Raw genomic sequence first — 72,089 nt, forward strand, 5'->3', positions numbered from 1 at the left:
TTGCTATGGGGACACTTTTTTGGCCCTTGTCCCCTTTAAATTTGCCTGGTGCGGCCGGGGTAGGGGGGACCAGGTCACGCTGGGACTCTGTGGAACTACCAGTCCCAGCGTGCCTGTCAGTTTCAGCCGTCTGTGTGCTGTGCGAGGAGGGAGCACTCGGCCCCTCCCCTCTCTCGCTCTCTGGCTGGCGCTGTTCCGTCTTCCGTCTGCTCCCCCTCCGCTGCCGCTTGGCCAGCAGAAATCCGTCTCCGGTAGCTTCGGAAGTGCCTGAGCTCTGCGCCTCCTCTCCCCCGCCGCTGCCTGGACCTCCCACAGTGATCTCCACCTGCTCTGCGGTGGAGTCAGCAGTGGCCAGATCGGGAAGGTTGTGGGCGGGCCAGAGTCTCGGGGACACAGCCTCCGCTCGCCGGCTTCTCTTCAGGGCTGTGGGTAAGTTCAGGGTCAGCGGGGACTTGCGCTGGAGGGTGGTCTGAGGTAGGGGGGACATCAGGGACACCTGGGTTAGGGTCAGTTAGGGTCTAGGCAACCTCCGAGTTCGAGGGGGCGGGGCTAGCCGCGGCAGCCCGCATCTCCTCCTCATTATCATCTGAGAACTCGGAGTTCTCGATCTCCTTCAAACAGTAGGCGTTTCAATATTTCAGCCATAGTGGGTTCCTTGAACCCCCTGGCAACCTGGCTGTACATCATGCGCCCCTTGGTTTTGGGGCAGCTGCGGGCTAGATGGTCTGATTCACCACATAGGTCACATCGTCTTTTATTACAGTCTTTGGCTAAGTGCCCCTCTGCCAGGCATTTCTGGCAGCGTGGGGATGGGCAATGGTCTTTGGTATGCCCATACATGAAGCAACTTCTGCAATACAACAGTTGGCCGGGGTAGGAGAGGGTGCACCTATCTCCGGCCAAAGAAAACACACCAGGGGGATGCATGAGACCGTTATACCCTGCAGGGTCCCTGCGGCACCCCACTTTATACTTCAATTTACTCCTCCACATTCCCCAGAGGTTGCGGAGCGTTTGGGGGGGCCCCAATACATCACAATATTTGTCGAGAAACAGAGAAACACGTTCAGATTCCAGATATGGATTGTACATATGGATAGTTACATACCTTGCTGTTATATCAAAGCGTAGTTCAATGGTCATTTTCTGAAGAAGTGGTTCCCCCAATTTGCGCTTTCTCCGCGCCAGCTCGAAGATCGCCAGACATTTTTCCTCAGTGAAAAAGGAGACATCATAAGAACCCGTGGCAGGAACATCCTGCACGGCATAGATATGTTACCTGTACATTCAGGATGTTCTGTAATACGTCGACCAGGACCCTCTTTACCGACATCTCCTTAGCGTATTCAGGCTTGACCTGCATTCGGAACAAATTCCGGAGCGCCTTTAATTGCGCCATTTCTCGCCATTAAACCGGGTACCCACGCCCCCGCCACAAAGGACCACCTGGGTAAGCAGTCCCCGTGAACAGGGTTACTCGTGAAAAATCCCCTAGAGTGACCCTATAGCAGCAGTGAGCGTAAGCTCAAAGGCCGAGTCACCCCGGGTTCTCTAAACCTCCCAACTAAGACCTTGATCTTAGCCAGAAGGCCGAGAAGCAATAACCCAATTACTCTCCGCAGCCGCCGACACAGCACACTCCCTGGGAATTACAGCGAATTACCTTCTAAATGCAGCAGCGGCGACCAGCACACAACCCAGCACTGCACCGCACAGCCGGCTAACCCCCAGCCGGCTACCGGCTGCCAGGGGGGGCCCCCTTCCCACTGCCTGTGCAGGCCTGCCGGGCCCCCGGGATGGGCGCACCTGTGCTAAACGCAGACGCATGGGCCAGGCTCAGCTGCCGCCTGATTACATTAGCATGGCCCCGCCCACCGCCGGAACAGCCGTCACCCCTCCGCTGCCGTGCCTCCACGTCGAAGAGAAAAGTAAAGTAGGCTTCCGGCTCCCTGCATTCTGGCAACACGGTAGGAGAGAGTGTGGAGGGCAGAGGAAGAAGTCATGTCTCTAGCCTGGCTGACTGGCTGCTTGAGAACACAGTGCGTCTTTCTTTGTTCGTTCATCCTCCTTCCTCTTCATATCTCTCTGTCTGTGTGGACGTGTGCGGTATGCCACAAGAGGGAGACACAGGCCGGGGAGTGGAGAGCCTAAACAGGAGTTGCCTTCCTAGCCTGCTGCACCCTCTCACAGCCAGGCTGGCACTGAAGCAGGCACCTGAGCAGGTGCTGAGTCATGCAGGAAGTCAACCGATGATGTCACAATGCCCTGGGCCCAGGCAGCTGCTAGGTAAAGGGGCTGCAGCCAGGGCTCTGCCTGCCAGTCCGCTGGAAGCTCTCTGGGGGAGGGGTGCTGCTGCTTCTCTTGCAGGGGACAACGTGCAAACGTGAAGGAAAGTGATCCGTTCATGGTTTTTTGGGCCCGCAGCAACTGCGCCGCACAAGTACAGTTCAGCCGAAGCAAAATAAAAAATGATTTTTTGTGTTTTTTTTTTTTTTGTGTGTTTTTTCCGACTTCTTTTCTTGTCTGTTCTCAGGTTCTGATAACCAATGCAAAATACAGAGTCCATGAATAAATGACACAGATGCACAAAAAAGGCACACACAATTTGAAACAATGTTTTTATTGTGGATTTCACAATGTATCCTGCACCCAACAGGAGCAGCACAGACAGAGAACGCACAGCAGGGGTGGGTGGACAGACAACACAACACAACACTAGCTTTCTGGCAAAATTCACTTTGCAGAGGGACACTTCATTTCTCCACTACACTTCCCTACACTAACTTAGTTAGTCAGCCGGGTATTTGAGTAGTTGCGATCTGTTTTTTGACACTAGTTAGAGAGAGAGTAGTGCACCGGTCCTGGAGGTACTGCAATACCAGGTCGATGCGCGGAGTGGACAGAGCAAGCTCTTCTTCCATCTCCCTGTTCCAAAAATCCATTTAATATATGGTCCCCAGATAGGGGACGTATCAGATATTAAACTGATAAGAACAGATTTTTTTCTTTTTTTCCCCCCACTCAGATACTGAACCATTACTTGCCTCACGTTTCAGAACCTTCAGTGCACAAACAGTTCATACAGTATTCATCATTACGGCCAAATCTGTTCTTTTATTTTAGCAGTAATGCTTCCATCGCCACCATTGCCACCAAGCATCTGCTTTTTCTTTTCCAGCTTTTTTAACATCACATAAATAAGCCAAATGAACAGTTTTACAGCATCATCCACAGAAATTTCATCTTTTTTATGCACATAAATATTTCTTACATCCCACAACACAGCTCTGTTCAACACGGTGAGTATCCAAACTAACCTCTTATGTTCCCTACTCCCTCCACACCACCCAGTAAAGAAGAAAATAAAACAAAAGTCCTTAACACCAATACAGTTCTGAAATAAACTCTTCAGTTTACCCCTAAAAGCTTTCACGTACCCACATCTCCGAAAAATGTGTTAAGGACCTTCAATTGTCAGCGCACGAGCTCCTAGGACATCGCTCTGTCCTAGAGAGATCCCGCCTCTTCAAGAATTCCCTGGTTGGCAAACAGCCCTGGAAGGCCATCCAGGTAATGTCCTTCTGCCTATTGGTCACCCCACTAATTCAGTTTTGTACTGAGGCATGGGATGTTGTTACATACCTCCCCCCTCCTCACTAACTCTACAATCTTCTTTTTATCCCCAGCATCTTCTCCCAAGAGTCTAACTTATAATTCTCATTACAAATTTTCAAAGGCAAATAAAACTGTGGTGACACCAATGCAACCGGCTTTGTCAAATCTTTTTGCTACAGCCCCCACCTTATAAATTGCCATCCAGCCAAATACCTCGCCATACACATCACCTTATTTTCCAGTTTAAACACCCTCACAATACTTACCCAATACTGCAGCTCCAAGAAAAAAGCCATATCCGGGAGCCCATAACCCCCTGATAAACACATTGTTTCTCATTCTTCACTCTTTCACACCTTTCCATCTTCCCACCCCAAAAAAAACAAAAACAAGAACCCTTGCTACCAACCTCCTATCTGGAGGCAGCACCACACTGACATACAACACCAAAGAAAAAATGACCGATTTAATCAACAATACCCTGCCTGCAAATGACAGGTTCCTCAGTTGCCAAAACCCCAATTTTTTCTTTATTTTGCCCAAATCCACCTCGTATAAAGCCTTCCCTTTTAATGCCCTATCAAAAATAATCCCCAACACCTCCACCTCCCTCACTTGCTCCACCCTCTCTATCCCAACCTCCACCTCCTTTCCTAAACTACACACCTTACACTTCTGCCAATTCACCCTCATACCAGAAAATGTACAATACTCCTCCAGATGCCTATTCCCCAACTTAATATCCCTTAAAGTAGAACCCACCAACACCAAATCATCCATATAACGCATCACCTTAAATGGTGCTCCCCCACTCCCAGGAACCAAAACCGGCTTAAACCGGCTTAATCAAATCATCCGCCTGCACCCATCTCAAAAAAGGCTTAATTACACAAATAAAAACTAACGGGGACAAGGCACACCCCTGTCTAACCCCAGATTTAACTAAAAAAGAATTACTTACATGCCCATTCACCACTACCTGACTCCTAATCCCTCTATGTAACCCCCTAATTACCCTCATTATCCCACCCTCAAAACCCATCCTCTCTAACACTGCAAACACAAACAATTATGTGACACCCTATCATAAGCCTTCTCTAAATCTACCGACTCCAAAATCAACACCCATTATTTGTTTCTGCCAAAAACATACTATCCCTCAACACCAAATGATCTGCTATTCTCCTCCCTGGTACCGCACACGTCTGATGATCCCCAATAACCGTGCCCACCACCAACTTAAACCTATTTGCTACAATTTTTGCCAATAACTTATAGTAAACATTCAGAAGTGTGATAGGCCTCCAATTCTTCACCTCCCACCTATCACCCTTCTTATACAGTAAAGTGATCACCCCCCTTTATCAAAGCAATACCTAATAATACTTACCACCTCCTCCTTGATCAGCTCCCAAAAGTTAACATAAAACTCTCTAGGAAGTCCATCCTTCCCAGGGGTTTTACCCAAAGGCATACTTTTCAGCTCCTCCCACACTTCAACCTCATTCAACTCTCTCTCCAAAAAGTCAGCATCCTCCCCTGCCAATTTACACCCTAAAGGTATCAAATACTCACGCAGCCCATCGTCATTCACACACCCACCACCATCATACAAGTCCTTAAAATACGTACCCACCACCTCCACCACCCTATCACCACTTACTTCCACACCATCCTCCGAAAGCAAAGGCTGCATTGCATATGTGTTGAAGACTTTTTTAATGAAAAATCTGTTACATTTTTCATCCAGCTCCACTGCATCTATTGTGGCCTTAAAAACTATTTTCTTCCCCCTCTCCTCCAGCATCCTATTTCTCCTCGCCCGTTGCCTCTTCTATCATCTCTTCTACCTCCAACCCATATTCCTCATCCTATAATAGGTCTGGAAACATAAATTAATTTCCTCCTCCTCCCCACCCTGGCCCTCTCATAACTATACTTTCTAAAGAAAACCCCTATCCGCCCCTTAACCCCCTTTACGTTCCAATTGTGTCGGCAAGGGGGTGGTGCAGCACTTTTTAATTTTTTTTTAAATTAATGTAGATAGTCTAGCGCTAGCTACATGATAGCCGCTGACAAACTGCATCCCCCTACCTATTCCAATTGCAGCTGGCGCTCTCTGTAAGCAGGAAATCCCGTTCAGAATGGGATTTCCTGCTCGGCTTTCCGTCGTCATGGACGTTGGGACGTCAGAGGGAATCCCGATCCACCCCTCAGCGCTGCCTGGCACTGATTGGCCAGGCTGCGCAAGGGGTCTGGAGGGGGGGCGGCGCGGCGGGTAGCGGCGAATCGGCGGCGAGGGAAATATGCACGCAACTAGCAAAGTGCTAGTTTCGTGCAATAAAACAAAAATTGTGAAAATCGGCCCAGCGGGGTCTGAGAAATCCTCCTGCGCAGGTTACCCCGAGCTGAGCTCAGGATAACCGGCAGGGAGGTTAACCCAATCCCACCACTCTAACACCTCCCCATACTTAACTTTACAGGAAACCGAATACTGGAACTCTTTCCTAAACTTTGCCTCCAACCCCTCCTCCTCAAATAAGGAAGCATTAAGCTTCCGTAGCCCCCTCCCAAACCGGACCCCAGCACCCAGGTCTAGCTCCACCTGGATCGCTCTGTGGTCCGTAAAAGAAAAACCCACCAGCTGAAAATCCTTTACCTCCACAAATTCTGAACAAAAAACATATTCAATCCAGGACTTCACCGTCCCCTTATCCGAATAAAAAGTAAATCGCTCAGCCCCCTGCACCTCTCTAAACATATCTTTATAGTGCAGGTCATCCAAAATTAAATTTACATTTCTGCTGGTAACGTCCAGCTTTGCTTCCACCCTTCCTTCTCTATCTGCCGCTTGTCTTATCATATTAAACCCCCCCCCCCCATAACCGTAACCACCCTCCCTGGTAAATTTAAATGTAAAACCTCCAAAAACTCCACCCTCTCCTTCTTATCTGCAGGAGCATAAGCACAAATCAAACGAACACATTCCCCAAAAAACTTAATATTACAAATTAATAACCTCCCCGGTATTACATTCCTGTAATCCACAATCTGTATATTACGGTTCTTAAATAATATCCCCACCCCCTCATTCCTTGTCCCAAAGCCCAGCGACCACACTGCTTGGCCGTGTACCCATTCATACTCCCTGGGCACAAGTCTGAGTGCGCATTCCTGCAGAAATATGACGTCCGCTGTGACAGATCCCAATAAACTAAAGACCCCGCCCTCCTGTATACAGAGCCAATACTCCTCACATTACAGGATAAACATCTAATGCACGACATCATATTTCTGCAGGAACACTCCCAATAACAATACAATTAAGAAAAACAAAAGAAATGGCGCCACCTATCAGTGCCTCCTTTTTCTCCGCTTCCCCTTCCCTTTTTTCTTAAACTGCATCGTCCCCTCAAGCTGCCCTACAGCCTCAGATGCTAAATAGGGCTGCCCAGAGGACTCTGCAGCCTCCGACTCTCCCTCCTCCTCCATACTTTCCGCCTTGGTCATATCAGGCTGTAGCGGTGTCAGAGCATAAAATTGTTCCGGATCCACCTTGGATCTTTTGGATCTCATTGACCCATCCTCAGAGTCTTCCCAGCCACGTGATCTAGTGACCTGCGCGCAGGGGTCAGCAGGTCATCCTCTATTTTGCAACTCTCCAAATCTGACTCATCTGCATCAATGTCGGTGTCATTCTTCCTCTCCCTCACCCCCTCCTCCAATCCAGGTCAGCCTCCAATAATGCAGCATCAGAGAGGGAGTCCTGCAGCCCCTCCTCCCTCACTTGTGCCAGTGCTCTCTCCACCACCTCCTGCTCCTTCTCAGGCAACACAAGCTTTGTTCCCTCTGCTGCTTTCCCATCCTCAGCTCCAGCATGGATTTCAGCCACAGTAACCACCTCCCTCGCCACCCCCTCCCCTGCACTCAGGTCCGCAGTACCGTCTGACATTGCCGATAATGTAAGTACTGGGGATGGGGCAAAGTCCATCTCCGCAGACTGCTGTGATGTTCCACCAGCAGGGGCCGCTGCTGAGACCTGAGTGGAACTATCGGTCCCAGCCAGCTCCCCGTCTGCCACTGCTGCGCTCGCATAGTCACCAGTAGGGGAGGGCAGAGCAGGGGACTCGGCCACGCCCCCCTCCAGTCGCTCTGCAGGAGTTTCCCCTGACGTCACTGTGGGATCCCCGGCAGCCTGACTCGCCTCCTTCTCCTCCACCACTGTGGGCAAGCCTTTCTGCGCAGACCCCGCCCCCCAGCACTCTTCCGGAACGCCAGAGCGGCTTCAGGCGCCATCTTTACCTGTCTGGGCACCCATATCTGCCGCACAGGTAAACGGTTTGCACCAACACCACCAGCGTCCTCATCCGCACTACTGCTAGCGGTGAGGTCCCCTGCCGCAGCCTGCGCATAGCTCCTGAATGGGTTTCCCACACTTGTCCAGCCTCGGGCCAAATGCTCGCTGGAGCCGCACAGGTCACACACTCGGGGAACAGTGCACTCCCTGGTGTAGTGCCCCTCTTTTCCACACCTCCTGCAGCATATGTCCTTCTTACATACATCAGAGATATGCCCAAACTGCCCACAGTTCCAGCAGTATTGGGGCATACCCCTGTAGTAAAGGAAGCCTCTCTCCCCACCGATATTAAACACTGCAGGGGGTCTCAGCACCCCCAACAGATTGCTGTGGTCCTCTTTAAACCTGACGTAAAACAGGTATTTGCCAGTGTAAGCCCCGTATTTGTTTGTGACCCCATCACCACCTTTCACCTCCTCACAATATTTCTTTAAGGCCACCACCAATGTCATATCAGGGAAGGGATTGTAAAGGTGCACTGTCACCATTGTCTCTTGCAATTGGAACATCGGTCGCACACGAATCCCATCCATGGTCTCATCCATTATCTTCCTCGCCCTCTCGTACGCGTTCATACACACCACCTCGGAGACAAACGTAACATCATACAATCCCTGGTCAGGGAAATCCTGGATCATATAGATCTGTCTCACCTCAAGGTCCAGAATCTCGATCAGCACTTTCTCCACGATCCTCTCCAGGTTGTAGACACCCCGATAACCATTTAGCACCTCGAAGCGCAAAGTCTTCTGGTAACCCCTAGACGCCATATCTCTAAGGGCCTCAGTCGACAGGGATCGCCTCCCGTCAGCTCGGGGCCCCCCAAAGAAGAGGGTACCCAGACCAAACCTCTACCCAGACCAAGCACAAAAGCACTTGGTCTTAGCCAAAAGGCCGAGAAGCGATAACCCAATTATTGTCCGAAGCTGCGTCCGTCGAGACAACACCCTCCATGCGATTTAAGGAGAAATACCTTCTAAATGCAGCAGCGGCCACACAGCCACCGGCTAACTAAATTTTGCTCTGGTTTTTGACACCAGTAAGAGAGAGTAGTGCACTGGTCCTGGAGGTACTGCAATACCAGGTCGATGCGCGGAGTGGACAGAGCAAGCTCTTCTTCCATCTCCCTGTTCCAAAAATCCATTTAATATATGGTCCCCAGATAGGGGACGTATCAGATATTAAACTGATAAGAACAGATTTTATTTTATTTTTATTTTTTTGCCTCAGAATAAAATCACTTAAAACCAGTCCTCACACGGATTCCTCATTACATGTCCTCCATCAGACTTTTCCATGACTTTAAAATCATCATGCGGCAATTTTTTGGGTTTTTAACATGCGTAAGTCACCGTGCTCCATTCCTCCTGCTTCCATATTTCTTGTGCTCTTTCCTCTCCCCATCTTTTTTTATCAAACAAAAAAGCTATGTACAATCTTGCCTGGAACCACTTCCTCACATCCTCCACCTCCAGGTCTTTCTTTTGGAAGAGGAGTATGTTCCTGGCATCCCACAGAACCTCCTTCAGAATTGCGCACATTACCCATCCTTTCCTATCACTCTTTATCCCCCAGTGACATGCCAACCAACACCTCCTCAAACGTGAGTCCCACACAACCCACCACCAACCAAAACATCCCTCTCAATCTAGCACACACCCTCCTAGCAAAAAAACAACTCCAAAAAACATGGTACACATCCTGCACTCCTCCACATCTTCCTCTTGGGCAAGTCTCTATTTCACACAGCCCACGCTTTTTACAAAAAGTCCTTGTTGGTAGTCCAGCAGTCATGGCCAACCACACCACATCCTTTTGTATGTTGGTCAGGCCCTTAAACTCCATCCTCTTCCATGCCACCTCTGATTTAACACTTAACATTCCGTCGACATAAGTCACGATTTCTTTCCTTTTGACACATTTTTTCAAGAAAGTTTTCAACACCCCTGCATCCCTGCAGATTTTAGCTCCATTTTATCGAAAATGTCCTTTCTCCTTCTCCCCCGCCCCCTATTACGAGAAAATAAAGGCCTCCTGAGGTCTTTGGTGACCCACCCTAACCTGGTGAATACCCATCCCCCTAGATACCGCATCAGATCTGCCACTCTCCCTCCTGCACTCAAAATCCTGTGCACAGACACCAGATAGTGTAGAGAGGGAAAGCCGTCTATATCTGGAAAATCCCAACCACCCAAACACACGCTCTTGTGAACCGTCACCCGTGCCACTTTCTCCATTTTGGAACCCCAGAAAAACACAAACCATCCTCTCTGCACCTGTTGCAACCACCTTTTGCCAGGGGAAAAATCATACAAAAATACAATAACAGCGGCAGAATCACCACTTTCACCACCAACACCTTGCCTGTAAACGTCAACTTTCGCATCCTCCACATATTCAACTTTCTTTCCATACTCTCCTTCACTCCTGCTAACGTTTTCTCACCTTTCAACCCAGAATCAAAAACCACCCCAACACCTTTACTTCCTCACTCATCTCCACGTTACACACATTCACCGGCACAGTCTTCCCCAGGGAGGCCAACTGAGTCTTCCTCCAATTCACTGCCATCCCTGCCACACCACAAAACACCTTCACATGCAAATTCATCCTGTCAACATCCGCTTGTGAGCTCCCAATCAAAGACACATCATCCATATACAGTGGAGGAAATAATTATTTGACCCCTCACTGATTTTGTAAGTTTGTCCAATGACAAAGAAATGAAGTCTCAGAACAGTATCATTTCAATGGTAGGTTTAATTTAACAGTGGCAGATAGCACATCAAAAGGAAAATCGAAAAAATAACCCTCACCCATTCAGGTTCCGTCGTTTTCACGTGAGAAATGTTCACCTCCCATTCATTAGCCTATAACTTTATCACTACTTATCACAATACACTGATCTATATCTAGTTTTTTCCGCCACCAATTAGGCTTTCTTTGGGGGGTACATTTTGCTAAGAGCCACTTTACTGTAAATGCATTTTAACAGGAAGAATAAGAAAAAAATGGAAAAATTCATTATTTCTCAGTTTTCAGCCATTATAGTATTAAAATAATACATGCCTCCATAATTAAAACTCGCGTATTGTATTTGTCCATATGTCCCGGTTATTACACCGTTAAAATTATGTCCCTATCCCAATGTTTGGCGACAATATTTTATTTGGAAATAAAGGTGCATTTTTTCCATTTTGCATCTATCACTATTTACAAGTTTAAAATAAAAAAAATATAGAAATATTTCATCTTTACATTCATATTTAAAAGTTTAGACCCTTAGGTAAATATTTACATTTTTTTTTTTTTATTGTAATGTTTTTTTTTTATACTAAACATTTTATTTGGGTACTTTTGGGAGGGTGGGAGGTAAACAATAGATTTATAATGTAAACGTGTGTTAATTCTGTTTGTTTGTTTTTTTCAGGTGTAGTATTACTTTTTGGCCACAAGATGGCGGCCATGAGTTTGTTTATATGACGTCACTCTAAGCGTAGCACGCGCTTAGAGTGACGCATCAGGAAGAAGACGGCCAGAAAAAGCTCAGCTTCCGAGAGAAGCTGTCGCTTTTTCAGCGGGGGAGAGGAATCAATGATCGGGCTCCGCAGCCCGATACATTGATTCCTTGGCTACCGAATCCACGGCCGGGAGTGCGCGTGCACGCGCACGATCGGCCGCGGGGGCGCGCGGTAGCGCGCATGGTTCCTGGACGTAGAAACTACGTCCAGGAACCAAAATAGGTTAAATAAAAGATAGCAACTGATTTGCATTTCATTGAGTGAAATAAGTTTTTGAACCCTCTAACAATAAAAGACTTAAAGGGACACTTAAGTAAAAAAAAAAATGAGTTTTACTCACCTGGGGCTTCCAATAGCCCCCTGCAGCTGTCCGGTGCCCTTTGCCGTCTTCCTCCGATCCTCCTGGCCCCTTCGGCAGCCACTTCCTGTTTCGGTGACAGGAGCTGACAGGCTGGGGACGCAAGTGATTCTTCGCGTTCCTGGCCACAATAGCGCCATCTATGCTGCTATAGCATATATCATATACCATATAGCAGCATAGAGGGTGCTAATGTGTCTGGGAACGCGAAGAATCACTCGCGTCCCCAGCCTGTCAGCTCCTGTCACCGAAACAGAAGGTGGCTGCCGGTGGGGCCAGGGGGATCAGAGGGAGACTGTGAGGGCACCGGACAGCTGCAGGGGGCTATTGGAAGCCCTAGATGAGTAAAACTCATTTTTTTTTGTTTGACTTAAGTGTCCCTTTAATACTTTGTGCTTGCAAACAAGGGTTTTTCCACTGAGGTCAAACGTTTCTTGTAATTGATGACCAAGTTTGCACACATTTTAGGAGGAATGTTGGTCCACTCCTCTTTGCAGATCATCTCTAAATCCCTAAGGTTTCGAGGCTGTCTCTGTGCAACTCTGAGCTTGAGCTCCCTCCATAGGTTTTCTATTGGATTAAGGTCCGGAGACTGACTAGGCCACTCCATGACCTTAATGTGCTTCTTCTTGAGCCACTCCTTTGTTGCCTTTGCTGTATGTTTTGGGTCATTGTCGTGCTGGAACACCCATCCACGACCCATTTTCAGTTTCCTGGCAGAGGGAAGGAGGTTGTCGTAAAGGATTTCACGATATGCATGGCTCCGTCCATTTTCCCGTTAATGCAATTAAGTTGTCCTGTGCCCTTAGCAGAAAAACACCCACCAAGGCAAAATGTTTCCACCCCCATGCTTGACAGTGGGGACGGTGTTTTGGGGGTCATAGGCAGCATTTTTCTTCCTCCAAACACAGCGAGTTGAGTTAATGCCAAAGAGCTCTATTTTGGTCTCATCAGACCACAGCACCTTCTCCCAGTCACTCACAGAATCATTCAGGTGTTCATTAGCAAACTTCAGACGGGCCTGCACATGTGCCTTCTTGAGCAGGGGGACCTTGCGAGCCCTGCAGGATTTTAATCCATTGCGGTGTAATGTGTTTTCAATGGTTTTCTTGGTGACTGTGGTCCCTGCTAATTTGAGGTCATTCACTAACTCCTCCCGTGTAGTTCTAGGATGCTTTTTCACCTTTCTCAGAACCATTGACACCCCACGAGGTGAGATCTTGCGTGAAGCCCCAGAGCGAGGTCGATAGATGGTCATTTTGTGCTCCTTCCATTTTCGAACAATCGCACCAACAGTTGTCACCTTCTCTCCTAGCTTCTTGCTAATGGTTTTGTAGCCCATTCCAGCCTTGTGCAGGTCTACAATTTTGTCTCTGACATCCTTGGACAGCTCTTTGGTCTTTCCCATGTTGGAGAGTTTGGAGTCTGCTTGATTGATTGATTCTGTGGACAGGTGTCTTTTATACAGGTGACTAGTTAAGACAGGTGTCCTTAATGAGGGTGACTAATTGAATAGAAGTGTCTAACCACTCTGTGGGAGCCAGAACTCTTAATGGTTGGTAGGGGTTCAAAAACTTATTTCACTCAATGAAATGCAAATCAGTTGCTATCTTTTATTTAAGGTTATTTTTTCGATTTTCCTTTTGATGTGCTATCTGCCACTGTTAAAATAAACCTACCATTGAAATGATACTGTTCTGAGACTTCATTTCTTTGTCATTGGACAAACTAGCATACAGTGGAGGAAATAATTATTTGACCCCTCACTGATTTTGTAAAACACTTCACCTGACTCCCTCCACTCCCAGGCACCACCAAACCTTTCAACACCTTATCTCTCTGAATATGCACCAACAGAGGCTCCATCACACAAATGAAGGCCAAAGGCGACAACGGACACCCCTGTCTGACACTAAACAGTAATGGAAAAGCCTCAGAAAGGTGCCCGTTCACCATGACCTGGCTCGACGCTTCGTGGTAGAAGCTCTTGATGACTCTCAATAGTCTACTCGGTACGCCCATCCTTGCCATTACCTTGAAGAGAAAGGAGTGCGACACCCTGTAAAACGCCTTCTCCAAATCAATCCCCTCGACGATAATCGGCATGTTGTTGTTTTTGGCGTGAAAGATCATATCCCTCAGCAACACAAGGTTGTCTGAGCTTCACCGACCTGGAACCGCACACGTTTGGCTCTCTCCGACCACACAGGATATCACACTCCTCAATCTCCTAGCAACCAACTTCGCCGCCAACTTATAGTCGACATTCAATAGCGAAATTGGCCGCCAGTTCCTGATGTCACGCCTATCCCCCTTTTTGTGGATCAAGGTAATGACACCCTCCTTCATCGACTGCACTAATTGTCCAGAAGAAAAAAATCTCCTGGATCACTTCCACCACGCACTTCCCGATCGTTGGCCAGGCCCATCAGTAAAACTCGACCGGAAGACCATCCTTTCCAGGGGTCTTCCCAGTCTGCATGGCACTCACCGTCGCCCAGACCTCCTCCATGCAAACTGCTCCCTCCAATTGCCGCACATCTGCTTCAAACTCTCATCCAACACCTCACAATACTCCTCCATTTCCGCCTCAGACACTCCCCGAACCGCTCCATACAAATCAGCAAAAAACTTCCGTACCTCACTCACCACCTCATCACCCACCACCTCTCTGTCACCAGACATCACTGACTGCACTGTCCCTTTTCCCGTACAGGCACATTTGAAAAAGAACCGGGAACACGTCTCTCCCTCCTCCATATCACGTACTTTCGCCAAAAAAAAAAAAATCACTTTTTTCCCCCTCTCTATCAACAATCGCTTCTTCTGCTCTCTCGCTTCCTGCAACTCTTGCTCCACCTCCTCACCCCATTCTCTAAACCTCAGCAAATACTGGATTCTAGCACACCACCTTTCTTCCTCCTCCTTGCGTTCCTGACTCTTCTCATACGCAAACCCCTTGAAAAAACCAGCCACCCTCCTTTTGAACCAATCCCACCATTCTAACATTCTGCCAAAAAACTTTCTCCTCCATATCCACCTCGCACATTCCATCTGAAACCTCTCATTACAATCCGGTTCATCCAACAGACTCACGTTCAGCTTCCACACACCTCTGCCAAACGTCACCCTCGCCTGCTCCACCAGGGTACACAAAATGGACACGTGATCTGAAAACGTGTTAGGGTGATAAGAGACAGAACTAACCACAAGATACCTGGAAAAAAAAGAAGTCAATACGTGATTTTATAGTGCCTTTGTCCGAGAAGAACGTAAAGTCCTTGTCTCCATTGTCAGCCACCAATGCCGCATCCTGCAGGCCATAATCCCTAACAATCTGGTTGAGGATCCCACTAGTAACATCCAATTTAGAATTAGCTAACCCCACTCTATCCTCAACCGTTCTGATACAATTAAAGTCTCCGGCTAATATGGTATTGATACGGCCAGGGAGACGCACTCGCAAAACTTCTAAAAAATGTTCCCTCTCTTTTTTGTCCGCAGGAGCGTAGCCATTGAACAAACGGTACCGGGAGTTCCTATGGACGAACTCCACCTTCAATAATCTCCCCGGTACAACCACCTCCCACTCCTTCATGGATATACCGGCATTATTGAACAAAATTCCGACCCCCTCATTCTTGCTCTGGCAAGCTGGAGACCAGATGGCAGTGCCCCGCGTCCACTCGCCAGAGCCAGGCAACGCTGCCAACGCACACTCCTGCAAACAAAAAATGTCAACTTTAAAGCTCTCAAGGTCCTGCAAAACTGCGGCTCGGCGGTATGGGGAGCCAATGCCCCTCACATTTACTGACAAGAGAGACAAGCCCATCACCAAAAGCCAAAAAGAGTGCAAAGCCATCCAAGTGTCCTTCATTGCTGTTGTTTCCGCAGCCTTGAACTTGTTCTTGTGGGGACTGGCACCCCGCTCTGCTTATTCTTCTTCTTCTGCTTCCCTACCTCCCCTGCCTCTCTATTCTCCTCCACCTCCTGCATCTCCACTTCCTGAGGGGCAGCTACATCCCCCCCCTCTCCAACCTTCTCTCCAGCTCCGCTCTCCAGCATGGAGTCATAGGAGACCCAGGGGGATTCTCCACATCCATCTGTAACTCATCATCAGATGACACCTCATCAATTCTGGGCTTCTTACTACACCCAGGATTAAAATCTGAATCCCCGCTGCTTTCCGGTGGTTTTTGGTAAGGGGGAACACGATCACTGTCCCCATCCCCCTCCGCTGCATTGGAGTCTAATTCGTCTCCTACATAATCCTGGGAACCAACGGTTAATAGGGTGCTAGCCTCCAAGTCTGAGAAGGCGGGGCTATCATCATTTTCAAATTTTAAATTGCTGTGTCCAATCGGATCCTTTCCAGCTCTTTCCTGCACAGCTTGTGCTTTTGGGGGTTCCCCACCCTCTTTGGGGTTGCCCCCGGCGCAGGGTGTGATGTGACCTTTTATATCTGCTGCAGCAACTGGTGGTAGTTTAGCAACCTTTATTATGGCCACTTTGCCTTTAACAACATCTGGCACATTCTTTGCATTGGGGGCGGGGCCAGAACCTTCGGAGCCGTTAGGTGGATTCCCGCTCTCAGAGGCACCCCTGCACCCAGCCATCCCTTCCAGTAGCTGTAAGTCTGATGGGCTGTCAGACACAGGCAGACCCTCCAAGATCTGTGTGTCCGTTGGGCTGGACACAGGCAGCGCTGCGAGCAGCTGGGAGTCTGTGGGACTATCGGTCCCAGCAGACCCGCCCACAGCTCCCGCATCAGGCACACTGTCAGTCTTCTCTCCTCCCCCCCCCCCCGCTCTTCAGCAGCTGGCTGCTGCTGCCGCTGCTCCGTCTGCGAGGAGCAATCAGCTGGACTCTTCTTCTCCCCAGGCACACTGGAGACCACACACAGAGTCTCCCCCGATGTTGGCAAAACACCACCGGCCGCAGCGCCGGCGCCTGACACATCGGAGGAAGACCCGGGGATATCCCCAGCAGCCGGCAAAGGGGTTTCTTGCACAGCAGCGGGCACATTGGATACATTCTCCACTTCAGCGGGGGATTGGATACATTCTCCGCAGCGCTATTTGTCACACTATCAGCAGCGCTGGATACATTTGCAGGCACAGCAGTAACAGTCACGTCAGGCTCACTTGGCAGAGAGCCAGCACGCCGCCTCTTTGGCGGGAAAACACGCTGGGGCAGCGGATCAGCAGCAACATCAGCTCCCTGCATGGCAGCGCTATCAGAGGGACGGGGGAGGGACAGAAGCAGCCTCAGTCTGACCCGCGCAAGACTCCAGCACTGCACTCTTGCCTGCCAGGCCCCTGAAGAAGGTTCTGGCTTCACCGGGCTGCTCAGAGGGAGCCCATCTGTCCCTTCCGCGATACCCCCCAGAGCCAGCAGCACGGGCATAAGTGTACATTCTAGTGTTGTTCATTTTCTCACAGGCTTTAGCCAGATGCTTCTCAGAGCCACACAGATCAGATTTCCTTGGCACATTACAGGGCTTCCCAGCATGAGCAGGTTGGTGGCATTGCCTGCACAGTTTCTGCTCCTCATAATTCTGCTCTATATGACTGCTCTCCCCACAGTTCCTACATACAGTCGGCTGGCCTGGGTACGTTATGTATCCTCTTTCCCCTTCAATGGAAAACACAGGGGGAGGGTGCACAAGACCCCCACCACCCTCTCGCCTCTTGAATCGCACCTCGAACTTTAGTTTACTGCGGTACCAACCAAGGTGATTAAACACCTTCTCTGGCTGGCCCACATATTCAAAGTACCTTTGCAAATATATCTTTACCACACGTGGCTCCACATAGGGATTATAAAGGTGTACATACACCATCCTCTCCTTCTCCACAAATAAAGGCTTTATGCTATCAAAACTCTTCACCCAATCATCAATACTTCTTCTGCATTGCTCCAGAATTTTCAAAGCTTCATCTTCATTATAAAAGGTCACATCATACATACCCTGCGCCGGGAAGTCCTGGATGGCAAAGACCCCGTACTTCCTGTCGACTCCCAAGGCTTCACATAGCACGATATCCACAAACTTCTTCGTAGGTACATCATTCTTCTTTTCTGGCTTAACCAGGAATTGTATTGTATTTTTCAATCTGCGCGTTCCTCCTCCACCTCCATCCGCGAATGCCATCCGCCACTCGTTTCCCCTAGGCCCCCCAGCAGGGAGGACCCAGGATTGCCTTCTACGCAAGAAAACAATAAGAAAACTCACCGATCTTGGGCAAAAGGCCGAGAAGCAATAACCCAATTATTGTCCGAAGCTGCGTCCGTCAAGACAACACCCTCCATGCGATTTAAGGAGAAATACCTTCTAAATGCAGCAGAGGCCACACAGCCACCGGCTAACTGAGTTTTGCTCTGGTTTTTGACACCAGTAAGAGAGAGTAGTGCACCGATCCTGGAGGTACTGCAATACCAGGTCGATGCGCAGATTTTTTTTTTTTGCCTCAGAATGAAATCACATAAAACCAGACATCACACGGAATCCATTTACATGTCTTCCATCAGAATATAATATGACTTAAAATCATCATGCGGCAGTACCAAATTTTATTTAATCAAATGAAGTAATCATGCTCCATTTGTCTTATTTCCATTCTTTTTGCACTCTTCTCCCCCCATCTTCTCTTATCAAACAAGAAAGCAATGTATAGTCTTGCCTGAAACCACTTCTTTTATTTTTTTTGAAAAAAACAAAAAATTCCTGGTGTCCTATATCACCTCCTTTAACACTGAACACATCACCCAACTCTTCCTGTCCCTTTCCTTGTCACCCAGTGCCATTCCTCCCATCACCTTCTCAAAAGTGAGCCCAGCACCACCCACCACCAGCCTAAACATCTCCCTCAGCTTACCACACACCCCTCTAGCAAAAAAACACCCCCAAAACACATGATGCATATCCTCTGTCCCCCCCACATGTACTTCGTGGACATAATTCTGTCCCACACAGTCCTCGGTTTCTACAAAAAACTCTTGTTGGCAGACCGGAAGTCCAAAATAGCCATACCACATCTTTTTGCCTATTTGATAAGCCTTTCCATGTAATATTTTTCCATAACAACTTAGATTAAGCACTTGTAAATCCTTTCGCATATGTAACGATTTCCCTCCTTCATGGCCATTTTTTCAAAAAAGTCTCATCATATCCTTGTGTTCCAGAGACATTTTGCCCCCTTTTATGAGAAAATAAAGGTGATATATGACAAAATGGAGCTGAGGAGAAAGCCATCGGTAGGTGTCCTAACTCTGGCCCTGTAACATACATAGTGCAGACATGCAAACATTCATTGCATCAAACCTATCAATGGATTAGGAGCACACGTCCTGACATCCTCTCCTGGGACAGAGAGTGCATCTTACCAATCGCACAAGGGAGCTAACGTAATGTATCCATGTGCACCATGCACATACACCAGCATAAGCTGTGTGCATGCTGACAAACACATACAGGGGAAGGAGGGAGTGCACTGAATTAAAACCCTAGCCACAGGGGTCAGTAACAAGAAAAAAACATATATATCCAGGCACATCGCCTCTAGTTAGGACATTATTAATCCCTAGATAGGTTTGATGCAATGAATGTTTGAATGTTTGCATGTCTGCACTATGCATGTTACAGGGCCAGAGTTAGGACACCTATGTTTACCTGGGTACTTCTGCGCAGTATAGGTGACTAAGCATAAGAATGCATTCTTCTGTGAACTAAGACCCCGGCTTTTAACTTAGCTGTAGGGATAACAGTGGTGCCTGGATGAGTGAATCTGTGAATGCATTTGTTTGAACATTTGCATGTGGGAGTGCAAAGGGTTAATAGATTTTTGCTGTTTTCTGGCCACACCCCCTTCAGCACCTCCCTTTCCTTAATAACTTATTTAATGTCCTAACTAGAGGCGATGTGCCTGGATATATGTTTTTTCTTTTTACCAGATCTAGCATCACTGGCATAAGTATAGATGCCTCCTGTTAGGGCACCCTTTTGCCAGATGTCCAGCCACTCCACACAAGTCACACACCTTAGATGTACCACAACCTTCTCCAGGGTGAGCAGGTCTCCCGCAGTGCCTGCACAGTCTCTCCCTGTCACACCTGGCAGTTTCATGCCCGATTTTACAGCAGTTTTTACAATACACAGGCTGGCCCGGATAGGTTATGTAACCACGTTCCCCTGCAATGGAAAACACTGGCGGAGGGTGTACCAGCTCACTCCCTCCATTTTGCTTCCTGAACCTCATAGTAAATTTGAGCTTGCTGCGATACCAGCCCACATGGTTTCTGACCTTCTCGGGCTGGCTCACACACTCGCAGTACCTTTCCAGAAACACCTTCAACATGAGGGTTGTATAAATGTACCACAATCTGCCTCTTTCTCCGCAAATCAAGGTTTTACATACTCAACTTTCTTTGCCCAATCCTCGTTGCAATTTCTAAATTCTTGCAATACTTTTAAAGCATAATCTTCATTAAAAAAGCATACCCTGCGCTGGGAAATCTTGAATGGCGAAAACTCCATATCTCTTGTCGACTTTCAAACGATCACACAAGATGTCATCCACGAACCTCCTTGGTCCAATATCATTTTGTAGACTGGCTTAACCAGGAATTGTAGAGAATTTTTTAATCTCCTTGTAGCTCCTAAACCTCCACCACCAACTCCACCACTTGCCGAGGAAGCCATCCTATCCCCGTTTTCTCCTAGGCCCACACTAGGAGGACCCAGGATCGCCTCTCGCCCAAAATGCAATTAGTTTCCATACCAATCTTAGGCAAAAGGCCGAGAAGCGATAACGAGCCTCGAGGACAGCCGCCGCCCGCTGCGACAGCATCCTCCATGGGAATTGAGGTGAACTACTTTCTAAATGCAGCAATAGCTACACAGCCACCGGCTAACTGTCTTTGGAGCTACTGGCCCCTTCCCACTGCCTCTATGGGCCTGCTGGGCCACCGGGATGGGCGCAGACACAAGGGCCAGGCTCAGCTGCCGCCTGATTACATTTGCATAGCCTTGCCCACTGCGGGAACAGCCGGAACCCCTCTGCTTCCATGCCTCCACGCCGAAAACAAAAGTAAAATGGGCTTCCGGCTTCCTGCATTCCGGCACAACTCTAGGAGAGAGTGTGGAGGGCAGAGAAAGTCAAGTCTCTGCTCTGGCTGCGTGTGTACGTACGTACGCTATTTGAAAACACAGTGCATCAACCTCCATCCTCTTAATAGCTCTGTCTGGACATGCGGAGTGTGCTAGAAGAGGGAGACACAGGCCATAGAGTGGAAAGCCAAAACAGGAGATGCCTTCCTTGCCTGATACACACAATCACGGCCCCACACTGCTGAAAGGCACCTGTGCTGGGCTGTAGGGGTCACAGGTGGTCAACCGATGATGTCATAATGGCCTGGGCACAGGCTATATAAGGAGCAGCAGGCACAGGGCACTGCCTGCCAGTCTGCTGGCAGATCTCCAGGGAGGAGGATGCTGCTGCAGGGGACAAAGTGCAACCATGAAGAACAGTTGTCCGGTCTTGGAGTTTTGCCACGGCAATGCCTGCCAGGCTGCTGGCAGCTCTCCAGGGAGGAAAAGCTGCTGCTGCAGCTGCAGAGGACAAAGTGCAACCATGAAGAAAACTTGTCCGGTCATGGAGTTTGGCCGCAGCAACTGCGCAGCACAAATAAGAACACCATGCGCAGCCAATACAAATAAAATAATTTTTTTCCCTTGTTTTCTTTTTTTTTTTTGTTCTGTTCTCTGTTTCTTATAGCCAAGAGAATAATACGGACTCAATAAATGACACAGATGCAAAAAGAAGGCAGACACACACAACTTGAAACAATATTTTATTGTCAGTGAGTGGGGAGAGGGTTTCAACTCTATCCTGCACCCAGCAGTAGCAGCACAGACATAGAGACATAGAGCACACAGCAGGGCATGTGGGGGGACAAAACAGCACTTGCTGGGAAATTCAGCCAAAGTACACTTTGCACAGGTCACTTGATTTCTTTACTTGACTTCACTCCACCTTGTTATAGTCAGCTGGGTATTTGAGTTCTGTTCTGTTTTTTTGAAACCAGTAAGAGAAAGTAGTGCACCGGTCCTGGAGGTACTGCGATACCAGGTTGATGCGCGGAGTGGACAGAGCAAGCTCTTCTTCCATCTCCCTGTTCCAAAAATCCATTTAATATATGGTCCCCAGATAGGGGACTTATCAGATATTAAACTGATAAGAACGTTTTTGGTTTTTTTTTCCCACTCAGCCATCATAAAACTTAAAAAAAAAAAGAAAAACTTCAAATTGTAAGACATATTTCTTATAATCTTAGTTTCTTAGTCTTTAACATCATTGTGGGGAAAAAAAGTAACTTTAATTAACCATTAGTTAAATTATTCCATAATCTAAATCTCCAAATTTTCTCAGCATCATAATAACAAGAATTCTTTACATCTCTCCAAAAATATGTATACAAATAACTTCTAGGACATCTAGCATACCTAACTAATCCTCTCCTATACTGAAATTCTCTAGTACACAAATAATCTTTGACACAGCACCATGCTAAATCTTTTTGTTCGTTAGTAAAGGATAATTTAATGTTTTCCATATTTTCTCTGACCTTCCAAAAGGAACATTTTTTATTTGACCTGAAATTATTTTTTCCTCTAAAAATGTTAACATTTTTCTATGGTTACACGATAATTCTACAGAAAAATCTTGTAATTTATATTCTCAAATTTTCTCTAAAACTATATAATGTTCAGGTGGCATCCATCTACCGGGTTTAGTTAAATCCTTCACTAACCATCTATTTTTCTTAATATAATAACTTAATTGATACTTCAAAAAAAGATTTTAACTTAGTTATCACCAATAAGCTTATTTACACAATACGATAAATATTTACAGCTTAAAAACTTTTTAATATCCGGAAAACTCTTTCCACCCTTTGTTTTTAACTTATCTCTTCTCTTTTACTCTCCCATTTTAGCTCCCCCAAAAAAATTTAAAACACATTTTAATCTTTTAATATTAAAAATATTATTGGTGGGCTAAAAACCATTTTAACATATAAAATCATCGGTAAAAGGGCCTGTTTAATAATCAAAATTTTGCCTTCTAAAGTTAATAATCTAGTTCTCCAAAAACCTAACTTCTTTTTAACTCTCTCAAGCAAGGATTCCCAATTTTTAACATTACCACAATTTTCAGAAAACCATATACCAAATCGCTTAATCTCAGTAACTTTACAGACTTTAAAATTCACATCTAAATAAAAGTTCCCAGTAGTTAAAACACCAGACTTTTCAAAACTAATTTTAAAACCAGCGGCATCACAGAACCATTCTACAGTACGGATCATTCTATATACACTTTTAGTATTTTTTGACACCATTGTTATGTCATCCATATATGCAATCATGTTCACTTGCTCTCCATCACTACCTGGAATTAAACAACCTTCTATGACCTTGTCTTTCCTTATTGCACATAACATTGGCTCTATTGCACAAATAAACAGGATAGGTGAAAGTGGACACCCTTGTTTTACCACCGATAAAATACATACTTTTTCTGTAAGAGCACCATTTACTGAAATCCTACTAAAACAATTTTTATATAGACTTTATATATGTTTTACTAAAACTTCAAGACATTCAATCTTTCTTAAAACTGTGAATAAAAAAGCATGTGAAACCCGGTCATATGCTTTCTCAAAATCTAACGATGTAAAAGCAATATTCTGATTTCTATCTTTCGTATCCCAAACACTATCCCTAATTAAAATCAAAGAATCTAAAATACTTCTTGTTGGAATAACACAGGTTTGGTCCGATCCAATCACAGTTTCAATTTTTTCTTTTAATCGATTCGCCAGAACTTTTGCAAAAATTGTATAATCCGTATTTAATAATGTAATAAGTCTCCAGTTCTTAATTTGCTCTTTATCTCCTTTTTTAAAAATAAGTACAATAACTCCTTCCTTCCATGACTCAGGTAGATTAAAAGACTCTGAAACTTCAGTAAAAACTTGCTTAAAATCATCACCAATTAAATTCTAGAAAACTTTATAAAACTCTACAGGAAGTCTGTCAAAACCCGGAGTCTTTGCATTAGAAAAAGTATAAATCACCTTATAAATTTATTCTTTTGTAAAAGGCTCCGCTAAAAAAAATCACGATCAAAGCTATTAAAAGAACAATCCATTCTTTCGATAAAGTGCTCCATCAAAAAAGGATCGTTTTTTTTTATTTATTTTTTTTACTGAAAATTAATCTGAATAAAAGTCTTTAATTGTACTCAATTTCTTTTCACAATCCACTTCACCTTCAATCTCATCAATAACATATTTTCCACTATTATCTTCTTAAAAAAGAATTTCGAACATTTCTGATCCTCCTCTAAAATTCTTACTCTAGTTAAAGATTATCTATTTTTCTCTTTCATCCAACGCTTTTTTAATTCCCAGTTTACTTTAACAATATCTTTACCCATATCCACTCCATTTTTCTCCAATAGTTGAAAAGTTTGAAGTCTGGCATTTAAGTTCTCAAATAATTGTCTTTTCCTTCTAGCCCTCTTCTTACAATTTTTAATAAAAAGACCTTTAAAAAGTACTTTCATATAATCCCACCAATCAAGAATATTCTTATACCGTCCTTTAGTTTTCCTCCATAATTGATATTTCTTTACAAAATCCTTTCTAACTTCATTATCTCCTAGGATCTCTGTATTTAGCTTCCAATACGGTGACTTCTTACACTCCTTCTCAGAAAAAGAAATATTCAATCATTTTATGATCTGAAAAAGCACTTTCTTTTGCCTTAAAATTCTCTGCAAGCACTTTTTCTGAAATAAAAAAATAATCAAAACGGGACTTGGCATTCTTTGAGCACCATGTTAATTTTCTTTGTCATTTCCACACGAAGTCCACACATCTTTTAAACCAACTGACAAAATTATATTTTTAAGAGCAGTCACTGAACCATCACATTTTTCTTTATTTGATAAATCACAATTAAAATCTCCTCCTATAACAATTGGATCCATGCCAGTCAAAGTTGCAATGACTCAAACCATTCAATTATGTTCTCCTTTTCTGTAGATGCATAAACACTTATACATTTAATCTTCACATTATCTTTATTATCCGTTACAACTATTGCACGTCCCAGAAAAATTACTTCAGATTTGATAATAGTCCACTCTTTATTCACTAAAATTGCTACTCCAACACACTTGTTTTCATTTCCTACGAAAAAAACACAATTACCATCCCAATATTCTCTTAAATAATCATAATTTAGTTATTGTTTTACTACAAGAATGCAATCTAGAACATAATCAAAATTATGTATTTAAAAAAACAAAGTGCAGCACATTTTCTAGGGTTCTTCAATCCCCTTACATTCAGGGATGCACATCTACTTTGACAACCTGGTTATGCCAGGTGCAGGGCTACTCCTAACGCCCTCATCTTGTCATTCTGGTGAAGTGTTAATGTCCATCTCACCTTCCAATGAGGACACTTCTATATCTTTAGCAACTAAATTACTTAAAGTGACTCCGAGCTCATAAAAAAAAATGAAAGCTGTACTCACCTGGGGCTTTCTTCAGCCCAGTGCTAGTCGGGAGGTCCCACGACGGCATCCTGGCTCTTCTCCTTCTCCCCACTCCGGAATGGCTGACAGGCCGCAGCCCGGGCGACACTCGCCCGAGTGTCGGGCTGCTCCTTCCGCGTATGACGCGGATTACATCACACGCCGGCCGCCTCGCGTCATCACGGCGGCCGGCGTGAAAGTACGGCGCATACACCGTACTGCCACGCCGGCCGCCGTGATGATGCGAGGCGGCCGGCGTGTGACGTAATCCGCGTCATACACGGAAGGATCAGCCCGACACTCGGCTGAGTGTCGCCCGGGCTTCGGCCTGTCAGCCATTCCGGAGCGGGGAGAAGGAGAAGAGCCAGGACGCCGTCGTGGGACCTCTCGACCAGCACTGGGCTGGAGAAAGCCCCAGGTGAGTACAGCTTTCATTTTTTTTATGAGCTCGGAGTCCCTTTAAAGAAGCAGTCTTACTTTTTTCTCTCTTTTTCCACCGTCACTCTCAAGATCATCATTCTCTGAAGCATCTCCTGCCACTCTCTTATTTGATTGTATATCTAACTCCATTTCTTCTTGAACACCAGGAATTCCACTTTCCTCCAGTTGTGACAAAGGTGTTTCCTCTACCACCTCCAAAGGTTTTTCCACCACTTCATTCTCCTCTGATTGTACTTCAATCGCTTCTTCCACCTCCTCTTGGTTACTTTCCACTCTTTCTTCTTCCACTTTATCACTTTCATCATTTTCACCTCCACCACTAGGTTCTTCTTGTTAAGTAGGCACTAGTTCACTATTTTCTTTGACCTCTATCTTCTGATGTAGTTTTAGCTTTCTTAGGACAGTCTTTATTCATGTGAGGTGTCCCTCTACACTCCCAACACCTCTCACAATCATTTGACTTGTGTCCAAAACACCTGCACCGATTACAGTAACTGGGCATCCCAGAATAGAATAAGTAACTTCTCACTCTCCCGATGAAAACTCCAAATTCCATCAGTAAATTCTTCCTAAATTTCACTTTTTCACAATAGCTCCACAAAAAAGACTTGACCTCCTGTTTTCCGACACATGTGGGTCATACACGTGGATGGTAAGAACTGTATTTAAATATTGAAATAAAGGGATCACCTGAATACCTTTTAATTTATATTTGAAGATCGAAAACTTGAAATCTTTAAAGCTTTTTCGCATATATGTAGACTTGTTAAAGTAAAATCCACCATTCTTCGGTTTAAAAATTCTTGAACACAAAAATAATAGTCTTTGGAAACCTCCAAAATCTCCATAATTTGCTGATGCAAAAAAACCAGCCAGTTTTTCATTCTGAAATTTTGACGAATAAACAAAACGCAAAGTATTCTTGATTCCAACATAATCCACTGAGGTCAATATTTCTTCCTAATTACTTTCCATCTTCTCCGATAAAAAAAAAAACACCTCTGTCCTTCAAATGAATATTCTGTAATAGCCTCCAAAGAGATTCAATCCCTTCCATATTCCGGTCTGGCTCTCCCCCAATAGCAGCAAGCAAGTGTCAAACTCAGAAGGTCGAGGGCACAGCTTTCCCTTCCGATATCTCTTCAACCAAGACTCCAGCACAGGTGCGCCCATCCCAGTCACCCCGCAGGCCCGCAGTGGTAGCGGGAGGGGGCCCCAGCAGCCGGTGGCTCCAGGGACAGTTAGCCAGTGGCTGTGTGGCTGCTGCTGCATTTAAAAGGTAGTGCTGATGCTGCACGCTGGAGACCCCATGACTTCTGTGTTTACTAACACAGAGAAGTATCCAGGCAACCGTCTCCGCCTCTTTCTACACTTTCTTCCAGCCACAGATTGGCCCATGTGACCCAGATTGCTGCAGGATGGTTGGGCGAAAGCCCTGGCCTCTGATTGGCTCAGTGAGCCCTGTGAAGCTCCAGGAAGGGGCGTGGCCATGTATCTCCGCGCTGGGCGCTCGGACAGACAGTGTTCTGCGGTTTGGTGTGTGACTACATACCTATAAATGTATTTAAGGGGACATTCTGCATGTGTATCTTGGTCTCTGAGGAAGCAGGCAACTTTTATCCCGCGAAACGGCTGTTAGACCTTTTGTTACCCCCTCGCTTTCATTGTCTGTATGTGTTTCTGGAATAAATTGCAAGCTTAAGTTCTGGTGCCCAGCGCTCTCTCTTCTACTGTATACGAATTACTACAGCTGGGAGCACATTACTGCTGAACCCTTCCGTATCACCCTGCAATTAGCCACCGTTGAGTGCCAGCTCCTTTTCTTTCTCTACCCTCCCCTTGTCTACACGTTCAACAAGACTGGCTCAGCATAAAAGGTTACGTCATATATACCTTGATTCCCAAACTCCTGGATCATCTTGATGTCCTCCAAGTTCAGCTGGAGTGTCGTCATCAATATGCTTTCCACAGGGCACTCCAAAGACATCGATCTCCTAAAAGCTGGCTTTACCAGGAAACTTAAAGTGCGACAATACCCATCGGTCTCCGCACTTGACCGCCACCGGTCCATCACCTCTCTTAGGTTAGGGCCCCCACAGGGAGGACCTCAACTAAACCCCTGGCCATGACACTTGATAGTAGCCAAAAGGCCGAGAAGCAATAACCCATTTATTGTCCGAAGCCGCGTCCGCTGCGACAGCACCCTCCATAGGATTTAAGGAGAAATACTTTCTAAATGCAGCAGCAGCCACACAGCCGCTGGCTACCTAACCCCGGGGCTACCGGCTGCCGGGGGCCCTTCCCTCTGCCGGGCCACGGGGATGGGCGCACCTGTGCTGGACGCAGACGCAAGGGCCATGCTCAGTTGCCGCGTGATTAACTTTGCATGGCCCCGCCCACCACTGGAACAGCTGGGACCCCCGGCTGCCGTGCCTCCATGCCGCAAACAAAAGTAAAGTAGTAAGGCTTCCTGCTCCCTGCATTACGGCACAACGCTAGTAGAGAGCATGGAGGGCAGAGAAAGTCAAGTCTCTCTGCTCTAGCTGCGTACGTATGCTGTTTGAAAACACAGTCATCCTCCTTCCTCTTAATCACTCTGTCTGGACGTGCGGGGTGTGCCACAAGAGGGAGACACAGGCCGTGGAGTGGAAAGCCTACACAGGAGATGCCTTCCTTGCCTGCTACACACAATCACAGCCTGGCACTGAGGAAGGCACCTGTGCTGGGCAGTAGGGGGTGACAGGAAGTCAACCGATGTCACAGTGCCTCTGGGCACAGGCTATATCAGGGGCTGCAGCCAGGGCTCTGCCTGCCAGTCCACTAGCAGCTCTCCAGGGGAGTGGTGCTGCTTCTCTTGCAGGGAACAAAGTGCAAACATGAAGAAAAGTTGTCTGGTCATAGATGTTTTGCCGCCGCAACTGCGCAGCGCAAGTAAAGTTCTGCCAAAGCAAAATAAATACCAAAAAAAAAAAAAAAGTTTGTGTTTTTTTTTTCCCCTTGTCTGTTCTTGGGTTCTTATAGCCAGGCGAAATACGGACTAAACAGATGCACAATGAAAGCAGTCACAACTTGAAACAATGTTTTTATTGAGGATTCCAACTGTATCCTGCACCCAGCAGTAGCAGCACAGACATAGAGTGCACAGCAGAGCAGGGGGACAAAACAGCACTTGCTACTGGGAAATTCACTTTGCAGAGGGTCACTTGATTTCTTCACTTGACTTCACTCCACTTTGTTAGTCAGCTGGGTATTTGAGTTTTGATCTGTTTTTTGACACCAGTAAGAGAGAGTAGTGCACCGGTCCTGGAGGTACTGCAATACCAGGTCGATGCGCGGAGTGGACAGAGCAAGCTCTTCTTCCATCTCCCTGTTCCAAAAATCCATTTAATATATGGTCCCCAGATAGGGGATGTATCAGATATTAAACTGATAAGAACAGATTTTTTTTTTTCCAAACCTCAGAAGTCCGACCACCAACCCCATAAAACGGAATCAGCAAGTCGATAAATGCCAGTTCATGTACTGTCTCAAGAGACCATGCCCTTCATAACCAACTCACCGACATAGTATCCTCATTGGTTTATACTTTACTAAATGAAAAAAGGTAACATACCATATTTTACAGTTTCAAAAAACAGAACAATTCTCCATAAACGGACCAGAAGAACAATTATCCCACCCACGCCTTCCATTTTTTTAATTTCCATATGCCTTCTGCAGTATCAACCCCAAAGGTCTTAATAGCGTGATACCCATACACATATAGCCTTCCTCGAATCATGGCCACACACTCTCTTACAGACAACACTTCCTTTTTAAAGATCAAAATATTCCTCACATCCCACAAACTTTCTTTCATACAACACATTATCATCCACAACACTCTCGCTTTCCCTTTATCCAACACACCCAAACCATACATCATCATATAGAACGTCAAACACTCCACACCAGTCAAACCCTTAATAAGCTTACATAAACTCTTTCTCACCTCTTTAGCATACTCGCAATCCCACATCACATGATACACACTTTCAACCTGTCTACAATTCTCTCTAGGACACCTCTCACACCTAGCTAACTCTCTTCAATTCTGGAATTCTCTGGTCGGCAGGCAATTATGCACTACCATCCAAGACACATCTTTATGTCTATTAGACAACTGTTTGTGACTCACATTCTCCCACACTTTCTCACTTTCCCTCTCAGTCAGACCACCAACCACTTCCATCACTTCTCTCTCCTCCAACACTTTCATCACTTTCCTACTTTCACACCATACTTCCCTACAAACATTCTGCAACTCATACCTCCTCATACATCTTTCAATCCTTACATAGAACCACGGTGCCTTAAAACACACAGGCCTCCACAGATCCACACTCAAAAACTCATACTTTCTCAACACATTCCCAGCAGCATACCTCATCATACACCCAGTCATATTCTCCTTCACACTCAACTTCACACACAGACTCACATACTTCACCACCAAAAATCTTTCTATCCTCACAAAACCTTTCCCACCATTCACCTTCTGTTTCATCACAATCTCTCTCCTCAACTTTTCTATCTTAGAAGACCAGAAAAAGGAAAAACACACTTTAATAATTTTCTTCAGCACCCTATCAGGGGCTGGAAAAACATAATACAAAAAAACATCAAAATCTTACCTTCAGAAGTCAGAGTCCTTAACGACCAGAACTGCACTCTTTTTTCCACTTTCTTCAACACCTCCTCCCAACTCTCTCTCCCATACAACTCGTTATTGAACTTCACTCCTAATGCTACGTACACACAAGCGACAACGATCGTTCGTTGAGAACGACGAACGAACTTTTAATTGATGAAAGAACGACCTAAGTAAAGTTAGTTTTAAAGGTGTGTAACGATCTGATCGTTAGAACGAACGTTACATCAAAAAAAACAACTATTGCGCCTGCGCATAAAAATGAGAAGTTTCACGGAGAAATAGTGAAATGCGCATGTCAAGCCTAGTACGAACGATCGTTTCCAACGATGTACTACTTTTGCAAACGATCGTCGTTGATTAAAATCCACCGAGACAGAACTTTATTTTGTAGCGATTTGGCTCGTTCGTCGTTTGCCTTAATAGTCGGTGGTTCGTTCGGGGAACGATCATTACAAACGACTATAGTCGCATGTGTGTACGCACCTTAACACCTTCACCGCCCCCTGACACATCACCGAGCCACTCTCCTCCACATCTCTCACCTCTCCAAACACTTTACACTTACTTTTATCCATGTTCACTCGAAACCCACTTGCCATACAGAAAATATCAATCAACAGCTTCACTCTCTTCAGCGACACAAAACTCTTACATACCACAGTCACATCATCCATATACCCAATAACACTCAGACTCCTTCCACCACTTCCAGGCACTTCCACACCCCTAACTTTATCACCCTTCAACATTTGCAAAACAAAGGGTCAATCACACACACAAACAACACAGGGGACAGAGGACACCCCTGCCTCACACCCGATCTAATACCCACTTCCTCTGTCAGCCACCCATTCACCTGCACCTTACTCACAATCTCACTGTACAGACACCTCACCCATCCAATCATCCTCTCAGGTACTCCCATTCTCTCCAACACCTTCAACATAAACTCATGCGACACCCTATCATACGCCTTCTCAAAATCCACAGCCAACACAGCCACACCTTGCTTTCTATCCTTACACAACCACAACACATCCCTCAGACAAATCAGACTCTCAGCAATCGTTCTCCCAGGCACAGCACACACTTGTTCTTCACACACCATCTTGTCCAACACACCACGCATTCTATCAGCCATCATCTTCGCTATCAACTTATAGTCTACATTTAAAAGAGATATTGGCCTCCAATTTTTTAAGTCCTTCCGATCTCCCTTTTTGTATAATAAAACAATAATACTCTCTTTCATTGATTCACTCAGTACACAACCATCCAGAACCGCCTTACATACCTCATACACACTGTCACCAATCTCATTCCAGAACACACTATAATACTCTACAGGCAACCCATCACTTCCAGGCGTTTTCCCTTTCTTCATCGCTTTCATACAGACCTCAATCTCACTTTTCTTCACATCATCATTTAAAATTACTTTCTAACAGGAACCCAAACATACTTCTACCTTATCTAACACATCCTTCTCTATACTCAAATCTCTCTCCTTCTCACAATACAACTCCTTATAAAACTTCCATACTTCTCCTCTGACCCGTTCATTCCCAGACACTTCACATCCAGACTCATCCAACACATTCAACATCTCAACTTTAGCACCATACACTTTTTTTTAAAGAAGTATTTTGTGTACTGCTCATCTTTCTCTTTAATTACATCTTTAGCCTGCATCACTATCTTCTTCCCCTGCTCCTTCATGAACACTCTAACCTCATCCTTTGTCTCCTCTATATCCTCTCTCACCTCCACCCCAGCCTCCCTTAACTCTTCTAAATACTCTATCCTCTTCTGCATCATCTCATATCTCAACCTCCGATTAGTAGCTCTCTCTTTACCGACATTGATAAAGAAAGACCGAGTTCTTTTCTTACACCAGTCCCACCATTCAACCACACTCCTAAAGTCATTCACCCTCAAGTCATTACTCTGCATTGAAATGTCATTATATTGCACATTATCCCAATTGCCAATGGTAAAACAATCACATTTATTTTTGTTCAGCTTGAAACCAGACCCTTCACAGAAAAATTCTGTTGTTCTAATGGCTCTTCTAATGGATGCCTCTGTAGTACACAAGATGGTCACATCATCCATATACGCAATTGTCTTTGCACTGACCCCTTGGCCTCCAGGTAAAGGGATACCTCTAATAACTTTGTCCAGCCTAAGTTTCACGAGCAACGGCTCGATGGCACAAATAAATAAAATCGGGGATAGAGGGCAACCTTGCTTAACCCCCGATCTTAAAAACACATGTTGGGATAAAAAACCATTAATAGAAACTTGGCTAAAAGAACCATTATATAAAATTGCAATACGTTTGATCATAAAATCAGGAAAGCCCATCTTCTTTAAAACCATCCATAAATATTCATGTGACACTCTGTCGTAAGCTTTCATAAAATCAAGAGATAAAAGTTCAAGGTTTTGTTTTCTGTCTTTTTGGTACCAGATAACATCTCTGAGGAGGTTTAGATGTTCCCACTCTCCTCTACCTGGTACTCCACACACTTGATCAGAATGAATCACCTGCCCAATAACTTGCTTAACACAGTTCACCAATAATTTAGCTAAAACCTTATAGTCAGTGTTTAAAAGTGTTATTGGTCTCCAGTTCTCTAAAAGCGTCCTGTCACCTTTCTTGTGGAGCAGAGTGACGACTCCGCTCCTCCAGGACGCAGGTAAAACCTCACACTTAAAAGCATCTCTAAAAACACACATTAAGTCTTCCTTTAAAATCTCCCAGAAAGCCATATAAAATTCGACAGGTAGCCCATCTGAACCTGGGGATTTCCCCCTTGACATATCTTTAAAAACATCATTCAGTTCAGAAAGGGTAAAATCATCACATAAAATATCACAATCTGTTTTCTCAAGTTGACAATTTAAAACCTCAATAAGATCACTGGTAAAAAAAAAGAATCAGTTTTTTGACATCAAACAGATCTTGATAGAAGGAATGAGCAACTTGCAACATTCCCTCATTTGTTGTCTCCCCCTCAATATTGCACATCATCCTTTTTGTTTCCATAACCTTTTTAAAGAAAAACCTTGTACATTTCTCATTTTTCTCCAGTTGTTCTACTTTACTATTGAAAATAATTTATTGTCCTTTTTCACTAATTGCTTTTCTTATCCTCTCTTTAGTTTCAAGTATTAAACCATCCATCTCCTCAACACCACACTCCTTCCATTCCAGGTAAGTTTGTAATTTTGTGTTTAGATTTTTAAACCATAGTTTTTTTTGTTTTAGCCTTTTGAATACCTTTTTTTATAAAGTACTCTAAGAGTGTGTTGAACTGTTGGGAATTTGCTAAAGTTAAAATCAAAAAGTTTTTTTGCTGCTTTGTCAGTTGTTTGTATTTTTGTTGAAAGTCTGCCCTAATTGCAGCATCCTCCAGGAGAGAAGTATTTAGTTTCCACACCCCTCTCCCTTTTTGCAAACCAGATAAAGTGACTTGTGCATGCAGTTCCTTATGGTCTGAGAAAATATTAGGTAAAAGGGACATAAGATTGACTTTAAAACCTTCTGATAAAAACACAAAATCTATCCTGGATTTAGTGACAATACTCTCCCATGTGTATCTAGGATCTTAAGCATATAATTCCCTCCATACATCAGGTTAAAATCCACTAAAATACTTTGCAATTTCAGTTTTGTCATTTCTTTCAGTACCTACACTTTCCCTTTTCTCTCCCTGCATAACACAATTAAAATCACCTGCAATTAAAAGTGGAACGGATCCAGTAATAAAAGGTTGAATGTTAGTAAAAAAAAGTCAGATCTTTTATTTTTATCTGTAGGAGCATAAATATTTAGAATTCTCAACTCAGTATTGTCATATTTAATGTTAATTAAAAGTGCTCTCCCAGGGACAACCTCTGTAAGAGATAAAATGTCAATGTTATCACCTTTAAAAAACACTCCAACTCCTGCTGACTTATTTTCATTACTTCCAGACCAAATAGATTTTCCACACTTCCAGTTTTCACATATAGCAGCATAATTGAGATCATGTTCTATTGCACATTCCTGTAATAAATAAATAAATAGCAGCATTAACAGTTTCTAAATACGAAAATAAGGCAGCCCTCCTAACAGGACTCCTCAAACTTCTCACATTGAGTGAGATCAGCTTTATAGTGGCCATGCATAAATAAATTAATCACTTGTGTACTGCGTCCCTTGTATTGCAAGACTCTCGCTTGATGTTACTGCTTCATCTATTATTAGCCTAGGAGTATCTGGCGTAGCGGGACTTTCAAACTCCTCAATTTGACTCCCACCAGGCATACTCCCAGGCTCAGCATCTGCAGACACCTTCTCCTCAGACTCAGAAGCAGCTGGCAAGCGGGATGTTAGAGTTGCAGCTGCCTCCTTATTCGCCCACTTTGTCACCAGCCCATAATTATCTTCAATAGAAATTTTCCTTTTTGCATCCTTCGGATCCACCTCCATGGACTCACAACCCCGCGATGACTCAGCTGGGGGATTACGTTTGTCCAGGCGTGGAGCTGACACCGGACCAGTATCAGCAACAGCAGGCTGTGCATTCTCAATAGCCACTGCAGGCGCCGGTTTATCCAATGTATCTTTGGCTACAGGGGATCCACCACTTAAAGCCTGGGCACTTCCTGCAGTAGCACCATCAAGCACAGTAGTCTCTGCCGGCCTTGATGCAGATGGAAAATCGTCCTTCTCTGCACCACCAGCCGGTTCTATTAAAGTTTTCCTCATCTCTGCCAGATTTGAGTTAGCCGCAAAAGCCTGTGTGATTTCAGCAAAAGACTTTCCTCTCTGAGGGCAGTTTCTAAACAAGTGTCCACTCCTGCCACATATGTTGCATACCACAGTCTCTTTGCAATCCCTGGTCCGATGTCCACAGTTGTTGCACTTGTTACACCAGAGATCACTTTCAGTACAAAATTCTTGTAGATGTCCAAAACGCTTGCACTTCCTGCAAAATATTGGCATTTCATTATAAAATAAATAACCCCTATCCCTCCCAATTGAGAATGTTGGGGGAGGATGGCGTAGTCCGTCAATGCCATTAGGGTCCTTTTGAAATTCAACAAAGAATTTATATTTGCCAGTCCATATATCGACTTCATTCATGGTCTTGTGGGCAAATTTTACACTAGAACAGTACTTAGATAGAAAAAGTTCAATATCTGCCCGGTTCACAAAAGGGTTATACATGTGGACCACAAGATTAACGTCCCCAGCTGTATACAAGGCCACAAAGGTCAAGCCATTACGTTTTTATTGTCTTTCTCTCTTTTTAGGAACTCCAAAAGATCCGTGCAGCAAGCTAGGCGTGTAAAAGTCAGAACGAAATCTCCGGACTTACGGTTTTGGATACAAAGGATGTCGTTTTTCTTGACCTTCAGAATTCCTACAAGAAGTTTGTTAACCAGATGGACCAGCGTGACTTCTCCTCGTCTTTCCTCCGAGATCTTAATCAGAAAAGAATACTTCAGCCTCTCCTCGTTCTCCCTCGAGTACCTCCATCGAGCTCCCGTATCGTTCGCCATTTTAACGGACACAGATTTCTCTGCACCGCGATCGCCCTCTTGGGTTCTGAGTTGTGGCCCACCCTATAGCAGCATAGGGTTTGCACCCTAAGGTCGAGTGGGTCCACCCCTTCACTCAACCTTTTGATCTTCACCAAAAGGCTGAGAAGCGATAACCCAATTATTCTCCGCAGCAGCGCCCGCAGCACCCTCTGTGCGAATTAAGGCAAACTACCTTCTAAATGCAGCAGCGGCGACAAGCGCACAGGACAGCACCGCACGGCACAGCCGGCTAACCCCGGCCGGCTACCGGCTGCCAGGGGGGGGGCCCTTCCCACTGCCTCTGCAGGCCTGCCGGGCCCCCGGGATGGGCGCACCTGTGCTAAACGCAGACGCACGGGCCAGGATCAGCTGCCGCCTGATTACATTTGCATGGGCCCCGCCCACCGCCGGAACAGCCGTCACCCCTCCGCTGCCATGCCTCCACGCCGAAAAGAAAAGTAAAGTAGGCTTCCGGCTCCCTGCATTCCGGCAACACGCTAGGAGAGAGTGTGGAGGGCAGAGGAAGTCAAGTCTCTAGCCTGGCAGGCTTGCTCTGGCTGTTTGAAAACACAGTGCGTTTATCTTCCTTCATCCTCCTTCCCCTTAAACGCTGTTCTGTCTGGACGTGCGGGTGTGCCACAAGAGGGAGACACAGGCCGGGAAGTGGAAAGCCTAAACAGGAGATGCCATCCTAGCCTGCCTGCTACACACACTCACAGCCTGCCACTGATGCAGGCACCTGACCTGAGCAGGTGCTCACAGGAAGTCAACCGATGATGTCACAAAGCCCTGGGACCAGGCTATATAAGGGGCTGCAGCCAGGGCTCTGCCTGCCAGTCCACTGGAAGCTCTCTGGGGAGGGGTGCTGCTTCTCCTTCTCTTGCAGGGGACAAAGTGCAAACATGAAGAAAAGTGGTCCGGTCATGGATTTTTTGGGATGCAGCAACTACGCAGCGCTAGTAGAGTTGATCCGAAGTAAAATTTAAAAAAAAGTTGTTGTTTTTTTTGGTGTTGTTTTTTCTTCCTGCTTTTCATGTCTGTTCACGGGTTCTTATAGCCAGGCGAAATACAGACTCACTTAATAAATGACACAGATGCACAAAGAAAGCAGACACAACTTGAAACAATGTTTTTATTGAGGATTTCAAATGTATCCTGCACCCAGCAGTAGCAGCACAGACATAGACCGCACAGCAGGGGGGACAAAACAGCACTTGCTACTGGCAAATTCACTTTGCAGAGGGACACTTAATTTCTCCACTAGACTTTACTCCACTTTGTTTGTTAGTTAGTTAGTTAGTTAGTTAGCCAGCTGGGTATTTGAGTAGTTTTGATCTGTTTTTTGACACTAGTTAGAGAGAGTAGTGCACCGGTCCTGGAGGTACTGCAATACCAGGTCGATGCGCGGAGTGGACAGAGCAAGCTCTTCTTCCATCTCCCTGTTCCAAAAATCCATTTAATATATGGTCCCCAGATAGGGGACGTATCAGATATTAAACTGATAAGAACAGATTTTTTTTAATTCTTTTATTGTAAAAATATCAAAAACATACATCAAAATAAACATTTTTGCAATATAAACAGCAATTCACAGAAAACCATCTTTATTCCATACACATTACATCTTGTATGTTCTTAAGGAAAAACAAATTAGACAGGGACAGTGAATAAAGCTTTATAATTATTACATTTTCCCTCCACCTAGCCCTCACACACAATATACATTGTACATTCCTCAGCACAAAAGAAAAAACCTTAGTCAAACCCACTCCTTCCACTTCTTAAATTTCCATATACCTTCAGCCTTATCAGCACCAAAGGTCTTTTTATCACAATACCCATATAAATAAAATCTTCCACGGATCATGGTCATACATTCTCTCACACTCAAGACTTCTTTTTTAAATATCAGGATATTCCTGACATCCCATAAAGCCTCTTTCACACAACTCATTATCATCCACAACACTCTTGCTTTACCCTGCTCCAACACACCCAATCCATACATCATCATATAAAACGTCACACACTCCACACCAGTCAAACCCTTAATCATCTTGTACAAACTCTCAGGCACTCCCATTCTCTCCAGCACCTTCAACATAAACTCATGCGACACCCTATCATATGCCTTTTCAAAATCCACAGCTAAAACTGCCACACCTTGCTTACGCTCCTTACACAACCACAACACATCACTTAGACAAATCAGACTCTCAGCAATCGTTCTCTGAGGCACAGCACACACTTGTTCCTTACACACCATCTTATCCAACACACCACGCATTCTATTAGCCATCATTTTAGCAATCAATTTGTAATCAACGTTTAATAAGGAGATAGGTCTCCAATTTTTCAATTCCTTGCGTTCCCCTTTTTTATATAACAAAACAACAATACTTTTTCTCATTGACTCACTCAAAACCCCTTTCTCCAACACCGCCTTACATACCTCATACACACAATCTCCAATCTCATTCCAGAACGTACAATAAAATTCAACAGGCAAACCATCACTTCCAGGCGTCTTTCCTTTCTTCATACTCTTCATACAAGCCTCAATTTCACACTTCCTCACAGATTCACTCAATATCATCTTTTCCTCTGATCCCAAACATACATCTACCTTATCTAACACATCACTTTCCACACTCAAGTCTCTCACTTTCTCACTAAACAAATCCTTATAAAACTTCCATACCTCATTCTTCACTCTCTCATTTCCACTCACTTCACATCCATTTTCATCCACCACACACACCAGCTCACGTTTACCTCCATACACCTTTTTAAAGAAATATTTGGTACATTTTTCATCCTTTTCTTTAATCACCGTTTTTGCTTGAACTATTATTCTCTTTCCTTGTTCTATCATAAAAGATCTAACTTTTTCTTTAGTTTCTTCAATTTCCTCCTCCACCACCTCCCCAGCTTGTTTTAAATTTCCCAAGTATTTCAGCCTCTTTTGTAGCATGTCATACTCTGTTATTTTAGTTTTTGCTTTTTCTCTACCACATTTTATAAAAAAAAAACCACTTCATCTGTATTTTGCACCATTCCCACCACTCAACCACATTTCCAAACTCACCCATCCTTTTTTTGAGATTACCCAACACTCTTACACACTCACATTTCACCCATTCATCCTCTAATAGACTTACATTTAACTTCCACACACCTTTACCATACACACTTTCAGATTCAATACTCATACCACACTCTAAACAGCCATGGTCCGAAAATGGGACCCTACTAATTTTGAATTGGTCCAAAGCCAAACCTTTAGAAAGCAAACATAAGTCAATTCGGGAACATAAATTACCTTTGTCACAAAAATAGGCATACCCCTTCCCTTTACCTACATCCATTAACTTAAATGTAGTTATGATATCTAATAAGTCCCATCCTGTACTATCTACACCACCCACACTACCACCCACACTACCCCCCACGCCACCCATACTACCACCCTCACCACCCACACCACCCGTACCACTCCTACTCCTATCTCCTTCACTTATAATACAGTTAAAGTCCCCTACAACTACTGTAGGCTCCTTCCCCACAAGGGCTAACCGTAATTTTGAAAATAATTCCAACCTTTCTTTTCGGCATACAGAGGCATAAACATTAATCAACTTAAACAGTACCCCTTGATACAAAAAATAAACCATTAGGCACCGCCCCTGCTCAATGTGAACAGTTCTCACAATTTTAAAGAAATCCCCCCTGAAAAGAACACATACCCCCTTATTTTTTTGTTGGCTTAAAGACCAAAGCGCTGGTCCCACAGTCCAAGCAGCCAATTTTGGCACATTTTTTAAATTACATTCTTGGATTTTTTGTTAACCCTTAATTTTTGTGTTTATTGTCTTCAAGACAGTTGCTCTCCTATACTGAGAACCTATGCTTCTTGTATTTAAAGAAGCAACCTTTAGTTGCAACATTCAATTATAAGTGAGAAAGAACCACATCATGTTTTCCCCTTCTTTTTCTCTCTCTCTTTTAGCTTGTTTAGTATCAGAACCTGAGTCAGAAGTCCCTTTACCCTCCCCAGACCCTGCACCCTTAGTGTTCCCTTTTTTTGCTTGGGATTCTACAGTATCTGAGTCACTGGTGTACTCTTCTATTTTTTTCTGACCCAGTAACAGTTTTTATTCTTCTCTTAGTGCACACAGTTTGGTCCATCTCCTCCGCATTCTGACCCGCACTCTCCTGTGAGGTATCCACCTCCGTAATTACTAAGTCCTCAAGGGTCTCCAGTTGCCCCAGAGCAGGCTCTCTGCTCTTCTGGGCCTGACCCTCCCCAGACTCAGCAGTAGTTTCAGTCTCTGGTGCTACTGCACCTTCCCCCAGAAGGCCTTCATTGGCTTCTTCATCTGAGGGATCTAGAGAATTGTCTCAACATCCGCAAAGGTTTTCTCTTTGGTGCAGTCCTTGGCTCGATGAGTCCTGTCACCGCAGTGGTGACATGCCTCTGCCATCGTGCATTCTGCCGTTTTATGTCCATGCTTATAGCAATTTCTGTACACCGGGCCCTTGCTACAGTCCTCCTTGACATGCCCGAAAGAAAGGCAGGTCCGGCAGAACACGGGCATATCCGGATACCACAGTACCCCATGATGCCTACCAACCGAAAACGACTGAGGAGGATGGTTCTTGCGATCCGGGCTGGACGAGTCAGGGCCCAAGACCACCCAAAATCTCCTCAGCCCATTAAAGGTTCCCAAGGAATTTTTTAAACGAACTCCCTCTGATACCGATTCACAGTATCTCGTCAAAAAGTTCCTGATGTCCACGTCCGGAACAAAAGGGTTGTACATTTGTACTGTGATCGGGATTTTGTTCTTGGACTCACAAACCAGAAAAGTAAAGTCCTCCAGTTCTGGAGCCCCTCTTTTTTCCTAGATCCTCTGGACACAGGTCCACAACACAGATGGGCTCACAAAGGTAAAGTCAACGAAGCCAGCCTTGGGAAAGTTCTGGACACAGTAAATATCCTTCCGATCCATTCCAATGCCTTGATAACATCCCTCTGGATATTCACTGCCACATGCAAGCTCCTTCTCGACTCGGCGATTACCAGTCGTAGCGTATTCGGTGAATCAGGGTTTGACGCCATCTTTCACTCCACTAATGAAAAGTAGGTCCGGAAACCCAGGTAATCTGGTAAGACCGACCTTTTAAAAAAGGTGGTCACTCTCGTGCACTGCTACAACCGACCACCCCATAGCAGCAGGCAGCATGAGCTGCAAGGCTGAGTGGACCGGAGTATTAGTTACCCTTCGGCATAGACCACTTGATCTAGCCAAAAGGCCGAGAAGCGATAACCCGATTACTCTCCACAGCCGCGCACGCCGACACACCACTCTCCCTGGGAATTAAGGCGAAATATCTTCTAAATGCAGCAGCGGCGACGACCAGCACACAATAAAGCACTGCACCGCACAGCCGGCTAACCCCGGCCGGCTACCGGCTGCCACTGCCTCTGCAGGCCTGCCGGGCCCCCGGGATGGGCGCACCTGGGCTAAACGCAGACGCATGGGCCAGGCTCAGTTGCTGCCTGATTACATTTGCATGGCCCCGCCCACCGCCCGAACCGCCGCCACCCCTCCGCTGTCGTGCCTCCACGCCGAAAAGAAAAGTAAAGTAGGCTTCCGGCTCCCTGCATTCCGGAAACACGCTAGGAGAGAGTGTGGAGGGCAGAGGAAGTCAAGTCTCTAGCCTGGCAGGCTTGCTCTGCCTGTTTGAAAACACAGTGCGTTTATCTTCGTTCATCCTCCTTCCCCTTAAACGATCTGGCTGGACGTGAGGGGTGTGCCACAAGAGGGAGACACAGGCCGTGGAGTGGAAAGCCTACACAGGAGATGCCTTCCTAGCCCTGCTACACACACTATCACAGCCTGGCACAATGCTCTGGGCCCAGGCAGCAGCTAGGTAAAGGGGCTGCAGCCAGGGCTCTGCCTGCCAGTCCGCTGGAAGCTCTCCAGGGGAGGGGTGCTGCTGCTCCTTCTCTTGCAGGGGACAAAGTGCAAACATGAAGAAAAGTGGTCCGGTCTTGGATTTTTTGGGATGCAGCAACTGCACATAGCGCAAGTAGAGTTCATCCGGAGTGAAATAAAAAAAAAAAGTTTTGTTTTTTGTTGTTGTTTTCTTCCTTCTTTTCTTGTCTGTTCACGGGTTCTTATAGCCAGGCGAAATACAGACTCATTTAATAAATGACACAGATGCACAAAAGAAAGCAGACACAACTTCAAACAATGTTTTATTGAGGATTTCAACTCTATCCTGCACCCAGCAGTAGCAGCACAGACATAGAGCGCACAGCAGGGTGGACAATACACAGCACTTGCTACTGGGAAATTCACTTTGCAGAGGGACACTTGCTTTCTCCACTTGACTTCAGTTCACTTTGTTAGTCAGCTTGGGTATTTGAGTTTTGATCTGTTTTTTGACACCAGTAAGAGAGAGTAGTGCACCGGTCCTGGAGGTACTGCAATACCAGGTCGATGCGCGGAGTGGACAGAGCAAGCTCTTCTTCCATCTCCCTGTTCCAAAAATCCATTTAATATATGGTCCCCAGATAGGGGACGTATCAGATATTAAACTGATAAGAACAGATTTTTTTTTTTAAATTTTTTTTTAAATTTTTTTTTTTTACTCTTCAGACTTGACTAGCCAGACATTAGATCACTGAGGCAATCACGACTTGTGCTAGATTCAAGGATCATCATCAGAGCCAATCTTTTAATATAAATAAATAATTATATCTTTTTGGAGATCAAATGTCTCATCTTTTTCCTTATAAAGGGGGTTACAAATAGAAATTTGGAACAGAGATGTACAAGAAGAAACCAAACAAGCTACACTTCAGGTTATGGCTGCTTGCCAATCGCCCGGGTACCAACGTTGTGCAGCCGTGTCATGGTCAGAGTGTGAGGCATCATACAGGTAAACAATATATAAACGAGATAAATACAGATTGACACAGTCATTGACAGCGATGTTTTCTTTCCTAAAAACTGGCAAGTTTCTGACATCCCACAGTACTTCCTTGAGCAAGGAGAAACAGAGCCATGCCATGCGTCTTTTTGTTTTATCCCCCTGCCACCAGCCTGTAAGGAGGTTCGTATAGGTGATGCTTGAGGTACCCAGCAGAAGTCTGAACAATGGCTTTAGTTTTATCTTCACTTGGGAGGGAAAGAAGCAAGACCAGAACAGGTGGACCACATTTTCAATCCCCCACAACCTTCCCGTGGGCAAATCTCTGATCTAATTAGATCCCTGTGTTTTAGAAAGGAATGAGTGGGTAAGCAGTTTAGAAGAGATAATCATACAACATCTTTCAGACGGTTTGACAAGCCGCCAATTTTCATGTTCTTCCAGATTACAGCTCCCCCTTGTGAATTAAGGCCAGGAACTTCTTTAGCAAGTTCATCTTTTGCTAACCAGGCCTTCAACGTGTTTTTGCAAGTATGATCTCCCGTGCATAATTGCAGCTTCCATTCTTCCTTAATCGTCTGAAGTTTAACATAGAATTAAGGGATAACTTGGGCCATAGGTCTCCGCAAGTCCCTCAGGCACCATCCCCATTTTGTGAAGAGCCAGCCACCAAGATACCTCATCATGAGCGCAGTGGTACCATCCCTCTTGAAAGTGGTGGCCGCTGTAAGCCAGTAGTGTAGGCTCAAGAAACTGGCCACATCAAGGAAATTAAAACCTCCATGTTCCGTCTTCTTCATAATCTTTGCCCTGCTGCACCACTCCAAGCGGCCATTCCAAAAGAAAGTAAACAGTTTCTTGGTCAGACGCTGTGTCCAGCGTCTTGGAGGGGGAAAAAATCACAGTATAATATAACAAGATCGGAAGGATCACCGCCTTAACTATCAATGTCCTTCCTGTAAAAGTCAGGTGTCGGAGTCTCCAGAAATCCAATTTTTGCTGAACTGTGTCCAGTATTCTTTTGAAGTCAGAAGCGCCATTCAGTTGCCGATCGAAAGAAACTCCCAATATAGAGATCTCTTCCACTTGCTTCACTTGGTCCACTTCCATAGGTATTTGCTTACCTAGGTTGCAAAGCTGGCACTTGGCCCAATTTACTGACATTCCTGTGGTGGCACAAAAAATATTTAAGTGGAGATGACCTCTTCTTACATCCCGAGGGGAGGAACAGACCAGCACCACATCGTCCATGTATGCCGCCGGTTTTAGTGAGCGGCCATAACTTCAGGGTATCGGAACTCCTCTAAAGGCTTTATCTGCCGAGATGGACTTCAGTAATGGTTCCATTATACATATGAAGACCAGTGGGGACAGGGGGCAACCCTGCCGGACCCCTGACTCAGTTGGAAAGGACTCAGAAAGAGTGCCATTAATCAGCAGCTGGCTGGATATACTGGTGTAAAGTCCTGCAATCAGTTTGAGTATCCTGGGGGGGAAGCCCATGCTTCTGAGAACTGCCATTAGAAACGAATGAGACACTTTGTCAAACGCCTTTTCTAAGTTGATGGACTCCAAAAGTAAGGCCATATTGTGCGACTGGACATAGTACGCAACATCTCGCAAAATAATTAGGTTGTCTGAGATCCTGTGGCCAGGCACCGCACAGGTCTGGTGATCTTCAATCAGGGTGGTAATCACCTGGGAAATACGGTCAGCCACCAGCTTAGCAATAAGTTTGTAGTCACAATTTAGCAACGTTATTGGTCACCAATTGCGAATGTCCCGCTTATCTCCTTTTTTCTTATAAATCAAGGTGATTATCCCTTCTCGCATGGAGTCTGGTAGGGCTCCAGCCACAAAGACTTCTTTCACGACTTCAAACATGTCGCTCTTGATGTAAGGCCAAGCAATTTGATAGAATTCTGCCGGCAGTCCATCCTTGTCAGGCGTTTTGTTCTTTGCCATAGCATAGACTGCCTGCCAAACTTCCTCCTCAGTCACATCACTAGGAGCTCTGCATCCTCTTTCAGAAGGTGTTTATCCAGCACCTTGAGATACTGATCCATCTCTTGAGGGTTGGCACAGGGCTGTGCCTTGTATAACTTTCTGTAAAAGGAAACTATTTCTGCCTGCATGGCATCCCCTTGCACTTCCTGGTCCTGCTGCCAGACAGACGTAAGAGTGTCTTTACAGCGTAAAGTTTTCTTGAAGAAGTAGCGGCTACATTTCTCATCTTCATCCAAGGCTTTAATCTTGGCCCTGAAGACCAGGCCTTTGATCCTTCTGCAAAAAGGAAGTTTCTGCTTACTTCTAATTTCTGCCACTTCAGCAGAGACATCCATTCCTCTTTCTTTAAACCCAAACAGCGTTTGCAAGCGGCTGTTGAGTTCTTGTCCCTGCTGTCTCCTCTGCCAAGCCTTCCTCCTTCCCCAGGACAGGAAGAAAGTCCTAATTTGTAATTTGGCCCATTCCCACCATAGTACTCTGGAGGGAAAGCACCACTTTTGCTGTGCCCAGTTTGCATATTGACCTTCAAACGCCTGTAATGCAGTCTTATCCTCTAAGTGGCCAGAGTTTAGTTTCCAGAAACCTGATCCGAAGTTTACTGAGCTATCAAAACATATAGATGACTTGATCCCCTGATGATCCGTGAAGGTAAATTGAGCCTGGGAGTACTCCAATACTTTTAAGTGCTCAGATGCCAGCATATAGTCAATCCTAGAACGGACTGTCCCCTTGTCGGAGAAAAAGGTGAACTGGTGTGCGTGTTTTGGTGCAGCCAGGAATGAATCCTGTAGTCTGAAATCCTGCAGGGTCTGCTTAAGGGTCGTACTAGTACTATCCAATTTTGTGTCTGCAAGACCTACACGGTCTTTCACTCGGTATATCAAATTAAAGTCCCCCGTGATAATGGTGCTGCTTCTGCCAGGTAAGTATAGCTTAAGTGTTTCTAGAAGCGACAGGCGATCTTTCTTTTCTGCTGGGCAATATATAATGAATATTCTCAGGAAGTGCCCTCTGAAATCTAGATCGACTTACAATAGTCTGCCAGGAACGATTGTATAAGAGGTGAGTATGTGCGCTGCGGGGCTTTTCACCAAAAGGCCTACTCCCTCATTGCGGTTGGATCCCGCAGTGGACCAGACTGACTCCCCATAAGTCCATTCACTAGCTTTTGGTGCAGTGGTCAGCATGCATTCTTGTAGCGCAATCAGATCACATTTTCCATTGGCAAGATCCTTAAAAATAGCAGTTCTCCTATACAGCGAACCTATACCCCGGGTGTTAAGCGATAGGAGTGACAGGCTCATGGCGACAAGGAGGAAAAAAAATGTTACTGCTGGGATCCATAATCAGGCATAGTTGTGGGGTCACCTCCAGAAAAACCAATACCATCATCAGTTTTCATTTTTTTGGAGCTGCGCATATTGCCGGAGGGGTTCTCACGGCTGACTTTCTGCGTGGCTGGACGGTCCTCTTCGTTAGACTCCTCATCACTGCTTGAGCTATTATCTGAATTATTTTCCACTTTCATCTCATCATCCGCTAATTGATTAATAGAAGCATCGATCTTAGCTAAGGCTTCCATGCCTTGTAGCTGGGAAAAAGGAAAGGTGTTGCCTGCAGCTTTATTCAGGATTTCCTGTGCTTTGCTTACACTGTCCTGGGGTGTACAGGACCCTTTTGTACTTTTTGTCACTTTCTGTGTGTGTGCGCCTTTAATTGGAGGCTCCACCCCTGTCTGCGGGGATCGCGGAGCTCCGGTGTACTCTGACAGTTCTGCAGCACTGGCAGCTGATCTGTCTCAGTGGCCGTTTTGCTTTGTACAGCGCTGGAGGAGGAGGATTGGCTCCTCCCCTCCCCAGCCAGGGACTCCGGGAGACGCTGCTCTTTCTTCTTCTTCTTCTTATCTTTTTTCTCTTTTTTATCTCTTTTTTTGCGCTGGGACACAAAGCCATCGGTGTCCTCAGCGGCAGTAGCAGTGGGGGGAACAACTAAGGAGCTCTCCTGCAGATCACCCACGGAGCTTTCTCCTGCAGTGTCCGGTACAATAGTTACACTATCGGCTCCATGCAGACGCGGTGGTGGCAGCTCAGAGGCAGGGATCAGTTCAGAGTTAGTTGCAGGGGGTTCAGAGACCTCAGTAACATCACCCTGAGGGGAATCTGACCCGGGGGAGGCAGGAACAGTCTGAGCATCATTCCGAGGGGCCACACATGGGCCTCACTTCACTAAGCTTAACTCCTGTCTTTAATAACTCTTCTGAGCTGTTTTACAGTTATCACAATTATATCACCATGGTGATAACTGTAAAACAGCTCAAAAGAGTTATTAAAGACAGGAGTTACGCTTAGTGAATTGAGGCCATGGTGCAATATCGGCAGCAGATTTGGCAGGTACAGTATCAGGGATACCATTTTCCTCATCCTCACTATCTGATGGCAGCCCATCAGTGTCTCCCTCATATAGGGGCCTTTTCAGGATTTCAGCTATTGAAGGTGTTTTCTCACTCCCAACCCATCTGGCAACCTGGCTGTATAGACGCTTGCCTTCCATTTTAGGACAGCTTCTGGCTAGGTGATTAGCAGCCCCACAGAGGTCACAGCAGTGCTGGGAGCAGTCCCTAGCTAAGTGTCCCTCCTCCATACATAGTCTGCAGCGCTGTATCTGACAAGAGTCTTTCAGATGGCCATAGGAGAAAAAAAAACATTTTTCAGTTTTCCGCCATTATAGTTTTTAAATAATGCATGCTACTGTCATTAAAACCCATGAAATGTATTTGCCCTTTTGTCCCGGTTATAAAACCATTTAAATTATGTCCCTATCACAATGTTTGGCGCCAATATTTTATTTGGAAATAAAGGTGCATTTTTTCAGTTTTGCATCCATCCCTAATTACAAGCCCATAGTTTATAAAGTAACAGTGTTGTACCCTCCTGACATAAATATTTAAAAAGTTCAGTCCCTAAGGTAACTATTTATGTATTTTTTTTAATTGTAAATTTTTTTTTTTTTTTTTAATTACAAAAAAAAAAAAATGGGGAGTGTGGGAGGTAATGAGTTAATTTTTTTCTGTATAAGTAATGTATGTGTATGTGAAAAATAGTGTAGGGTGTAGTTTTACTATTTGGCCACAAGATGGCAACAGTAATGCGACCTCCAAGCGTCCTTCCGGACGCTCGGAGGAAGTATAAAGAGGCTGGGATTTTTTTTTTCTTTTACAATGATCGCGCTGCTCAGCGGAAAGCAGCCGATCATTGCTGGGGGCAGAGATCAACGAACGGGAATGTATTTTCCCGTTCATTGATCTCCGGGCGAGCGGGCAGCGGCGTGATTACCAGCGGGAGTGCGAGCGGGAGCGCGGGCAGCGGCGGGGGGTGCGTATATCTACGCTCCGGGCGGGGAAGTGAAGTCCAAAGGAGCGTAGATATACTGTACGCGGGCAGGGAACTAGTTAAAGTTCCCCCTAGAGTGACCCTATAGCAGCAGTGAGCGCAAACTCAAAGGCCGAGTCACCCCGGATTCCCTATACCTCTTGGCCAAGACCTTGATCTTAGCCAAAAGGCCGAGAAGCGATAACCCGATTACTCTCCGCAGCCGCGCCCGCCGACACACCACTCTCCCTGGGAATTAAGGCGAAATATCTTCTAAATGCAGCAGCGGCGACGACCAGCACACAATAAAGCACTGCACCGCACAGCCAGCTAACCCCGGCCGGCTACCGGCTGCCAGGGGGACCCCCTTCCCACTGCCTCTGCAGGCCTGCCAGGCCCCCGGGATGGGCGCACCTGTGCTAAACACAGACGCACGGGCCAGGCTCAGCTGCCGCCTGATTACTTTTGCATGGCCCCGCCCACCGCCGGAACAGCAGTCACCCCTCCTCTGCCGTGCCTCCACGCCGAAAAGAAAAGTAAAGTAGGCTTCCGGCTCCCCGCATTCCGGCAACACGCTAGTAGAAAGTGTGGAGGGCAGAGGAAGTCAAGTCTCTAGCCTGGCAGGCTTGCTCTGCCTGTTTGAAAACACAGTGCGTTTCGCTTCGTTCATCCTCCTTCCCCTTAAACGCTTTGGCTGGATGTGCGGGGTGTGCCACAAGAGGGAGACACAGGCCGTGGAGTAGAACCCTACACAGGAGATGCCTTCCTAGGCCTGCTACACACTATCCCAGCCTGGCACTGATACAAGCACCTGAGCAGGTGCTCACAGGAAGTCAACCGATGATGTCACAATGCCCTGGGCCCAGGCTATATAAGGGGCTGCAGCCAGGGCTCTGCCTGCCAATCCGCTGGCAGCTCTCCAGGGGAGGGGTGCTGCTGCTGCTGCTGCTCCTTCTCTTGCAGGGGACAAAGTGCCAACATGAAGAAAAGTGGTCCGGTCTTGGATTTTTTGGGATGCAGCAACTGCATAGCGCAAGTAGAGTTAATCCGGAGTGAAATTAACAAAAAAAAAAGTTTTGTTTTTTGTTTATTGTTTTTTTCTTCCTCCTTTTCTTGTCTGTTCTCGGGTTTTTATAGCCAGGCGAAATACAGACTCACTTAATAAATGACACAGATGCACAAAAGAAAGCAGACACCACTTGAAACAATGTTTTTATTGAGGATTTCAACTCTATCTATCCTGCACCCAGCAGTACCAGCACAGACATAGAGCGCACAGCAGGAGGGACAAAACAGCACTTGCTACTGGCAAATTCACTTTGCAGAGGGACACTTAATTTCTCCACTACACTTCCCTACACTTAGTTAGTTAGTCAGCCAGCCAGCCAGCCAGCCAGCCAGCCAGCCGGGTATTTGAGTAGTTTCGATCTGTTTTTTGACACTAGTTAGAGAGAGTAGTGCACCGGTCCTGGAGGTACTGCAATACCAGGTCGATGCGCGGAGTGGACAGAGCAAGCTCTTCTTCCATCTCCCTGTTCCAAAAATCCATTTAATATATGGTCCCCAGATAGGGGACGTATCAGATATTACACTGATAAGAACAGATTTTTTTTTTCCACTCTTCAGTCTCAGACGGTTAGCCAAGTACCATAATCCGATCATGTCATGGAAGCACCCTTCATGGTCTTGTTGCTATACCCAAGAGTCATCACAAGAGCAGACATTTCTTTATCAAAATTAAATATTTTTTTATCATATGATCATAAAAGTAGAGCAAAGAATATACTCAATTTTGGAACAGGGGATTACAAGCTTTTTGCTCACAGAGCTATAAAGTACAAAAATACATCATAGTGATAGTGTACTGGTCCACTCGGTGGTACGCCACCAAGCAGTTGCGTCTTCTTGCCCTGAGTGAAAGACATCATAAAGATAGACAATATAGATTCGTGAGAGAAACCTGCTGATTTTTAGGAAGGAAGCATTATTTGTTGATGATTGTGTTAAACTTTTTCTAACGTCCCATAAAACATCTTTAAACACAGAAAAAAATGATCCAAGCTATTCTATGATCAGCCTTGTTCCCCCACCAGCCTGTAATGAGATTGGTGTAAGTGATTTTGGATGTGCCGAGCCATAGCTGAAAAAAGTGTTTCAACTTTATTTTAAAACTAGAGGCAAAGAAGCAGGACCAGAATATGTGAGTGGGTGTCTCGGAACCCCCACAACCTTCTCGGGGGCAAATATCTGTCCTAGCGAGATCCTTTTGTCTAAGGAATGCTCGGGTGGGGAGGCAGTTTAGGTGGGTCTGCCATACTACATCTTTCTGGTGGTTTGTAAGACCCCTCAATTTTGTGTTCTTGAACACTTCTTTAGTCTGCTGGATATTAAGGCCTACAATGTCTAGTGGTACCTCTTCCCTTCTCACCAAGTTTGACAGGGCCTGTTTGCTTGCAATATCCCCTGTAAAGTCAGTGAGTTTCCACCCTTCTCTTATTTGCGCCAGTTTTAAGTAGTGTTGGGGTACTACCAACGCCATAGGCCTCCTCAGGTCGCGTTGGCACCATCCCCATTTTACAAAAAACCACCCACATGTGGTGACCACCGTTACCACATGTGGCCATTACCTTACTCCTGCTACACCTTTCCATTTGACTGCTCCAAACAAAAAAGGCAAATAGCTGCTTAATGATGCGCTGAGTCCAGCGAGCTGGAGGAGGAAACACAACAGTATAATATAACAGTAAGGGTAGGATGACAGATTTTACAATTAGCATTTTCCCTGTAAAGGATAATTTCCGTAGGCTCCAAAAAGACAGTTTTTGCTTTACCTTGGTCAACAATTGAGCATAATCAGCTGCACCATTCAATCTTTTATCAAACGTGACCCCCAAGATGGAGACTGTCTCAGTTACAGTTACCTGAGGGATTTCCACAGGTGTCTTTCCACAAGCTGCAGACGTGGCACTTGGCCCAATTCACCGCCATACATGAAACTGCACAGTATATTGATAATTGTAGGTGGCCTCTCTTTACATCTTTACCAGACGAGCATATTAAGGCTACATCATCCATGTATGCGGTTGCCTTAGCGTGGTTGCCATTACTTCCAGGGATGAGGAGGCCCTGAAACACCTTATCAGTTTGTAGAGATCTTAATAACGGCTCTATTACACAAATAAACATGAGGGGGGACAGGGGGCACCCTTGCCTGACCCCCGACTTAACTGGAAAAGCATGGCTGAGGGAGCTATTGATCAGGATCTGACTGGTGATCCCATCATAAAGCCCCATTATGGCCTTAAAGAGAACCCGAGGTGGCCTTGTATTACGTAAGTGGGGCACAGAGGCTGGTTGGGCACACTAACACCAGCCTCTGTTGCCCCATCGTGTGTGTCAAAGACCCCCCTGCTCGCCGCTAAACTCCCCGCAGTGCTGGCGACACGCAGCGCGTCGCCAGCACAATGTTTACTCTATCGCTGTCTGTCAGCGCCGCTCCCACGCCTCCTCCGCATCGCCGCTACCCGCCCTCGTCCCTTCCCTCCAATCAGCGGGAGGGAAGGGACGAGGGCGGGTAGCGGCGATGCGGAGGAGGCGGCGGAGCGGCGCTGACAGACAGCGCTAGAGTAAACATTGTGCTGGCGACACGCTGCGTGTCGCCAGCTCTGCGGGGGTATAGCGGCGAGCAGGGGGGTCTTTGACACACACTATGGGGCAACAGAGGCTGGTGTTAGTGTGCCCAACCAGCCTCTGTGCCCCACTTACGTAATACAAGGCCACCTCGGGTTCTCTTTAAGCAGAGTAGGCGGAAAACATATTGTTTTTAGCACAGAAAACAGAAAATGATGCGAGACTTTATCAAAAGCCTTTTCGAGATCAATAGACTCCAGGAGCAATACAGTATTGTGAGATTGAGCATAGTAGGTGAGGTCTCTCAGCAGAAGGAGGTTGTCTGAGATCCGCCTCCCAGGGACCGCACATGTTTGTTGTTCACCTATAAGACTTCCGATGACCTGCGACACACGACTGGCAATGATTTTAGCACAAAGCTTATAATCTACATTCAGGAGGGTAATTGGCCTCCAGTTTTTTACCTCTCTCCTGTCTCCTTTCTGCTTGTAGATCAGGGTGATAACACCCTCTCTCATCGATGGTGGGAGAGTACCTGCTGCAAAAAACTTCTTAACCAAGGCTACTATATCATTTTGTATCACTGGCCACATTGATTGGTAAAATTCAACAGGTAACCCGTCTTTGCCTGGTGTTTTATTCTTTTGCATACCACAAAGAGAACCCCATACCTCTTCTGGGGTAACGTCACTATCTAAGAAAGTACGGTCTTCAATTGAGAGTTTTTTGTCAAGCACATCTAGGTAGTCATCTATTTTACTTTGGCTTGCCAGGGAACCTCCTCCATAGAGGTGGGTATAAAAGTTTACAATCTCATCATGCATAGGGAGCCCAGTAATTTCTTGTCCCTGTACAAGAACAGAGGTGAACAGATCTCGTGGTCTTATTGGTTTTTTTTTTTTTTTTTTTTTAAAAGTACCTTGTGCACTGTTCATCCTGATCTAATGCTTTAATTTTTGCCCTGAAAATCAATTTCTTCCCTTTATTTAGGAGAATCTGTTTTTGCAGCTCTTCCACTTCGCTAGCTACCTCTAGGCCTTGTTCTTTAAGTTTGAACAAGCCTTGTAGACGGGCATTGAGTTGGCATTCCTGATGTTTCTGGGTTCTAGCTCGCTTTCTACTGTGATATTGAAAAAAACCACTAATTTGAGGTTTTACCCATCCCACTAATCAATAATAGATGCAAAATTAGTTTGTTTGGTTTGCCATGTCTTATATGAGGACTGAAATGACAGTGTAAGTTATTGTTCTGCTAAAAGCTGGGTATTCAATTTCCACACCCCGGAACCCATGTGAACAGCGCTATCTATTCCTATGGTGGCTATGATTGCGTTGTGGTCCGAGAAGGAGACACTGTGGTGTGTGTACGTGTCCCCTTGCAAATGTTCTGAGAGGAGAATGTAATCAATGCAGGATTTGACTGTCCCTTTATCAGAAAAGTAGGAAAACCATGGGGTGTTCTTCTTTAATTTTAAACCAAGGTCCTGTAATTTAAAATCTGTGATCATTTGTTTAAACACAGTACTGGTGCTATCCAGTTTACTGGCAGCACTACCAACCCTGTCCTGGGGTCTGACTATCAAGTTGAAATCCCCAAGTATTATCGTATCTATCCTTCCCAGGAGGTGGAGTTTCAGGACTTCTAAGAACTGCAGCCTGTCTTTTTTGTCCGCTGGGCCATAAGCAACAAATATATGGACCGGGTGGCCCTTAAATTCAATATTAACCTGTAGCAGTCTGCCGGGGATGATAGTGATAAATGAATACAATACAACCGAAGCACCTTTAATCAATAACTCTACCCCCTCATTCCTTGAGGAGGCAGCGGTTGACCATACTGAGGGTCCGTGAGGCCATTCCGTAGGAGCGGGCCTATTAACAAGCATACATTCTTGTAGTGCAAAAATATGACAGTTATGTTTAGCCAGTTCGTACATTACAGCATCCCTCCTATATCTTGAGCCTATACCCCTGACATTAACTGATAAAAACGATAGGGCCATGGCAAGGAGGGAAAAAAACAATCTTAATTAACCTGGCCATCATTAGACACTGAAATCGTACCACAATCTACTGATGATGCTGCGGAGGGGGACCCCTCTTGCATTTTGTCATCGCAAACATCAGATTAAATTCTTGCTTTTTTATTACTGTGAGAGTAATCCCCTTCACTCTCCCTTGGGGGTCTCTGCACTGTTGGAGGGGGGGGGGGGGGGGGAGTCTTCATGCTCACTATCTTCCGAGCAGGAGGCTTCAACCTCCTCCTGCTCACACTGTAAATCCATACTTTCAATGGATGCATCAATTTTATCTAATATATCTTATTCATTCAGCTGAGAGAAGGGAAAGGTGTTCCCTGTAGCAGAGGAGACTTTGGCAGGCATTTTCCCTTTATTTGCTATGGGAACACTTTTTTGGGCTATGTCCCCTTTAAGTCTGGCTGGTGCGGGCGGAGTAGGGGGGACCAGGTCATGCTGGGACTCTGTGGAACTACCTGTCCCAGCGTGCCTGTCAGTTTCAGCCGTCTGTGTGCTGTGCGAGGAGGGAGCGCTTAGCCCCTCCCCTCTCTCGCTCTCTGGTTGGCGCTGTTCCGCCTTCCGTCTGCTCCCCCTCCGCTGCCGCTTGGCCAGCTGGAATCCGTCTCCGGTAGCCTCGGAAGTGCCTGAGCTCCGCGCCTCCTCTCCCCCGCCGCTGCCCGGACCTCCCACAGTGATCTCCACTTGCTCTGCGGTGGAGTCAGCAGCGGCCAGGTCGGGAACGGTCGGGGGCGGGGCCAGAGTCTCGGGGACACAGCCTCCGCTCTCCGGCTTCTTGTCAGGGCTACAGGTGCGTGCAGGGTCAGCGGGGACTTGCGCTGGAGGGTGGTCTGAGGTAGGGGAGACATCAGGGACACCTGGGTTAGGGTCAGTAAGGGTCTGGGCAACCTCCGAGGTTGAGGGGGCGGGGCCAGCTGCGGCAGCCAGCATCTCCTCCTCATCATCATCTGAGAACTCGGGGAGTTCTCGATCGCCTTCAAACAATGGGCGCTTCAGTATTTCAGCCATAGTGGGTTCCTTGAACCCCTTGGCAGCCTGGCTCTACGTCATGTGCCTCTTGGTTTGGGGCAGCTGTGGGCTAGATGGTCTGATTCCCCACATAGATCACAACCTCTTTTATTACAGTCTTTGGCCAGATGCCCTTCTGCCAGGCATTTCCGACAGCGTGGGGCTGGGCAATGGTCTTTGGTATGCCCATACATGAAAAAACTTCTACAATAGAGCGGTTGGCCGGGGTAGGAGAGGGTGCACCTATCTCCGGCCAAAGAAAACACACCAGGGGGATGCATGAGACCGTTATACCCTGCGGGGTCCCTGCGGAACCTCACTTTATACTTCAATTTACTCCTCCACATTCCCCAGGGGTTGCGGAGCATTTGGGGGGGCTCCAATACATCACAATATTTGTCCAGAAACAGAGACACCAGTTCAGATTCCAAATACGGATTGTACATGTGAATAGTTACATATCTTGCTGTTATATCAAAGCGTAGATCAATGGTCATCTTCTGTAGAAGTGGTTCCCCCAATTCGCGGCGCGCTTCCTCCGAGCCAGCTCGAAAATCGCCTGGCATTTTTCCTCGGTGAAAAAGGAGACATCATAAGAACCCGTGGCAGGAAAATCCTGCACGCCGTAAATATCTGTTACCTGTACATTCAGGATGTTCTGCAATACGTCCACAAGGACCCTCTTCACCGACATCTCCTTAGCGTATTCAGGCTTGACCTGCATTCGGAACGAATTCCGGAGCGCCTTTAATCGCGCCATTTCTCGCCCTTAAACCGGGTACCCACACCCCCGCCACAAAGGACCACCTGGGTAAGCAGTCCCCGTGAACGGGGTTACTCGTAAAAGTTCCCCCAAGAGTGACCCTTTAGCAGCAGTGAGCGTAAGCTCAAAGGCCGAGTCACCCCGGGTTCCCTAAACCTCCTGACTAAGACCTTGATCTTAGCCAAAAGGCAGAGAAGCGATAACCCAATTATTCTCCACAGCCACGCCCGCCGATGCAGCACCCTCTGTGCGAATTAAGGCAAACTACCTTCTAAAAGCAGCAGCGGCCACCAGCGCACAGGACAGCACCGCACAGCACAGCCGGCTAACCCCGGCCGGCTACCGGCTGCCAGGGGGGACCCCTTCCCACTGCCTGTGCAGGCCTGCCGGGCCCCCGGGGATGGGCGCACCTGTGCTAAACGCAGACGCACGGGCCAGGCTCAGCTGCTGCCTGATTGCATTTGCATGGCCCTGCCCACCGCCGCAACAGCCGTCACCCCTCCACTGCCGTGCCTCCAAGCTGAAAAGAAAAGTAAAGTAGGCTTCCGGCTCCCTGCATTCCGGCAACACGCTAGGAGAGAGTGTGGAGGGCAGAGGAAGTCAAGTTTCTAGCCTGGCAGGCTTGCTCTGGCTGTTTGAAAACACAGTGAGTTTCTCTTCATTCATCCTCCTTCCCTTGAAATGCTTTTCTGTCTGGACGTGCACGGTGTGCCACCAGAGGGAGACACAGGCCGGGAAGTGGAAAGCCTAAACAGGAGATGCCATTCCAGCCTGCTACACACACATTTACAGCCTGCCACTGATGCAGGCACCTGAGCAGGTGCTCACAGGAAGTCAACCGATGATGTCACAATGCCCTGGGCCCAGGCTATATAAGGGGCTGCAGCCAGGGCTCTGCCTGCCAGTCCGCTGGCAGCTCTCCAGGGGAGGGGTGCTGCTGCTCCTTCTCTTGCAGGGGACAAAGTGAAAACATGAAGAAAAGTGGTCCGGTCTTGAATTTTTTGGGGACACAGCAACTGCGTAGCGCAAGTAGAGTTCATCCAAAGTAAAATTTAAAAAAATTTTGTTTTTTGTTGTTGTTTTTTCTTCCTTCTTTTCTTGACTGTTCTCAGGTTCTTATAGCCAGGCGAAATACAGACTCACTTAATAAATGACACAGAAGCACAAAGAAAGCAGACACAACTTGAAACAATGTTTTTATTGAGGATTTCAACTCTATCTATCCTGCACCCAGCAGTAGCAGCACAGACATAGAGCGCACAGCAGGGGGGACAAAACAGCATTTGCTAGTGGGAAATTCACTTTGCAGAGGGCCACTTGATTTCTCCACTTGACTTCACTTTGTTTTAGTCAGCTGGTTATTTGAGTTTTGATCTGTTTTTTGACACCAGTAAGAGAGAGTAGTGCACCGGTCCTGGAGGTACTGCAATACCAGGTCGATGCGCGGAGTGGACAGAGCAAGCTCTTCTTCCATCTCCCTGTTCCAAAAATCCATTTAATATATGGTCCCCAGATAGGGGACGTATCAGATATTAAACTGATAAGAACAGATTTTTTATTTATTTATTTTTTTTTACCTTCAGATCGGCAACCATCTCTACGTCAAGACATAAAATGCCTTTATGAGCGAGAAATTTTCCAATCATCATCAGTTTTTAATCATTAATATTGGTATAATGATATTTTCTTTTTTGATAAAAATTAATTACAAAATACCCAGTTTACAGATCACAATAGAAGTTTAACAAGTTTATCTAAAGTCCTTCCGCAACCTTTCCATTTTGACAATGTAATAATACACCAATCTCTTTGTAACATCACTTTCAAAATAACTTGATCTACAACGGTACAGCTGAATTCTTTTCACCAACCAAATCGGTAAGCTATATCTGACAGTATTCAGAACAAGATCCCTTGTCAAGAACTCATAAAACATCTGGTTGATTTTTTTCTTTTTTTTTATTGCCTCAGAATAAAATCACGTAAAACCAGCCGTCACACGGAATCCATTTACATGTCCTCCATCAGACTATATATGACTTAAAATCATCATGCGGCAGTGCCAAATTTATTTAATCAATTTTTTAAATAGTCGTGCTCCATTTATCCTGCTTCCACTCTTTTTGCGCTCTCTCCTCTCCCCATCTTCTCTTATCAAACAAAAAAGTGATGTATAATCTTGCCAAAAACCATTTGCACACCTCCTCCACCTCAACTTCTTTTTTTTGAAAAAACAAAACATTTCTAGTGTGCCACAGCACCTCCTTCAACACTGAACATCACCCAGCTCTCCCTGTCTCTTTCCTTGTCACCCAGTGCCATTCCTCCCATCACCTTCCCAAAAGTGAGCCCATCACCACCAGCCTAAACCTCTCACTCAGCTTGCCACACACCCCTCTAGCAAAAAAACACTCCCAAAACACATGGTGCACCTCTTCCGTCCCCCCACATCTGCTTCGCGGGCACCTTTCTGTTCCACAGAGTCCTCTGTTTTTACAAAAAAAACCTTGTTGTGTAGCTATCATGGACTTTGGGTCTGCCAACATCTTTTTGCCTATTTGATAGGCCCTTCCACATCATCTTTTTCCATAAAATTTCAGACTGAGCGCTTGTACATCCTTTTACATATGTAACAACTTCTTTTCTTCTTGACCATTTTTTTCAAAAAAGTCTTATCATATTCTTTTACACCAGCGACATTTAGCTCCATTTTGTCATATAGCCCCTTCACTTTCTCGTAAAAGGGGGCAGAGGAGAACGCCATCGGCCTTTTCAGATCCTTTGTGATCCACCCTAATCTGGTGAATACCCAACCACCTAGATACCTCGCCAAGTCCGCTACCCTCCCACCTGCCTTCAAAACCTTCTGCGTGTACACCAGATAGTGCATAGAGAGATAGACTTCTATATCAGGAAAATCCCAACCACCCAGCACCACACTCTTGTAGACCGTCACCCGTGCCACCTTCTCCATCTTGGATCCCCAGAAAAACACAAACAACATTCTCTGAACAGTCTGAATCCACCTTTTGCCAGGGGGAAAAACCAAACAAAAATACAACAACAAAGGCAGGATCACTGCCTTCACCACCAATACTTTGCCTGTAAATGACAACTTTCGCAACCTCCATACATTCAACTTTCTTTCAACACTCTCTTTCACATTCCCTAGCGTCCTTTCTCCTTTCAGCGCAGAATCAAACACTACCCCTAATACTTTCACTTCCTCACTCACCACCACATTACTCACATTCACTGGTACCACTTTCCCTAGCGACGCTAACTGGGTTTTACCCCAGTTCACAGCCATTCCCGCAACACCACAAAAGATTATCACATGCAGATTCATTCTGTCCACATCTGCTTGCGTACTCCCAATCAAAGATATATCATCCATGTACGCCAAGCACTTCACCTGACTTCCACCATTCCCAGGTACAACAAAACCTTTCACAACTTTATCATTCTGAATATGCAGCAACAGAGGCTCCATTACACAGATGAAGGCCAAAGGCGACAACGGACACCCCTGTCTGACACCAGACAGAACCGGAAAAGCCTCGGAAAGGTGCCCGTTCACCACTACCTGGCTCGACGCTTCGCAGTAGAAGCTTTTGCTGACCTTCAATAGTCCACCCGGTACGCCCATCCTCGTCATTACCTTGAAGAGAAAGGAATGCGATACCCTATCAAACGCCTTCTCCAAATCAATCCCATCAAACGCCTTCTCCAAATCAATCCCCTCGACGATAATCGGCATGTTGTTATTTTTGGCGTGATGGATCATATCCCTCAGTAACACAAGGTTATCTGAGCTTCGCCGACCCGGAACCGCACACGTTTGGCTCTCACCGATCATGCAGGATATCACATTCCTTAATCTACCAGCAACCAACTTCACTGCCAACTTAGTCGACATTCAATAGCGAAATTGGCCGCCAATTACTGATGTCACGCCTAGCCCCCTTCTTGTGGATCAAGGTAATGACGCCCTCCTTCATCGACTGCGCCAATTGTCCAGAAAAAAAAAATCTCCTGGATCACCTCTTCCACGTACTTCCCGATCGTTGGCCAGGCCCACTTGTAAAATTCGACCAGAAGACCATCCTTTCCAGGGGTCTTCCCAGTCTGCATGGCAATCACCGTCGCCCAGACCTCCTGCATGCAAACTGCGCCCTCCAATTGCTGCGCATCCAACTCAGACAAACTTTCATCCACCACCTCACAGTACTCATCCATTTCAGCCTCAGACGCTCCCAGATCCTTTCCATACAAGTCAGCATAAAACTTTCATACCTCATTCACCACCCCCCACCTCTCTGTCACCAGACATCACTGACTGCACTGTCCCTTTTCCCGTACAGGCACGTTTAAAAAAGAACCGGGAACACGACTCTCCCTCTTCCGTATCACACACTTTTGCCAAGAAAATCACTTTTTTCCCCCTCTCTATCAACAAACGCTTCTTCTGCTCTCTCGCTTCCTCCAACTCTTGCTCCACCTCCTCACCCCATTCTCTCTGTCTCAACAAATACTGTACTCTTGCACACCACCTTTCCTCCTCCTTCTTTCGCTCCTGACACTTTTCATACGCAAACCTCTTAAAGAACACTGCCACCTTTTGTTTGAACCAGTCCCACCATTCTAACCCATTTGCAAAAAACTTCCTCTTCCAAACCCATCTAGCACACTCCACCTGAAACCTTTCATTACACTCAGGTTCATCCAACAAACTCACATTCAGCTTCCACACCCCTCTGCCAAACGTCACTCTCGCCTGCTCCTTCAGGGAAACCAAGACGGCGACTGAATCTGTTTCTTATCACCCTAAGGCCCGGTTCACATTAGCGGTTGTTTGCCAAACGGACCGGATGACCTGACCGGATCCGGACCGGATCCGGATCGGAACCGTACGGTTCTGATCCGGATCCGATCCGGATCCGGTCAGGTTGCATCAGGTGTCCATCAGGATGCGATCCGGATCAGTTTGGCAAAAGTTACGTTAAAAACAAAAAAATGTTGGGGTCTGGGAGGTCAGCAGAAGGGGGACCTGTGGAATCAGGCCCTCTGCTGTTTAGCACTCACCTCCACCTCCGACATGCTGCCATCATCTCCGGATCCGGATCCAGCTGTGCTGCTCCACTCCAAAATGCTTGCCCATGTGTCCCCATCCAATATCGCCGCAACAATCCCCATAGGAAGTGGGGTAGAACATCCGGATTTCTCAGCCAGTGTGTTGTGCGCTCTCCGGTTCCCATTGGTGTGTATTGGCCGGATGGTGCAGTCCGGCTCCGCCCCGGATACGGCTGCCGGAGGAGCCGGATGAAAAAATAGCGCATGTTGGAACGGAGGCCGGAGTCCGGATCCGGCCCGGATCCGGTCCGGCTCCGGTTCGGCAGAACGGACGCATGTGAACGGACGCATAGGCTTTCATTGCTATGCCGTGCGTCCGTTCCGTCCGTTCTGCAAGCGGTGCGGCTCCGGCACGGCGATTCCGGAGGGCCACCGCAAGTGTGAACCGGGCCTAACACCTTTTCAGATCACACCACTAAGAACCTAGAAAGAAAAACAAAGTCAATGCGTGATTTAATAGTGCCCTTGTCTGAGAAGAAGGTAAAGTCTTTATCTCCGTTGACAGCCACCAGAGCCGCGTCCTGCAGGCCATAATCCCTAACAATCTGGTTGAGAATCTCACTAGTCACATCCAATTTTGAATCAGCTAACCCCACTCTATCCTCAACCGCTCTGATACAATTAAGATCTCCGGCCACAATGGTCTTAATCCGGCCAGGGAGATACACTCTTAAAGTTTCTAAAACATTTTCCCTCTCTTTTTTTGTCCGCAGGAGCATAGCAGTTAAACGGTACCGGGAGTTCCTATGGATGAACTCCACCTTCAATAATCTCCCCGATATAACCACCTCCCACTCCTTCACGGATATACCGGCATTATTGAATAATATCCCGACCCCTCATTCTTGCTCTGGCAAGCTGGAGACCAGATGGCAGTGCCCCGCGTCCACTCGCCAGAGCCAGGCACCGCTGCCAACGCACACTCCTGCAGACAAAAAATGTCAACTTTAAATTTCTCCAAGTCCTGCAGAACCGCCGCCCGGCGATATAAGGAGCCGATGCCCCTTACGTTAACTGTCAAGAGAGATAACGCATCACCAGGAAAAATAAAGAGTGAATTACCGAAAACGTGCCCTCCATTACTGCCTCTTTTGGAGTCTCTCACTCGACCTAACTGGCGTCGCATTCTGCGCATTTTTGGGGTTCCTCTTCCTCCCCTTACTTTTTTTCTCCACCACATTCCAGCGTTCTCTGCTCTCCCCCTCCTCTCCCTCTACCATACGGGAAGAAACAGATCCACTGGCTCCACATTCCACCTTTCTCTCAGGCTCCTCCCCCCAGGACTGCGACATATTGGATGCAGGGGAGTCAGCAATTTCCATCCTGGAACCCTCATCTGAGCTCTCCTCCTCCATCCTAGCCTTTTTCCTGCTTCCAGGATTAAAGTCTGAATTCCCACTGCTGTCCGGTGGTAACTGGTAATGGTAACAGGGCAGAGAATCACTGTCATTATTCTCTTCTCCTCCCCTGACATCCCCCCCTGCATTGTTAGGATCTATGCCTATATCCAGGGGGTCCTGCGATCTCACTGTTATCAGGGAGGATCTGTCACTGTCAGAGGAGTCTGAGCTGTCACTCAGCTCCTCTTTCCCTCCAGAATTTAAATTAACAGAGCCGTTGGGGGAATCTCCCGCGCCCAGCTGCACAGACTGTGCAAGAGCGGGAACAACTGTTTTCCCCTCTCTTCTCCCAGCACAGGGCATGACGCGACCTTTTTCTTCAGCCTGATTGGCCACTCCTGCGCTGACATCGCTGTTGCCAGGCAGATTTTTGCCTGGCTCTTTCAGCACAGGCTCCGGATTGGGCATTTCCGCCTGGTGGCGGAGTCAGCGCCGCCCGCCCCCTTCCACTGTTCGCCGCCCGGAGTGGCACTACTGGGCTCAGCCAGCACATCAGGGCCAGGCGGACTACAAGTGCCATCCAGCCCACGCAGCAGCTGCGTGTCAGATGGGCTGTTTGGCACCTCCTCACTCGGGGCAGATCCTTCTCCGGGCACTTCTCCACCTCCTTGTTCTTCAGCAGCTGTTCCCAGCTGCTCACTTCTCTCGGGGGGAACATTCTTCTCCGCCGTGCCTGGGACCTCACACGGTGTCTCCCCCGACACCAGCTGATCAGGAGCAGAGCTGGGCACTTTACGGGGAGGCGCAGCCACCACTCTGGCTGCATCACTCTGCGGGGGGACAGGCATATCCGCCGCAACAGTCTGCAGGGAAACAGGCTGGGATGCAGGCACATTTGCCGCACCACTCTGCGGGGACACAGGCGGGGGAACAGACTCATCAGGGGCATTTAGCATGTTCCGTACATCTCGGGCACACTGTCTCTTGGCTGCCTGTACACGCTGGGGCAGCGCCTCTCTGCTGAATGCAGGAGTCTTCTCACCCACACACTCCGAGGGTCGGAGGGGGTGGGCGGCTCAGTAGCATTCTCCTTCCCAGCAGCTGGCTCTATAGCCAGCCTCCTCTCCTGCAGCGTACTATGTGCAGCTTCTGCACTCTTGTCTCCCTCACAGGGGGTCTCCGTCACCCAGCTCCTCCAGGTGCCAGCCCTAGCAGCGTTGGCATAGGTGTAGATTCCACCTGTAGATTCTCTCTTGGGGCACCCCTTAGCCAGATGCCCGGCCACTCCACACAAGTCACATACTTTAGATGTTCCACAACCTGCACCAGGGTGAGCAGGTCTCCTGCAGTGCCTGCACAGTCTTTCATTCTCACACCTGGCGGTCTCATGGCCAAATTTGCAACAATTCTTGCAGTACAAGGGCTGGCCAGGGTAGGTTATATAACCCCGCTCCCCTGCAATTGAGAACACTGGCGGAGGGTGCACCAGCTCATTCCCTCCATTTTTCCTCCGGAATCTTACTGTAAATTTCAACTTGCTGCGATACCAGCCCACATGGTTTCTGACCCTCTCGGGCTGGCTCACACACTCACAATACCTCTCCAAAAAGACCTTCACCACCTCAGGTTCAACATACGGATTATACATGTGCACCACGATCTGCCTCTCTTTCTCCACAAATAAAGGTTTGACATAATCAAATTTCTGTACCCAATCTTCATTACATTTTCTAAACTTTTCCAGAACCTTCAATGCATTGTCTTCATTGAAAAAGGTCATGTCATGGGGATACAAAGTTATATGCAAAAATAATAGCAGGTAGGCTTCTCCACATACTGCCCAAAATCATTGGATTAGAACAGGTAGGATTCACAAAAGGCAGGCAAACGTGCGACGGTACAAGAAGATTTATCGACCTACTAAGATTTACTGAGTTGTCAAGGGTGCCTTCTCTGTATCTATCTTTAGATGCAGAGAAGGCATTCGACAGAGTTCACTGGGGATTCTTGAGGGAAACATTGTCAAGATTTGGGATTCTCGGGCATATACAGAAAGGTATCATGGCTTTGTACACTAACCCCACAGCTTCAGTGACGACATCAGGGTTCAGTTCCAATGAATTTTCCATCACCAATGGAACAAGACAAGGCTGCCCCTTATCTCCCTTGATATTCACATTGGTGATGGAAACCTTAGCCTGCAAAATCAGGGAAAACCCAAACATTCAAGGTATACAGTGCCACGGGACACCTCACAAAATTGGCTTATTTGCCGACGACACAATACTGGCTATCTCAAATCCTCCACATTCTCTACCACATCTAATAAAAGACCTGGACACTTTCTCCAGAGTATCCTACTATAAAATTAATCAAGCTAAATCTTTCATCCTGGGCTTAAACATACCACCACATATGAAATCCCTCATCCAGCAGAATTTCCCCTTCCCCTGGGCCAAAGACTCATTACAATACCTGGGGATCCAAATCTCAAGCAAAGCTAACCTCTTATACAAACTCAATTATCTCCCCCTACTAAATAAAATAAAATCAGAATTACAAGATTTCTCCTCCAAACATCTCTCATGGGCAGGGAGAATAGCAGCATTCAAAATGTTCACTTTACCCAAGATCACATATATACTTAGATCGGTTAATATCCCAATAAATAACAGATTTTTCTCGGATATCAACAAAATCATCCTAAATTACATCTGGGAAAAGACATAGACTAGCGAAAAACGTACTTAACATCCCAAAGAAATTGGGAGGGGTAGGAATTCCATGTATAAAGTCCCTATATACAGCATGCAACCTAGAAATTTCCAAAGCTTGGTGGTCAGGGGTCGATCTGCCACTATGGGCAACATTGGAAGCCAAGATACTAAAAGGCATCCCAAAACACTTCTTAATAGCCAGCTGTTTAAACCCGAAACTGACATGCCCACCTTACCCCACTATTCCAGCCACAATCATAGCTTGGCGGTCTCTATTAAAACAAGTACCCCAAGACACTCACAAAACCCATCTACCAGTCCCGTTAAAATGTCTTTCCTTCTGGTCAGATAATATAAACCTTCAATCATGGCTCAAAGCAGTAATAACCCATACCCATGACCTACTTTCAAACAACGAGTTGAAATCTTTTCAGAACATTAAAGAAGAGTATAATATAAAAAACACGGAATTCCATACTTACTTACAAATTCGCCACTGTATCCAAGAAAACCTTCCCAAAACCCCTCCGTGGCCCAAACAACTGACAAATGCATTCACCAACAACTCAATCTCAAAGAAAGGTATTGCCACCTGTTATGACTGGCTGATCCAAAACAAGACCAGCACATTGGAGAAGTACGTCCACACCTGGTCTGACTCTCTCCAAACAAAACTCTCCCTAGAACAATGGCAAAAAGCAACAGAGCACATAAGTAAATACTCCAAGTGTGGATCCCATTGGGAAACCCTGCATAAAGTATTCACACACTGGTACATTACCCCAACAAAATTAGCAAAATTTGACAAAAACTGCTCCAACAACTGCTGGAGAGGATGTGGAGAAACAGGCACACTAGTGCACATATTTTGGTCATGCCCATTGCTTAAGCCAGTATGGGCACACATTTTTTAACAAATTTCCAGGCTCGCAAGTATAACAACACCCCCAAACCCCCTATTGGCACTAATACACATAGGCCTCACAAATATCCCAAAAGAAGCTCGCCTAAAAACGACACATATCCTTTCTGCAACTAGACAAGCAATCAGTACACACTGGAAAGACCCAACTCCACCCTCTATAGATATAATTATGCACACATATCACCTCAATATTGATATGGAGTTCAGACTTCGAGGACAAGACCCCACATCAGTCAAATAGCGCAACTGACCGTAGATAACTAGAATATCGCACCCAGTTAAGGCAGGATAGATCTGATGTTTTCTGAAATCAAGGACAACGTTTTCAATGTTAATGTTATAATAGGTTATATTCTGTAACAAATGATCATATCTCATGTCTACATATACTCAATGTTATTCAGCCTTTTTCTGTACTAATATACATAATGACATGGTATGTAACACGTTATATGTTCCAGAAAAATAATAAAAAAATTGAAGTTTTAAAAAAAAAAAAAAGAAAAAGGTCACGTCCTACATACCCTTTGCTGGGAAATCTTGAATGGCGAACACTCCATAACGCTTGTCGACGTCCAGACGGTCACATAGGATGTCATCCACAAACCTCTTCAGGTTGATATCATTTTTGAATCCTGGCTTCACCAGAAATTGCAGCGAGTTTTTTAGTCTCCTCGTAGCTCCTCCAACTCCACCACCAGCCGAGGAAGCCATCCTCCTCTCGTTTTCCCCCAGGCCCCCACTAGGAGGACCCAGGATCGCCTCTCGCCCAGAAACCAATTAGTTTTTTTTTTGTTTTTTTTTAGCTTGTCTTGGCTCCTGTTGCATGCAACAGGAGTCCCGGGTAAGCAAGGCTATTTGCCCCGTGCACGGAAAAAGCGTGAGTGCCCTAAAGCACCCCCACAAAACGTGCACGAGTAGCCACGGGCCCCACAATACAGCAGGGCCCTTCCGGTGTTCCCCGAAGGGAACTTATCCCCCTTTGCCATCGGCGCAGGGGGTACTAAGCATCCTCCAACCCGAGAGTCGGAGGACACTGGCGGCATCCTCCAACACCCGAAGGGCTGGAGGACCCTGGACTGCCCTGTGGTTGCCCACAGGGCCTGGGCCACGTGGCCATCCACATGGTCCGTGGCTCCCCCAGGTGGGAACCGAAGTCCCCTGGGGACAAGTCCCCGGTGCCAGCAAGCTGGCCCCGACCTTGCGCCCGGAGTGATAAAAATTCCGCACTCTCCCTAGCCAAAAGGCCCGGGAGCTCCGTTAGTTGGCTATGCATATGGGCAGTACAGACCAAAGCACCCTACTTCCGCCTGAGATCTGCCACATCTCAGGTTTTTTCAGGTGCACCTGGAGCGCCACTTCCAGGGGCAGTACGCCTAAGCAAAGCCCTCAGCCATTCAGACTCGACCATGGTATAGATCCATTCAATCAGCCCCTGGGAATTACGACCAGGAAGGACACCCTGCCACAGTGCCATCCCTCCAGGTCCCCCCAAAAACCTCAAGAACAGATTTTTTTTTTCCACACTCCAAATTACTCAACCAAGGATATTCGTTTTATCAAAACTCTCCTACGTTGAACAACGACTTTAAATATCAATCTGTTCTTATTTTATTTTTATTTTCACCTAATTAATGTTCCATTTTTTATACTCCATTTCACATCAGCTTTTTCACCTTCTTTTTTCTTATCCCATAAATAATAGACGTACATCTCTGCGAGGGTCATTTTGTATGCCTGTCTAGTTGTTATTATTTCTTTCCCAAAAACCAATATGTTCCTTATTTTCCACAAAACTACTTTTGCCGTAGTAATTATTTGCCATACCATCACTTCTTTCTCATCTTCACATTCAATCTTCCTCCCATAAACTACCATGTCATAATCCAATCTCGTTACCCCTGCTATTTCTTTTAATAAAATGCCAATTCTCCTCCAAAAAATCTGTGCAAATTTGCAGTTCCAAATAAAATGCATAACCGACTCGTCCAACCCACACCTCCTCCTAGGACATTTTGCATTCCTTGCCAGTCTCCTCCTATGCTGGAACTCCTTCACTGGCAAGCATCTGTGCACTATTGACCACGCTAGGTCCTTCTGGCTGTTCGATAGATTTTTGTTCACCACCATATTCCAAATTTCCTTACACACTTTCTCATTAAATCCACCTACTAGTTCCACTTCCTCCTTCCTCCTCACCTCCTTTTCTACCAGCCTAGCATTCGCCATCTCCTTCATTGCCAAATCTTCCACTTTATATTTTTTCACAAATTTTAATAAAATCACATTAAACTCTGCAGGGATAAAAGCACACATTTTTTTTCTATCTATATTTATCCATTCTAATTTTTTAAAAACCCATCCACCACCATACAATAAACAATCACGGACCATACCTTCACTCTTAAGGAGTCGACAAATAAAAGCTACATATTTGGTTCCTAAAAACAATCTCAGATCCGGCACACCTCTTCCACCACATATAACATCCTTCATCATTATGCTCCTCTTCAACTTCTCCATTTTCGAATTCCATATAAATATAAATATTTCTCTAACAAACCTCTTCATAAAAATCTCACTCGGGTAAAAAATTAAGCTCGGGTACAGTAAAATCGGTAAAATAATTGCTTTTATAATTAAAACCTTCCCCACCATAGTCAATCTTCTCAACCTCCAAAAGCTCATGACTTGCTTAATCTTCTGTAGGGTCAGTTACCAATTATCTTCACCTGTGATTTTCTGATTAAAAACAATACCCAACACTTTCAATTTATCCTCCTTCATTGCAATTCTTGTATTTCTTTCTTCCTTCCACTCTCCAAACGTACAGCATTCACTCTTGTCCACATTCACCTTAAAACCTGCCGCCACATTAAAACACTCCGCTAAAAGCACTGCTCTATTCACTGACCTATTATCTTGACACAACACAGTGACGTCATCCATATACGCTAAAACCTTTAAAATTTTCCCTCCACCACCCGGCACATTAAAACCTCTAATCACCTTATCTCTTCTTAATGCCACCACTAAAGACTCTATTGCGCAAATAAATAATAGCGGAGATAGTGGACACCCCTGCCGAACTCCTGATTTTATTGCAATTTTACCCGTTTCATAACCATTCACTAAAACCTTACAAAACACATAATTGTATAAAATCTTTAAATTCCTAATAAAACCTGCTGTTATTCCCATTTTTTCCAATACCCGAAACATAAAACTGTGATCCACTCGGTCATAAGCTTTTTCAAAGTCAAAGGATACCACAGCCATTGCTTGATCTCTCCTCACCACATCATAAAGTGCATCCCGTATTAAAATCAAATTTTCCCCAATCGTTCTCCCCGGTATTGCACAAGATTGTCCCTCCTCAATGACTTTATGTATCACTTTCTTTAATCTATTTGTGAATAATTTAGCTAAAATTTTATAATCACAGTTTAACAATGTAATCGGTCTGTAGTTCTTTATTTTATCTTTATCTCCTTTTTTATAAATTAACGTAATAAAACCTTGCTTTTGCGAAGCTGTTAAAATTCCTCTTTCCACAATTTCCAAAAAAACCTCCAAAATGTCTTCCTTAATACTTTCCCAGAACACTTGGTAAAATTCTACAGGTAACCCATCACTTCCAGGTGTTTTATTTTTTTGAAAAGTTTTAATCGTTTCTTCTATTTCCGCCAATTTCATCTCATCATCTAGTATTTTCCCATCCTCCGCCTCAATTTTCTTGTCTATTTTTTCTATAAAATCTACAACCACACTTTCTTCAATATTTTTCCTTTCAAACAATTCCTCGTAAAAAGATTGCACTTTGCCCAGAATTCCACATATTCTGTTTTCTCCTTCCATCTCATATATTCGTTTTTTAATTATATATTGATATTTTTCTTGAAAAAATATCTCGAACACGTTTCTCCTTCCTCAATCTCTTTCACTCTTGAGTTGAATATTATTTCTTTCCCTCTTTTCCCAATCCACTTTGTTATATTTTCTCTCACCTCTTTCAGATCTTCTTCTACCTCCACTCCATACTCTCTTGCTTTTATTAACCATTGTAGTCTGTCATTCCACCTATTATATTCTTCCTTCTCTCTCTTCTTCCTCTCTATACCTTTCCCTTTGAAAAAACCTCCAATTCTTTTTTTACACCACTCCCACCAATCACTTCTACTCTCAAAATTGTGCTTTTCCCTCTTCCACCTGTTATAGTTCCTCACAAAATCCTCACACACTTCTCTCTCTTCCAATAGACTCACATTCAGTTTCCAATAATTTCTGTTCATCTCCACCTCCTTCCCAACTCCCAACTCACATTTTAGCACCTGGTGGTCCGAAAAAATATTTGGTTTCACCTCCATCTTAATTAAATTCACCTCTCTTGAAACAAAACAAAAATCAATCCTACTCTTAGACCTATTATTACACCAGGTCCAACCCTCCATATCTCCATATTTTCTGCTCCACATATCCACCAACTCAAAGTCTACCAATATTTCTTTTAGGAGTTTGGACGACTTATCCGCCCCTCTCACTCCCAAACCACCTTCGTCTTTAAGAACACAATAAAATCTCCTAAAATAATTTTAACTTCCGAACCACCTAAAAAAAACCTAAGTTTCTCAAATAAAGCTATTCTTTTTCTCCTTTCCACATATCCATAGATATTTATTAATTTCACTCTAACCTCCTTTATTTCCCCCACCAGCATCAGAACTCTACCCGGTTCTATTTCTATTTTTTCGTACAACACAAAAATGTCTTTTTTAAATAATATTCCTATACCAGCATTCCTGGTCTCGTTTTCCCCGGACCAGTATGCTAAATCAAAAGAACCAAAATCATTATACTCTTCCTTATAACTTAAAGAACATTCCTGCAAAAAAATAATATCCATCTCCTCCTTATAAAAATAATGTAAGACAGTCTGCCTCTTCGCAGCTGCCCTGAGCCCCCTTACATTGAGGGATCCCACCTTCAGCTCCATTTATCCCGGATCGTTGTCATTTCTCGAATCCGGGATTACACTACCAAAACTACCCGGGATCCATGTGCTCCGGTCACTCCTCCCTGTATCCGTCAGCCTCCCCATCGGGGGCTGAGGGGAGTCCGGACTACCACTAAAACCCACCGGGCCTGCAAAAGACGTCCCTTCGTCTATACACAGGCTACTGGGACTTTCCATGCCCATAGAGTCTGTGTCTGCCTCACTTTCCACTGTTTCCCCCACCTCCAACCTCGCCTTCTTGCATCTCATGTTTTCTTCCTCCTTCTCCTCCTCCTCCCTCGCAGCTCTTCACCTTTCCATGTCTCTCCTTTCCATTTCCACCACCTCCACCAAACACTCTGTATTCACAGGGTCACTGTCTTTCAGCACTTCAATATCCACTTCTCCTCCTCCTCCTTTCCCCCTCTCTTCACCTTCCGTGTGCTGCTTTCTTTTCTCTACTCCCACCTCCGCCTGCTCCTTTCCTCTTGTAACGGGATCCTTTTTCTTCCTCTGTCTCTTACTCTGCACCCTCTCCCACCCCTCCTCTTCCCCCCTTCCTCCTTCTCCGTGCTCCATCTCTTTCCACCGCTCCCCTTTCTTCTCACCATCACTATCTTCATCTTCATCATTCTCTTCGTCCTCATAATAATCACCCAGATCCCCTCCTCCTCTCTCCTCTGTGGTTTCTTCACTTTTGCTGCCTCTGCATACCCTCTTATAATTTCTTCTTCCTCTCTGTCTATTGCTTGGTCCCTTGTTAATTTCTCAGGGCAGTCCTTATATAAATGGTCTGTGCTATGGCATTTCATACATTCTCTGGGCTTTGTACAATCTCTCATTCCGTGCCCCAGACCACTACAATTTCTGCATTGCATCAGCTCCTTCTGCACCCCACAATCCGAAGAAAAATGCACAAACTCATTACATTTCCAACAAAACATCGGCATCCCAGAGTACTTTAAGAACCCCTTATTTTTCCCAATATAAAAGGTTTGTTTCGGGTGAGCATACCCATCATCTTCATTGCCCGCCGGGCTCAATTTCACAGAAAAT

At 45.8% G+C, this 72,089-nt stretch overlaps 5 non-coding genes and 3 pseudogenes across 5 annotated transcripts; all 8 read right to left on the minus strand.

The window, feature by feature from the left end:
• Positions 1–2,845: 2,845 nt before the first annotated feature.
• On the minus strand, positions 2,846–3,027 carry LOC137505725 (U2 spliceosomal RNA). Its single transcript, XR_011020322.1, has one exon. It is a non-coding gene; the product is annotated as a U2 spliceosomal RNA (small nuclear RNA).
• A 5,992-nt stretch (positions 3,028–9,019) lies between these two features.
• Positions 9,020–9,214, minus strand: LOC137505724 (U2 spliceosomal RNA). Its single transcript, XR_011020321.1, has one exon. It is a non-coding gene; the product is annotated as a U2 spliceosomal RNA (small nuclear RNA).
• A 12,730-nt stretch (positions 9,215–21,944) lies between these two features.
• Positions 21,945–22,150, minus strand: LOC137505758 (U2 spliceosomal RNA; annotated as a pseudogene).
• Positions 22,151–29,188: 7,038 nt separating this feature from the next.
• On the minus strand, positions 29,189–29,393 carry LOC137505749 (U2 spliceosomal RNA; annotated as a pseudogene).
• Positions 29,394–37,530: 8,137 nt separating this feature from the next.
• Positions 37,531–37,713, minus strand: LOC137505706 (U2 spliceosomal RNA). The gene has a single exon (XR_011020307.1). It is a non-coding gene; the product is annotated as a U2 spliceosomal RNA (small nuclear RNA).
• Positions 37,714–42,639: 4,926 nt separating this feature from the next.
• On the minus strand, positions 42,640–42,823 carry LOC137505722 (U2 spliceosomal RNA). The gene has a single exon (XR_011020319.1). It is a non-coding gene; the product is annotated as a U2 spliceosomal RNA (small nuclear RNA).
• A 7,117-nt stretch (positions 42,824–49,940) lies between these two features.
• LOC137505743 (U2 spliceosomal RNA) lies at positions 49,941–50,128 on the minus strand. Its single transcript, XR_011020335.1, has one exon. It is a non-coding gene; the product is annotated as a U2 spliceosomal RNA (small nuclear RNA).
• Positions 50,129–57,323: 7,195 nt separating this feature from the next.
• LOC137505718 (U2 spliceosomal RNA) lies at positions 57,324–57,536 on the minus strand (annotated as a pseudogene).
• Between the last annotated feature and the right edge of the window lie 14,553 nt (positions 57,537–72,089).

This window comes from Hyperolius riggenbachi, chromosome 4, assembly GCF_040937935.1.
Source record: "Hyperolius riggenbachi isolate aHypRig1 chromosome 4, aHypRig1.pri, whole genome shotgun sequence".
In the NCBI taxonomy this organism is placed as follows: Eukaryota; Metazoa; Chordata; class Amphibia; order Anura; family Hyperoliidae; genus Hyperolius; species Hyperolius riggenbachi.